We start from the raw sequence: 61,052 nt of genomic DNA, 5'->3' as shown, positions 1-61,052 counted from the left end.
TATATAATTTGTTAATATCAATCATAATTATGCATGTTAAAAATATTATGCATATGATAAACATATTAATTTACTTAACTAATGAGATCTAATTTATGGAACATGACATACATTTCATTGCGATAAATATTTCTTCTAAATCAAAAATTTGATAAGTTCACTAACCTCGATGCAACCACATTTCTCGATAGCCATCCTCATAGTATCATTCTTGTCGTGTCATGTGAATGTGTGGTAAATAAACACGTCGTGTTTAATTTCTCATAAATTACGAACATAGAACTTTAAAATTGTTGGTGTGTAGAGATAAAAATAAATTTATGCGAAATTAATGAAGGTTTCAAGGTGTGTATCAGTTCCAATTTCTTTAAGGTTCTATTCGTCTCCACCTATATTTTACCGTGCAAAAGAGTTACTAACAAATTAACCTCGAGAATACAATGAAGCCTAATGACTATCGACATTTTATACTGACAAAAACAGTTTACTAAGTATTGAGCTGAGCATATAAAGAGTCAATTTATAGAAAGTTTTTCTACACTAATTCTTTATAAAATAATTTAAGAATAATAAGAAATCGGAGAGAATCAAATGAAATATTTTTTATTTTTTATTTTTGGTGTATTATATAAATAGAAGTTCTATTTATAAAAATTCTGGTGTATATTCATAAAGATATAAATATAATTATTTAATAGATATTTGGATTATAACACAAATTTATAAAATTTAATACAAAATTAAACTTTATGTAGTTTTTAGATTTATTAAAATAAAAAGAAAATAATAGAATCAAATGTAAAATGGGTTTTTAAGCCTCATTCTCATCACCGCGTTCTCCAGAGCGTGACGTACCAAACTATCAATACCATGTTTTTGTCTTCCTTCGGTTTCCAAAGTCTTTGATGTCATTCCATTAAAACCCTATAAATCTAGTCACTGAAAAAAAAGAAAGATAGCGAAAAAGTGAGGAGAGATAGAGAGCTTCGATAATGGCGAGAAGTGTTTCAGTTTGGTTTGCTTTGTCCGCAATCTTATGCTCTGTAACGGCGATCTCAGCTGAACAGAGCAGTGAAACGAAGGACTTTGTTTTGACTTTGGATCATTCCAACTTCACCGACACTGTTAGTAAGCGCAAATTTATCGTCGTCGAGTTTTACGCTCCTTGGTAAGCCTTTCATTTTTTTTTTCATTTTTCGCCTAATTTTTCTTCTTCTTATTTTTTTGGATCTTGGTTTCGTAAAAATAACAGAGGCTTCAACTGCATGCTATGAGTTTAGTTGTTGATTTAGAAAATAAGGAGTCTAAATTCGTGATAGTTGCTTTTTGAAAGATTTTTTTAGTGCATTTTACAGTTTATTACCCGATCTTATTTTTCTTGAGAAGTTTTCAATTCGAGTAGTTAAGATTTGAGATTAGTGACCGATTGTAGGATTGCTTGATTGAAGTTAGCTATTAATACGAAAATTGATTGCTTATCTTGAAATGATCGGTTAATTGATTGCTTATCGAGTTCTCGAAGGAATCATTTGCTTTTGGAAGCAGAGATATTCTCACAAGTAATGATATAATGTTTACGCAATTTGAGGTTATCGTGAAGAATCCTTGTCTTTTCTTGTTATTAAGTATTGGTTTCGATCTGGTAAGTAGTTGAAGTTTGACCTTTTTTTTTTAATTAAAATGTAAGGTGCAATGTGTCGTATTATGTTGTGGTAACATGAAATTTCATAGTAAATAAATCTTGCAAGAATGGTCTACATGTAGATCATTTTGGCTTGCTGAAATATGATTTTTTGAATACTTGAAATAATTTATCTAAACAATGCAAACATGAGTCTTCGTTCTGGAGAGATTTAACTTAATATGTTTCATTTTCTTAACATGCCTTGTTAGTCCTGTCTTTCTTCTTGGCACTAAATTCTTAAAATGCATTGTTTTGAATACTTTAGGTGTGGGCACTGTAAGAATCTTGCTCCAGAGGTAAAAAATAAATAAATTTCCCCAAATTAGTCAATTTTTGTTGATAAATTTCTTAGTTGGCTAATAACAATAAAACCTTTTTGTTTGCGGTGTAGTATGAGAAAGCAGCATCTATATTGAGTAAACACGACCCTCCAGTCATTCTTGCCAAAGTTGACGCCAATGAGGAAGCAAACAAATATCTAGCAAATGAATATGAAGTCAGGGGTTACCCTACACTTAGAATTTTGAGAAATGGAGGAAAGAATGTTCAGGAATACAAAGGTCCACGTGAAGCTGATGGTATTGTGGAGTATTTGAAGAAACAAAGTGGTCCTGCTTCTGCTGAACTAAAGTCAGCAGAAGATGCCAGTAATCTTATTGATGGCAAGAAGATAGTAGTTGTAAGTTCTCTTAGAATTGTTTTCTCTTCTGTTTCCATTGGTTTTTGGTGACGAAGTTTAGCTGATATGTAGATATATGTTCTAATTCCAGGTTGGGGTATTCCCAAAATTCTCTGGCGAAGAGTTTGAGAATTATATGGCACTTGCTGAGAAATTGCGTTCTGATTATGAATTTAGTCATACTTTGGATGCTAAGCACCTTCCGCGTGGCGAATCGTCAGTGACCGGCCCTGTGGTCAGACTTTTCAAGCCTTTTGATGAACTCTTTGTTGACTTCGAGGTAATCTTGAGCTAGACCTAGAAAGTTTGGACAATACAATTACATAACATGGGGAGAATAACTAAAACAGGGCCGTACACAAAAACAAGACCGTGTCAAAATCTATACGGCACAAATTGTTAAGTGATCAAAATCTATGTAAATATATGATCCGCAAACATAATATTGACGTAAAGTACATGAACTTGACATGAATACACAAATTGCCAAATCTATTTGGAGCATCAACTATATTCTTTATCACCATTGATATACAAATTCATTACTGTTGTTAGCTTCCTTTGTACTCTTTGCAATTTGCTTTTACTGAAGCATTTTTCTTTCAGGACTTTAATGTGGAAGCTCTAGAGAAGTTTGTTGCAGAATCTAGCATGCCTCTTGTTACCCTCTTTAACAAGGACCCAAGCAATCACCCATTTGTTATCAAGTTCTATAACAGTCCCAATGCTAAGGTAAATTTACACATCCGAAATTTCATTCCTTTGTCACCTAGTTCTTATACACAGTGAAGACAGTGTGGCTGGCATTTGTTTGATAACAAGCATTATATTGGAATTCTTATTTTTGTCATGTTTTCTACTGTCGTCATGCACTTTGGACTGTGATATTGAGTTCTTTATCAGCTTGGTCTTCCTTCTATATCATTTTGGTTTGATTGTCATAACTTGTTCGGTACATCCTCTAAGTTCATCTACTAATAGAACTTCTGAATCTGTTAGGCTATGTTGTTTGCAAACTTGAGTGTTGAAGGTATTGATTCTTTAACTTCAAAATATCGTGAAGTTGCTGAGCAATACAAAGGACAGGGAATTGGTTTCCTTTTGGGAGATCTTGAGGCTAGTCAAGCTGCCTTCCAGGTTAGTATCTACTCAAATATGGCAGTATGCTTATTGCATTTGCTACAGTAGTCTAATTCTTTTTTTGGTTGGAGAGCAGTATTTTGGAGTTCAAGAAAGCCAAGTACCTCTAATCATCATTCAGAATAATGATGGGAAGAAGTATTTGAAACCAAATTTGCTGGCTAATGACATTGCACCTTTTGTGAAGGATTACAAGGTAATTTCTTCACTAGATTTAATGTACTGGTTCGAAATATGATAAACCTTATACTTTCTTATCAAAATTTTGGTATATTTGCAACGTTCTGTAACTTGCACTGGTTAAGGTCATGAGTTATTGATAGGAGATGTATCTGTGAGTTAAAGAGATATTTGCGGTTTGTCCTCTATTTGCTGTTTGCCTGAAGTACTCTTCTGCAGGAAGGAAAAGTTCCACCATATCTCAAGTCTGAACCTATTCCCGAGGAGAATAAGGAACCTGTAAAAGTGGTGGTTGCTGACACCTTTGAAGACATGGTTTTCAAATCAGGCAAAAATGGTGTGTTTTCCCCGTTACCATTTAGTCATGGTTTACTTGCCTGTGTTTTTTTCTTTTTGTTAGACTTGGCATTAGAAGGTTTTATCATGTAGAGGGCATGATGGATGCTTAGAATTGCAGGCATTGTTTTTATCTGACAGTGCAGGATCTTGAATTTGGAATGAGTTCATATTCGTGTATAGCTTCTTCACAGTCCAATAGTCAGTGTACCCCTTCTATTGAAAATCTGTTGGTACCTCTAGAATCAGCAAATCCTTGTAATGGACTGTCTGGAAGAATATTTAGTACAAGATCTCTTGCTTTCCTTCTTTTTCCAAAATAAAAATGGTCTCAGAACATGATGAGTAGATGGGTTACTTCATGTTGGTGCGAAGATAAGAGATAGTTGTGTGAAGCTAAAATTTTAATTTATTAGAAGTTGATGGCTTATTCTTTTTTTCATTTGGGGAGCCATCTAGTCAATATTTTGCGGGTCTTTAAGTTAGGGACTTGAATTATGTTTCAAATTTCAAAAGAACTTGATAGAGCTTTCAAGCAATTTGCAGCTGTTGGAGTGAGATCAAGATTTTCTGAAATCACCATCCATGATAAAATGATATTAAGATTTTCTTTCTGCAGTTCTGCTTGAGTTTTATGCCCCTTGGTGTGGACATTGCAAGAAATTGGCCCCAATCTTGGATGAAGTTGCTGTTCATTATGAAAAAGATGATAATGTTTTGATTGCAAAACTTGTAAGTTTCATATTGAATATTTTCCATGTTTTGGTCCGATGAAGTTTTTAGCAATAATGCTAGAAACTGCTTTAAAACGAAAGGTTTTGGTGGGTTATTGTGGGTAGAATAGTCTCCGAGAACACCATGATGAATTTTTTTTTCCTTTAGTTGGTGGCAGCATTTCCACTGATTTTAGACAGATTATTAGGAATATTTCTTTGTCAATAGATAGAATGGTACTTTAGAGATATTAATTGTTGCAGGGACCCGCAGCTCCTATTAGTTCTGTTGACATCGTGTATGTTAAATTCATGTTGCTCTGGCTCCTCATTTTTATTGAAGTACCTATGTTTAGTACCCGTATCAAATGCATATCTGGAAAATGGATACAACCCTTTAGGGACCTTCCAATTATATAGAAAAAAAATACTGGAAAAAAATAAACAAACCAATGGTGGATATATGTCCAACCTACACACCTCCTAAATCCAAGTAACATAATGTTCAAATTACCTATTACCTTTTGGGGAAGATTATTTGACCTATAGGCTTCTCCATTATTCTTTGTAGGATGCCACTGCAAATGATATTGTGGGTGAGAACTTTGATGTTAGAGGCTACCCAACCATTTACTTTAGATCAACTAGTGGAAACATAACTCCTTATGAGGGCAATAGGACCAAGGAAGACATCGTCAACTTCATTGAAAAGAACAGGGATAAAACTGCCCAACAAGAGTCAGCAAAGGATGAGCTCTGAACAGGCAGGGTAGGTTTCTTACAAGTACTGCTGTCCTTGTTAATATAATAGTATAATCTTATTTTAGCACTCAAATCTGCTGAAATTATTTAATCTGTTTTTTTTCTTTGTAGGAGTTCAACAACATAACTATACCACATATTTGGTATGTGCATTTGCAGTTTTATTCAGAAACTGCTATTGGACTGAAAGATGGTGGAACTTCTTCCCTCACCTCCTTCCCTTTTAGTTCAATGAATCTCTTTTAATATTAAAAAAATCTATGAAATAATGCAGACGTGTTTTTTGGACTTTTCGTGTTGTTATTCATTGTAGTTTTCAGTATACCGTTAGTTGTGACAGTTACCTTGTCGGCAGAAAACTTCCGAGCAAGTTAAATATAGAGAGGATACTTTGCATTTATTCTCCTTTGCCCCCCCTTTCTTTTCCTGATGTTCAGTCGCTGCTGCTTTGCTTTAATGGGTTTTTACAGTGGAAATAGTTGGTCAGGAAGCTAATTTAAGTTGCCTAGGGAATAGCTGTTTGTCTGATAGACGCTTTCTTTCCAGTCAAGATTTTGAAGAGCCAACGTCCATGTAACTTCGAAATCAATATAAATATATATTCATCAGGGGTATAATGTTGGATATATGTATTGCTTATTGCACAAGTGAAAACAGTTACTTCAGGGGAAAAAAAGTTGGAGCAAGTAAAACAAACCTAAGTCTCTCTTCCTTGTCCTCCCCTGAACAGTTTAATTGGTCTTACCGTGTAGATTATAAATTTAGCAAACATGAAAAATGGTGATTATAATGTATCTAACTTCAGGCCCACCTGTAGGAACCCAAACCCAACCTCAGCCAGCAAGCAAAATATGTCTCAGATGTTGACATTCCCTCGGACTTGGGACTTGGGACTTGGATGATAATCGTAGTTGAGATTTTAATCGAAATGTTTTAAGGTTTTTTAAAGTTTCCAACATAAGAAAGATTATTGAAACAACTAGGTATAATCCGAAAAATAAAATATGAATCTGACGTGAATACATGAATTATCATTATCAGCATTCATATAAATGTACAACATTGGTCATAACATAATAAAATAATACAAACTCTCTGTAAACGTACAGATTGTTATATTTGTAAGTTTTAATTTAGTGACGTCAGTTACCAAATATGAAGAAAGTATGGTTTTCATGTTATCAAAGATACTCCACTAATTACGTATACATTATTAGTATATAGCTATAATATATAAAAATATTAATATTCGAATATAGATATTTAATTACACAAATTAATGAAAATAAATCCAGAAATTTTTAGATTAGCACAATAGCATTAACCAAGTAAGCAGTGCTCCTAATATATGTAACAAAGTACTTTATACACTAATTTTCATGCTAGTAGTGCTGGTCGTTTCATTTGTTTAGGGTTTAACGTGAGAAGATAAAATATTAGGGTAGTATCTCTAGCTAAAAGTAATGATGGTCCGTAGTAGAGCTAAGAGTGAGGAAGGGATTTGAGAAGGTGAGCTTGAATTTTGTGTAGGTCTGATAATTGAAGAGGCTTTAACATGAATTCTTCTGCTCCTCCTTCTAGGCACCTGCTTTCATTTTCTTTCTTTAATTAATTCCATTTTTTGACCTCTTTTTTTTCTCTTAAAAAAAAAAAGAGATGAACATGATCATGAACTTACATGCTTATTCTTGAAGGTACATTCTCTGATGACATCACCACCACCGGTACGTCTTTCCAAGAAGATCCCTGCAGTTGTAGGTAAATACTAAGTTATTATCACCTTGAAATGATGGATTTGAAAAATATATATTAATCTTGTAAAATTTGACTCTTTAATTCAGTTTTTGTTTTGGATTTGGTGATTGGTCTGAAAAACTCGAACATAAATCGATAAGTTATTCGTCCCACTACTATATAAGAATCAAATATTACTACTCCAATTACAATAGATTCAATCAATATTTTTTTAAATAAAAAAATCAATTTTCAAAAAAAATTAGATGTGATAAATTCTTAATATGTAACCTTTTAGAATTATAATAATATAATAAAAGTGAACTCAAATTGTAACCTATTGGTCGAGTATTCGAGTATTCACCTTCTTTAAAAATAATCTAAATTTAAAAAAAACCCGTGGATTTTGATTTTTGACCTGATTTTCTAAGACTTGAGAGAGCACCCAAGTTCCAATATTTATAAATGAAAAATAAATATAGAAAGTGATCATTATATAATAATAATATCATTAAGGGGGATTGAGTTGACCTTGATACGTTTGAGTAAATCATAGCCGCTCGTTCCTGGCATAGAAAAGTCTGTCATTATTAAGTTGACTTTATGTCCCTGCGTTTCCTCCAATAGCACAATAAATTTCAGAAAAATATATATCAAAACTATTAAGTAATTTTAAGAGTGATGCATTTGACTAAACAGAAATTTTGATTTCAATTCAGTTATTTAACTTTCGAAAAATAATAAATCAATTATTAACATTATCAAAAAGTAATAAATCAATCACCCATTAACATTTTCTGTTACAGGCTTAACAGAACAACTAACGTGACCAATTACTTGCCACGTTGGACATGAAGAGCTGAAGGGTCTTCTTCTTCACCTCTTCTTCTTCTTCAGCTAACCAACAAAAGTAAAATTTGCCAAACAAAACCTATGGCATTTTTAAGGTTGTTGACCCTTGCCATTTCCATAGTCACTACTGTTGCCTCTGTTCTATCTGCCACCTTCGTGTTCTTTTATTCTTTCTCCTCTTCTTGCAAGTCTTCTCATTTCCCCCAAGAAACCAACAACCTAATTTCTTTTTCATATATATAAAAACTGGAACCTAAAGCAAGACCTTGAAAAAATCGGAGAGGGAGAGGGTTAATTGCTTCCTCCACCATCTGAAATTTTTTATGGTTAAAAGTGAAGCTACAACATACAACTATTTTCAAGTATAGAAAGAAGAACGCAGAAAGTGATGGATATTTAATTAAAAGAAGAATAAGGTCAAAGATGTAGGAAGAAAAAGTGTGGCAGCCATAACAATTAGTTGAGGTTCAAAAAGAGGTTCATCTTCAAAATTTTGAGGTTAAAAAAAAGGTCTTCACCTTCAAAAATTTCAAATCTCAAACCCTAATTTCCAATTTCTCCAATATCAATTGATAATTGTTTCATATTTGATGACCTCTTTTAGAAATGCTTTTAAAATTGTCCCATAGAAATCCCAAATCTCTATGGCTGGTTGAATAGGTTTTTTGTTCAAATCTCTATGGTTGGTTGAACGGACGAAAGAAGAGAAAAAAACTTATTTACATGAATGGGTTTTGAAGAACTTTTAAATAAAATGGAGCAAAGTGAAAGAAAAAGGACTACATCTCCATTTCTTCTCTTTTTCTTCTTCTCCTCTTCTTCTATTGCCCAATTAGGGTTCTTAATTTGAGGTTGTTTAAATGATAGCAAGCACTCTAACTACTCCGTTAAATGACATGTCACTTTTTCGTGACGTTTGTGATGGAAAATAGTTAAAATGATTAATTTGTTATTTTTCGAAAGCTGGAGTAACTGAATTAAAATCAGGGTGATTGTTTTGTCAACTGCATCAAAGTTGAGTAACTGTTAGTGTAATTTACCTTAATTTTAATTATATTATCAAATAAACTACTATGGTTGCTAGGGGAAAAAACCCTTTTTCAATATAGTGGTTAAGTACATTTTTTTTGGTTATCCTCTCTTATATCGGATTGAAAAAAAAATAAACATTCTCGATTGAGTCTTAGATCGATTGGTGTCAACATTGTCGCAAATACAGAAAGACGTGAGTTTGAATACGCTGAAATATATGATCCTCCAATTTAAGAGTTGGGAGGAGTTATAGGTAGTTCTAAGAAACAATTAATCATAAAGATATTATATTAATTTGATACAATAACAAGTTATTTATGTTAAATAACCTAATTTCAAATTAATCCCCCTGGCCGTTTTTTAATATAAAAAATACTTCAAAAATATAAAAAAATATAATTAAAACGAGAAAAACCCCATTTTTAAATCTTTTTAAAGCAGAGAATATTTTGTATTTAAATATATTGAAGTTCACCATCTCTAAATGGTGTAAGATTGAGTGGGTATTTTTTTAATAATTAATTTAGCATAAAAAAGGGTTATGATAGAGACCTGATGATGATGTTGGGAAGAAGAAGAAGCAGGAGATGAGTGATGAAGCAAACCCAGATATTCCAACGCTTTTTCCCCAGACTCCACACACGTCACTGCAATTTTATCCAACTTTCATTTAAAAAAAACAACACCCCCATCTTATTATTTGTTAAGCTTAATTAATTAGCAAAAAGGCTGAGATTATACCTTGGTATGAAGAAGCTTTGAGGAGCTTCTCCAATAATTTCCTGTCAATCACACTGTCATCAACTGCCAATACATGAAACCGCTGTTCTTCTTCTTCCTCTTGCTGCATGATTTCTTCTTCTTCTTGAGGTTGAGGTTGCCTGTCTTGAACGATATTCTCTGATTTCATCAACTCCATTAATGTTAAATCAAAGCTTGTAATTGACTATATATATAGTTTGCTACTTATTCCTAGGCCGATCCACCTGATCCTGAAACTTGTCAAACTTTAGAAAAAAAAAACTCTTCTCTTTTTTTCTTCGAGGAAGAAAAGAAGAAGAAGGGGAAGAAGGATATATAAGGGGAGAATTTAAATGCCGCTTTCGATGTAATCTGAATGAATGGATGAATAAAGAGTGTGTGTGTGAGAGAGAGAAAAGAAAACTAGTTTTCTTGAGAACCCCAACTATACGTATTTTGCCGCTAACAGAAACCACAGCACTTAAATTTTATTTTATACGTGAGCTTGAATGTTTATTTTTGCATTTATGAATTAAAGAAAGTTGCAGATAATTTTAAATATTGTATAAAAAATTAAATACATAGCGAGAGATAATAAATAAAAATCATTACCATTTTAATTTCTAAAATTGTTTATTAATGCTATGAAAGAGTCATGTTATGTGCAGTATAATTATGATTTGTTTCTACCTGTTAATTTCAACATTAAATATTTTGTAAATCTCGACTAAAATTAATATAAAAAATATTATGAAATATTTTAAAAAAATAGAGAGTTGAGGGTGTAATTTAAGAAATAAAAATAAAAAAATAGAAATTGAAGCAAAATGCGATCTCTCCATAGATTATGTATAACAGGTGGTAGTGCATATCTGTTGCTGTTTCTGTTTCAGTCATTTTCTCATTTTAATTATCTTTTATTTTGCTTTGGATTTCCAAAGGAAAATCCAGCCAAGATCTTTGTTGCCGTTTGGTCATGAGATCATATGGGAGGTTTCTCTTATTTTTTTACTAATTATCTGCCCTTCCAATTCAAACCCTTTGAATTCTATTTTTATTTTATAATTACCACTCTTTCTTTATTTTTATCTTAAAAAAAAAACATAGATTTGTTAATTAAGTCAAGATTCTTGGATTTCATTATGTGTGTGATGTAAATATTATACTCAAAATTATTTTAAATCCTACGTACACTCGTGGATTGGATCGACCCGAAATATAAGCTTAAAATTTTGTCTACCTATATTTTTAAAAGATTAACCAAAACCCATTTTAGACCCGTCCATATTATTTTTAATTTTTTTTTAAATATTTTGTATTATTTCAATATTTAATTAAAGTAGTATTGTATATTTAGTATATATTTATCTTTTTAATATGTTAAATTACATAATGTAAAGTATTATAAACTTAAAAACAAACCAAACTAGCCTCAGGCCTTGAATGTTCAAGTCCGACCTAGTCCATATTTTAAATAAGCATACTTTTTTACCTAAACCCATTTTTCGAGCTTAATTTTTTACTCAAACCTTCCCGAATTTTGAGCAGGCCTTCGAGAACATGTTTATGTTGGGCTACACCTGAATTTATTTTTATTTAAGTTCGGTTATATTTTGATTTTAAACTTATAATTGTTTTTTTTTTATAATTGAGGGCAAAGATGTAGTTACTTGAAATTAAATCCTAACTCTCACGCCTCACAGTATGATATTCTTATCATTGAGCTAAGAGGTTGTTAGCACTTGTAGTTATATTTATAAACTCTTTTAAAAAATAAGAATATCGAAAAAATTACAGATTAATTTGTATATTTAAACCAAAAAAAAGGGTTAAATATGACTTAAAAAAAGTAAATAGAAGAAAGCTGGTTTGAGGGTTAAAGCATGGTGGGTTGAATTTGTTTGAATTAACAGATTGTGGGATGTGACCTCTGATTTTAGTCTAATATTTTCGAGGTAGGACAGTAAAAGATTGAAACATGTAACCAATTTCAATTTAATTTAAAGACGTAAAATAAAACGCATCCAAAAGTTGTTGGTCCATCCTCAACTTATCACGGGTATTTATTTCTACTTCATCAAAATCTTGATTTCCTTTGTCTTTTACCATAAAATGTAATTTATGTCTTTTCCAAAATTTTTAAAAAAAATATTTGTAATTGAATTTTAGCTTGACTGGTATGAATATTGTCATCAATGTAGGAGGACGTGGGTTCGAGTACGTTGAAGTGTATTATCTTCCTATTTATGAGTTGATGAGAGGTTATGATTTCTTTAATCACCTTCCTCTCATTTCATCTTCCAATAATGTTCTCTCCAAAATTCGTACCTACAAATCTAACATTTATTGATCAGAAATTTTAACTTTTTTAATCAACATTTTCAAAATCAAGATATGACTTAACCCAAGAACATCTTTGATTTTTTATTTTTTATTACATAGAACACTTAATGACTTATTAATGATGTAGAAACCTTTTTGTTTAATTTGTTACGTTGTCAATCTATGATAGAAAAAAAATCAATATAAAGTATTAAAATTAAATAATAACATCTTTTGATTCTTTCCACCCTTTCTTATTTTATTTGTTTGTCAAAATATTAAATATTTTAAAGAGATGGTTGTTAACTGTTATACATATATAACCATATTTGAAATTTAAATCATATTTAAATTTTTTTTAATTTACAAATTGCAAAACTATAATATATTAATATTGTTATTAATTAATGAGACTTAGATCACATCTTTGATAAATTTTAGAAAAGTAAATCCATTTATTAAATATTACTTTTATTTAATAACATATGATTAATAATTTTTATGTAAAACTAATATCTTAACAAAAACATTTTATTTTTATTTTACTTGGGAATAAAATTGATTTTATCAGAATTTGAGAGAAAAGGCTGTTATAAAGAATTAATTTAGTAAAATGTATACTTCATATCTTACTGCTGCTGCTGTTGTTATTTATAAAAAGTTGTTATAAAAATAAAAAAATATATATTAAAAAAAAAGTTAGTTCTACAACAAACTTAATTGTTATAATAAAATGTTGTTATAAATTTTTTTTAAAGGATTCTTTTTTCAAAAAATATTTACCAGTAAATATTTATTTAAAAAGAAAATTTATTTTTTATTTAAAAATAAAACGATTTGCTTTAATTTTTTTTTTGAAATAAAAGATGTAAAACTATATATGTAAAAAGGAAAAAAACGATTCCATTGATCCATTAAAAGAAGTAATTATAGAAAACTATTGATGATTAGGTATTCTTTCACTATCATAAGTACTATAAACATGGTTTAAGCACCCAACAAATTACTAGCTTAAATTAGCCATTTAAACCAAGTTTTGGCAATAATTTTGATATTTTTTAGGGTAAACTATAAAAATAATCGCTTTTGTTTGTCTCAGATTACATTTTAGTCACTTATGTTTGAAATGTTACGTTTTAGTCACTTACGTTATCGTTTTGTTACAAAGTGGTCACTGTACCGTTAAACTCCATGACCTCCCTAACGGTAGTCCTACGTGGCAGTCCAAATAGTTTTAAATGGCAACTTAGATATCCAGTTGCTAAGATGAAAATAGGTTTTTAATTAAATAAATTTAATTTGGACTACCACGTATGACATCCAAGTTGGCATTTAAAACCCATTTGGACTGCCACCTAGAACAGTTGTTAGGGAGGTAACGGAGCTTAACGGTAGAGTGACCACTTCATAACAAAATGATAACGTAAGTGACTAAAATATAACATTTCAAACATAAATGACTAAAATATAATCTGAAGCAAACAAAAGTGACTATTTTTATAGTTTACCCTATTTTTTATTTAGAGCAATAAATCACTTGGACGGCACAAATTTGTAATGCCTAACTAATATTGGAGTCAGAAATGTTTTTGGGAACGAAATTAAATTGTATATTTTTACTATGGTAAAAATATAATTTCATCATTTTAATAGTCTATATTTTTATAATTTTTAAAGGGTTAAATCAAATTTTTATCATTTTTTAGGGGGCAAAGTGCAAATTTACTATTATTAATTTAAAGTTTTATAAATTATAAAGAACTCAAATTAAAAATTTACCATTTTAGGGAGCCATGGCTCCCGGGTCTATACTAAGCTCCACCATTGAGCTTAACCACTCCTAAATCTTTTAAATTACTCGAAATTAGAGGTAGGGATTGAAATTTTTAAGATTAAAAATATATAAAAATAAAATTAATCAAATTATTTTAAAATAATATCAAATCAGAATATTAAAGCGTAGTATAAAAACTAGTAATCAAACTTCTCATTTTATATTTTCGTGTTGAAATGGAAACTTTTTGTTAAAACTCGATACAACCATAAAATGCCCAAACTAAAAATAGAAAGAGTCGATTAATTTTCATATCCTAAGTTAAAAAAAAAAAACAAACACAGATAAATATATAGAAACAGTCATTGATATCGAAATTTGGATCTTATCTGAACCTTCATTTTATCTTGTATTCGTGTTATGTGTAAATTTTATCCCATTTTTTCCAATTTAATCCAATTCTTTCTAATTGTTGGTCCCTTATATATTTTTATTAATTTAATTTTATATTATAATATATATTTATAATTTAATCCTCTACAAAAACATTATGACTGTCAAACATATTTCTTTTAAGGCCTGGTTTCCTTTTTGCGATGGTAAGATCATAATTCCGAGATTGGTAAAAGTATGGTAGATATTTTCTATTTTCTTTAACTTCAGCTCCCATGTCATTGTTCATATGTATCAATAGTTGGGGCTCGGGACGAGTTTATATACGATATTAATATATATAATATTTGAGATAAATATAATAGAATACATGTATAGTAAATATAATTATATCTTTAGATTTAACGGTTAGATTGCTTAAATATTAATTGTATAAAAATATATAAAAGGGTGTAAAACTACTCGTGTTTTACTCATGTAAGTAGATATCTATCCTAATATTATATGTTATTATATTATTTAATATTTATATAATATACAATATAATGCATAATTAGAAAACGGATCAGGCATGACAAAACTCGGATCTTAACATTTAAAAGTACAAGCGATTCATATATTAAACAAGCCTAATTTTTTTATTTAAATTTAATTCATATTTTAAATAAATTTATTTACTTTATCTAAATTCATTTTTAAATTTAATATTTTTATCCAAATCTTTAAAAATATAAAATAAAATTTAAATAAATCCTAATTTAACTTTCAGCCCATTAATACCAACCGACAGCGGCAATCAAGCATTTTCTTTAACAAAATTTTTGGTAAAAGAACACAGAGTTAAAATGTTTTCCCGGAAAAGAAAACAAATTCCAAAAGTAATTTACGTATATCGAAATTTCCAATTCTTTTTCGAGGAAGGTGTTGTTTTGTACGAAAGCGATTGCATGAATAGCTTGTTTGAATGAATATATATATATTTACATTTAAATGATGTACCGTAATTTATATATGTTTAATAAATTAATTAATTATTATATTTTGCATTTAATAATTGAGTAAATTATAATATAGTAACCCAACTATTGGTAATTTTTCTATTACTCAATTATGAAAAATTATATCTTGCATTTAACGATTCTAGCTTATAAAATTGGCATAATAATAATTTTAACCCTCAACATTATAAATTATGTCAATTTAGTTAATTAAAAAAATGAACTCTCAAATTTTTAAAAGAATGAGAAAAGATGAAATATTATTATCTTAAAATTTTTTGGTATTTCTATTTTTATATATATATATATTTTCAATCAGATTTAATTGATAAATTTGATTTTATAGCTTTTTAGATGAAAGGGATAACAAATAAAACTTTGAAAAAAAATAAAAATTACATAATATGTAAATGCCGAGTGTTAAATTTTTTTAGAATTAATACTAAATTGACGCAATATAAAAAAACCAAAGAAAGCTGTTACAAACTGCCACCACAAATTAACTGATGACGAAAAAAAGAATTTAAAAGAATTAGCTACTAATGGTGACAAATTATATAACTTAAATGCATCAAAAATAGAAATTGCAAGAAATGAAAGGTTAATGGAAACCCACATGCCAAGTTGCTTAAACTAGACAACAAGGAAAAGAGAAGAGTACATTTAGCAATCTTCAATTGTTTAGTTAATTAAAGACAAAATCAATAAAGAAAATCCCATTAAGATCTTTCTACTAATTTTAGACATGATTTGTAGGTCAAAATTTCTACCTTAGTTAACACATAAATTTGAATCGCCCATCAAATAAAAGACAAAATTTTAATGTATTCAAAGCAAACCCATCCAGGAAATAATAATGTTCCTATGCTTCATTTTCATAAAAGATTCCCTAAAAAAAATCGGATAAATATTAATTTTATACATTAATTTTGGTCTAATATGCAATTTGATATATAAATTTTGATTTCAAGAAGTTATACACATAAAACTTGAATCATGGTGCATATGTATACATGAAACTTTGATTTCGATTCAATTGTACATATTTTAAAAAATGAATACATACAATCATTTTTTATTTAATTAATATAATTGTTTGCATATACGATATATCAATGTAAAATGATGCTAATTCGACCATATTGTTAGTGATTTGTGAAATTTAAATCAAATCAAAATTTCATGTATAGAAGCGCTCAAAATCAAAGTTCATGTATGACATTGTACATTGAATCAAAGTTCATGTATAATTTTGATATTTATTCCCAAAAAATTGATATAAGGAACAAACTAGAAAATAGAAAAGATTCTTTATTTTTTCAAAGAAAAATGTTTATCAATATTTAATTCTTAAATTTATTTTGATTTAAGTTCAGACATATTTAAATTTGGCCAATATACTAAAAAGCCCCAATTATTATACCTTGTCTAAGGGTGGGTTTGGATGAGCAGTGCGTTTACCTGCGGTTAGTGTAAAAACAGCGGTGGCGGTGAGATTAGATACTGTAGCGTGAGACAAAAAATAAGCTAAACGCACCGCACCGCACCGCACCCAATCGCCCATCCAAACCCACGCTAAATAAGCCCATAATATATAATTTTTATCCATGAAAGTCCTCCATTTTAATATTAACGTAAAATTATTTTGAATCTTTAAACTAATTTTGTCTATGTAAATTTGATGAAAATAGTTTATTAAATAGAAAATAACGTAATATTTTTTTTGAAAGTGAAACAAAATAATATTTTAAAATTTCTTAAAAGTACTTATATACATAACACTTAATCACTATTTTGAATTTTATGTCAATGTGAAGGTGTATATATAAAAGCTTGAAATTTAAAATACTTTTACTTGGAAAATATAGGTAAAAATAGTTTAAGGGTTAGTTTAAACAAAGTATAGTAATGTAAGGGATTTCTTAATATATTACCCTTAAATTTTCAATATGTTGTACTTTGTATCAAGCCCGGCCCTGGGGTTGTCTAGAGGTGCAATTGCAGCCGCCCAGGGCCCAAGGTTAAAAAGGATTCAAAATATTATTTTCTAATTTTTAAGGGGCCCAATTTTTTTTTAACTTTTAAGGGCTCAGATTTTTTTTTATCAAATTTTAATGAATCTAAAACTCCATTTTATTGTTTTGCCTAGGGCCTAAAAAATGTCAATAACAGACTTGCTTCGTATTAAACATATATTATTTGTAATTTGTATTTTAAAACCTTTACAAATATATATTATGAATGCATTATTATTTTTAGTAAATAGAGAGAGGTAATGAGTTGTTTAGATACAAAATTTGGACTTAATATCAACCAAAATTTTAAATTAACAAAAGTTTTACACAATTTTCAACATTTATTGATTTAAAAAATAATATATTAAAAAATTTAAAAAATAAAAATTTAAAATAAAATTTAAAATTAAAATGCTTTCCATAAATAATAAAATTTGCATAACAAGGCAAGAAAAGTAAAAATGGAAAATAGAAGAAAGTATTGATCATAAAATTCAAATCCCTAAAGAAAAGTATGATTAAAAAGGGTCCTAATTTAGTATGTGATCTTTGGTGTGGGGCCTTCTCAAAATATGATGGGACCCACATTTTTACTATTTCCCTAATATCTCCCCAATTTTCGATTCTGTCAGCTAATGTCAATCTCGTGAACGGTATACTTATAATATGCAACATATATTTACTATATTTATATTTCATTAATAATTTTTATATGTGCCGGTTGAGATTAACATTAGTATTGTTGCTAATGTAAGAAGACATAGGTTCGAGTGTGTTAAAGTGTATTATTCTCATATTTATAAGTTGAGGAAGAGATTGTGTAAAAAAAGAAAGAAAGTAAATATGATCAGAATTTATAATGAAATTGTTAAAAATAAATAAATTTTAAACCCTGATGTTTTAAAAAGAATCGTCGATTTATTTAAACCATGTTCATGAGCAAGTGCATAAATATGATCCTGAAAAATAAGTAGATATAAGAAATCGTGTGGGTGGGATCTATTTAATTGTAATATACTTGTAATTCCTCTATTTCACGTTCGGTTTGAACCAAAAATAAAGAATCTATTTGGTTAATAGATGATACATAGTGTGATACGGTTAAAACCATGCATTAGAAACAAGCGGGTTATATTGTATTTTCACATTTTCATCATATTGATATCATACATTGTATAGGGTCTTCTAATATTGCAATATTTACCTCCACGGTGTCTATAGTAGGAAAGTTGCTTTTCTTTTTAATCCTTTTTAACCCTTTTTATTTATTTATTTATGGGGAAAATTTTGAGTGTGGGTCCAATTGGTTGTCTGCCACGTGTTGCTTAGAGAGGGAAAATGGTGCGGGAACATAGGAACCATCCGATCACATCATCGTTTGGTCTTCTTTTTGAATTGATGGCTTGAAATTATTTACTATTTTGGTTGTGTTTTTAGGCATAAAAAAGGGGATTGGTTGGGTTTGGTTTGGGGTTAGAAGGGTGAAGGTAGCTATACACTCATTTAGCAATCTCAACGCTACAAATAAGTTCTTCACTCATCAATGCAACATTAATTATTTAAACTATTAACGTCACCCATAAATATATAAATTTATTTAAAATATGAGTAAAGTTCTAAATTTTATAATAAGTTTTTGTTCTTTTATTTTGACTTAAAGATATTTTTTTTAAATAGTTCTTCCGTTAATGAATATCCAAAATTAATTCAACCTATAAGTAGGGGAGGAAGCTATATATTTTATAGGTCTGAGAAAAAAGAAAGAAAGAAAAGAGAAATTGAAAATCAAAATTGAATTGAATTTTATTTTTTATTTAATCTATAATTAATTTTAAGTTTTTATAAAGTAATATAAATATTTCATATTTAAAATAGGAAATATAACTTAAAATATAATAAATAAGAATAATTTAAAAAATAATGCATAAAAGTTTTTGTTTTTTTTACTTGAAAAGTTAATTTAAAAAAAAATTTATGAAAAAGACTTTAAAACTTCACCAAATAATATCTAGAAATCATACAACAATATCCACTTTATCAACACAATTTAAAAAAAAACCCTAAAACAAAAAATTAATATTAAAAAATTAAGAATAAAATTAAATAAATTATTATGAAAGATTTATCAAACCAAATCCAATTCAACCCTAAAATTTAGGGTCTTTAGATTTCACTAATTTAATAGTGTGTTAAATTCAAATGAACCCAAATTTATTTTGGATTAACACAAAATTATAAAAATATTAATAATTATTAAGCTTTTATAGGTTTTTCTTTTTTGTGTGTAGTCAAATCCCCATTTTCGTGTTCTCTTTCTATAACCTCATAAATGAAAGGAAATTTTGTGTTGAGGCTTTAGAACTAATTAGTCTAAGATGCCCATTTTAATCAGTAGTCCAGCAGTAGCTGCCATCCTCGTACTGCCGAAATTGATGTCTAATGAAATAAATGTTTGATTTAATTTTTATTTTTTAAAAAGAGTTTGTATATATAATTACAACTACAAATCATTACTATTGATTACCCATTCTTCATTACTGTAACTCAAAATTAAATTTTGAATATCAGTTGTGATGGTAGGAAACACAGCCAACTGTTTCATGCAACTATTATATCAACAACAGTTTTAATCTGAATCCACCGTTATAAATATTGTATAATTTAATACTACTTAAACTCAACTTAACTAATCAATTAGTCTGTACATGAATTTTTATATGATAAATTCGAATCCAGACATTTAAAATCGAAAATCTCAACCTTGCGAACACCTCATCAACAAATCTTGAAAGCATTTAATTTAGAAAAAAGAAGAAGAAGAGGTAAGATGAGATATTAAAAAGCTTATAATTGCAATTGTGAAGCAGAGTGGCATTGATATGCTGAGATTTTGGCATTTAAATGTGTGCAGATAGCTTTAGAATGGTGCAGGGATAAACAAAATGTAATTATGTTCTGCCATGCTCGTGAATTTGCAAACAATTTATTTGATTAACCTATTTTTGCAATAAACCATATCATTAGTAACAATGATTACAAATAATTGCATTTTTTTTATATACCAATTATTCCGACAGTAAGAAACCTGTAAGCAATGGAGTCATATTTGCTCCTTTCTCATAAACTCGTGTTTTAAATCTATTCATGAAACTTACAATTAGATAGTATTAGATACTAACTAAGATGTGAAAATTTACATCTTTCGTCAAGATAGTAAAAGAAGAAGATGGAATCAAGTTGGCATCTGGAACCGGCACAACGGGCACAGGTGACTGGTCTTCAACCACTTAATGATGCAACCATCATGGAACACATGTGTGCATGGCATCGAGGCAACCTCGTCACCCTCCGAGAACTCATCGAGGCAGATAGCACATTCTTTGTTCGTTGAGTTCAAACCCTCACGTAATCTCCTCCTCTTCTTCAAAGGCAGGCGATCTTGTTCTTCATCATCACCCCATTTATACCTTCTCAAAGCTTGAACCGACAAACATGTAGCAGGCTTGAAATTCAATGTGTCCTCATCATCACCATCACCATCATCATTGTCATTGCCATTCGGTTCATCGGCCTCATCATCAAAATTATCAACCAGCACCTTGATGAATACTTCCACTTCAAAGGAAATGAGTTTACGTGCAAAGTTAAGGGGGTTACTATGTAACTGCCGTGCATAAGACAAAATACCAGGAATGATGAAGGTCCGAATGTAGCCTAGAGGTGCACCCGTTCTTTCTAACAAGGAGAGTAGGATGTTGGGGCCGTCTTTGTCGGATAAAATGGTGTCCCGACAATATGTGACGGACTCATTGAAACTTCCTAACATTGTTTCCCTATTAAGAGATGAAACGAAACGAATCCCCACAACTATGTTGAAAAAGTCATATGGGATATGACTATAATGTTGTTGTACTTCAAGATTATTGGTTACTTCCCTTAGCTTGATACGGTAAATGGAAGCCGCCATTGCTATTATCTTGCAACCTTTTTGATGTTGAGAGTGAATACAAATGATATAAAGTTATGGGATTAGTTTTTTATAGGGGCTTAATTTTTCCTATTTCTTCTACAATTCTACACCAAATAGGTAAATTGCATGTTTACATATTACATTATAATCCTACTCAAACTCAAATCCTTATTTATGGATAAGTTCTTAGTTAAATTTTTAAAATATAAACAAATGTAGGAATATTAAGGACCGTCGAATAGGATAGGATAAGGCTGGATATTTGCATTATCGGATTTCATTTATTTAGTATTCTCTATTTTAAATTAAAAAAAATCTAATCCAGCTTGAAATTAATAAATATTTAAATTTAGTAAGTTAATTTTTTAAAACATAAATTAAAAAAAAAAGGGTTGAAATTTGGGTACCCTGATTCATTATCCAAAGTCAAATTGAAATTTGGATAGTTCATTATCGGAAAGACTAGGAGAAGTAGGTAACAAAAAGCCGAAAATAATTGCATTATTAGTAATTCAAGTACCTCACTGCCAAAGTTGGGTACAATTAAGAACCTTTGTTTAGCTCAAAATTGGGGTTCCAGGAAATAAATAATTGATATAAGATATGAAATTACAATGTTTGTGTGCAGCTTTTGATCTCCAAGTGCCATCACTACTTGTGAAGCCAACTGTAAAAAGCATAAAACATTCTGTAAAACTTTCACTCCAGTCGCCGCACAGTATATGTACAAGAAACTCCGAACAGGAGGCCACTCGGATTCTTTCTTCTTCATGCAAAATCCCAAATCAAAATTGAATACCTGTTGTTGAGGAAGCTTGAAACTTATCAAGACATTTTCATTTGGATTTGCCGATGAATATGTACAAGAAACTCCACATACGATGGCCCATTTGCATTCTTGTCTTCTACCATGCAAGATACGAACGCCATTCCTGAAAATGTAGAAATTCAATCATGAGAATCCCCTAATATATTTGCTTTTCTTTTCTTTTTTTCTAAAATAGAAATGATTATATACCAACTACTCTGACAATACGAAACCTGCAACCATAGAAGCAATTTGCTTCATTGTCGCAATAAAACCAAGGCAAAAACTCTCGGACAAGAATTAAACAACCTCTCTCTATTACATAGTTGAGAAAAGTTTATATGATGCATGTTGGAAGAATCCATGGCTATTTCGGTCAAAATATTCTACATAGGATATATTTAATACTTTTGTAAGGAGGTGGTGGGGGAATGGTGTCCAGGATTTGAACCTGGACTTTTGTCACTACACCAGTGGCTCAGCTGACTAGGATAATTTATTTAACCATATCATAGTTTTGCGTGAGAAGGAAGTTCAATGCACTTACCCGACGGATCCCCCTTCTTGCACAATGCGAAACTGCAACAGAAAATGAGAGAATGTAAAGATAAAATTGTATTAAACAGAGAAATGGTGTTCAATTTGGCTATGAAGGAGATGGAACAGAAACTGTTCCTTTTGGAGTAAAATAACACTAAAGAAACCACCATTAATCATACCGAAGGTAGGAGCATCTTTGTTGGCGAATCACATTGACTACATCATTGAAGTTCTTTGATAAAGGATTGGAAAATTGCTGCATCACAAACTGAACATACAATGTTGACAAAAGAGCGTTAATGTCTGTACAGGGTAAGTGAAAGGGTCTAGACACTGAATAAAGCTTAAAAGTGAACCATATTTACAGGGGATAACCTAACCCCGTAATCCTAACATTTGAATCCAGGGTCACCCATTTGACTGCCATACTAGTCAGTCATCAAGCAAAACAGTTTTCAAGACTCTACTCATCCAATCCAAAAATCAAGTACTCCATAAATAACAAAGAAAAATTCTCACTATTAATGGAAGGAAAATGAAACAGCATGCGGAGTGGCACACAAAATTCACCATACAGGTAGTTTAATAGCAATTTCAAATCATAACCCGGATGAGGTCAATTCAATATACAATGGACCATTTGAGTTAATTAGTATTTAAATATAAAAAATATCCTAAGCTTATTTTCAGCAGACAAAAACCTGAAAAATCAGGAAATACAATTTCAGGTGCTTAACAAGTTGTTTATAATAAATTAACGAATTAATGAGGATTTAAAAAAAACGGAAGTAAAACAAAGTACCTGAGTGGGTACTTCGTCGACTGAGGTAAAGCCAAAAAGTTGTTGCAAGATACTTGAATCCACTGAGCTTCCAAAATATATTAAAGCGTCCTCACCATTCTCAAGAAGATAGATTCCATCATCACAGACATGTTCACTAGAAAGTGGGATTGTAGGAGGAAGAACAGATTCATTTCCATCCTGTCCAGCAAGCATAAATTGTCAGTTGGCATGGTTAAAACACTTTGGACCATAAGCCAACTAGAAATTTTATTACCTTTGTATCAACATTGTGGATGGCAAACATCCTGGGATAAACCAATGGGATTGCCAAAGGAGTAGAAAGGGAGGAAACATAATTGAACCAGAAGGAACGGTCATCTATTCTGCCATCATTTCGCAACCCTCTACTCTTGATTAATGCTGAAGAAAGGAAAAGACAAAATTTATCAACAGATGAAAAATACTTCAATTTTTCCTTGACAAGATGTCTTGAGTTTCTGCCACAGGATTTGCCAAAATGGAAGAAAAAGTTTGAAGATGAAGATTAACTAAAATAATAATAATGGAAATGAATGAGATACAGATCAAGTAGATAAACTAACAAAAAGAAATATTTATACCAAGAGTATACAGAGGGAGAAGCTTAAGAGCCTCAGGAAGAATAAGCTGTCCAGTTGATGATACTGTGGCGCAAAATTTACGATATGAAAGCAGAATGTTGATGCAAAGATTTGTAACATGGTCCCTCACTTGAAGAAGCGGGCATGTAGGAATTTCAATTGCAGCTGCATTCAAGGTAAATTAGTGAAATGCAATAGATTGTCAGTATTTGTGCAGAATGATACCATGAAAAAAACTGCGCCAAAACTCTTTGGATAAAATAACCAAGTATCTCATTGACGTAGGACCAATCCGTAATTGGACAAATAATGGAAATGCAGGGCATCTTCAAATCACAGTTTGAAGCAGAGCAAACAGGCCAAGATAAAGAACAAAACCAGTAAACTTGCACAATCAATTCACCAAAAAGGGAAAAGAAGATAAAGAAAGATGTACAATGCAGATTCAAATACCTTGCTTTAAGAAACATGTGAATTGAGTATCCAAGTCAGCAGAGCGAAACAAATTACTTAGCATATTTGTGCACGGCAAGGATAAGTTTGTGACTCGAATTCTTCTTTGTCCATAAACAGTGGTATAGAGAAGGGCACACTGGAAAGTTAAAGCCAGAATATTATGGATGCATAAAATTTTTCAACTTGTCAATGCTAACAAATAATGTAAGAAACATGGAGATTAAAAATTCAGACACCATTAATTAGTACCTGAAAGCCACATTCAGAACCATCTTGTAATTTGTCATCATGCTTTAATGTTACCAAAATGCATTTGTCACAGTCAATCTGGATAACAAGGACAGGTCATGATTGAGACAGACTGATATAGATAAAACACTAAAAATATCTGCTCAAGCAGAGCTTAACCATGTCAAAATCCTTTAGTAGAAAAATGTGTACAATTTCTTTTTATAAAAAATTTATATATATATGAAGCAAAATTGCCAATTCATGAGCTACAAACTTATGGCTCATGAAAGCACAAAAATACACGTGGCAAGGGACAAACATTGAATAAGGAATATCTCATTTTGGAACCCAGCTAGAAGCATTATATCCTACATATTTGATCGAAGCATATTTTCTAACTCTTTTTTTCCCCTTTCTGCAAGGGTTAGCTAATCATCCAACTTGAGCTCAAAGCTAAACATTTTGCACAAAAATAATTTTATATTTCGTAGGTTAACCAAACAGTGACAGCAATTATGATCAGATTTTTGAATCATGCTTAAGTAATAAAATAATTAAAACAACTGTGGTTAAGAAGCTAAAACACATTAATGAGAAATATAAGACCCAGTATTTTTCAAAAAGAGCACAAACCCCAGCTAGGTCAACATCAGTTGGAATGCGTTTGCAGAAGTTTCCAGAGTAATCTTGAACTTGAATACCCTACAAGCATTCGAGGGGAAAACATATAACAACATGGTTATTATCATCATAATGCGATAAGTCATGTATCAATATGTCACTTAAGAAACAGAGCAAAACAGAAATGTTACCTGGCTGCATCTTACGCGCATGACAGCCTCAAAACCTTGGGGCCTAGTGATGTTCCATCTAAGGTCATTGTAGAGCTTTGCAGGATCAGATACAGCAGAGAAGGGGTAATAATAATAAACCTGGAGTCAGGAGAAACGCGTTGAAAAGTGAGTCTTCCACTCAAAAAATAACTCTGCGATCTGATACTGAAGTTCTCGTACATAGAAGTTCAACATGTAGAGATTTGGAGGTGAGTAATATATACATCAATATGTAGTCAGGTTCTAAAGTTTCACCAAAGCATGCGACAGGCTAAAAGTTTTTTTATTGATTAGTACTCTGCTGGGACCAATAAACAAGTAGGAGGAGGATGACACCAGCAAGTTCACTAACAATGACAAGGGAGTAATGTAGTTTATCGCAAAAAGACATAAAGACAACTTCTTTTCTAACCAAAAAAAAGGGGAATGTTTTTACCGCTCCCTTTAAACTTGAGATGCACTTCATCCATAGTTTTATACTGTTTAACCAGGGAAACTAATGCATGTAATGGAGACTCAGCAGGCCCCGTATATAAATTATTTGGATGTGGTTTTGAAGATTCCATAAACAGAGTCAGAAAAATAAGAAAAGCTACCATGTCCCGATTTTAGTAGTAACTTGCATTTTATAACCTGACTTAAGCACAAAGATGTCCCAATAAATACTGAAATACAAAGATTTTGAAGTACTATGCAACAGAAAATTTTAAGCACAGCCACACGCAAGGTTTGCAACAGAAAATGCAAGGTTAATACCTGGCCTCCAGTTGTTCTTGGGATGACAGAGATGGAAGCAATATCCACGTAAGTCTGAGTAGTTACAAAAACATCGACACAGACCTGCCATGAAATGCAATACAAGACCATGCTGAAAAAATTGGGTCATAACATAGATTTATCTAACCAGCATGAATTTCAACAAGCATTCATCAGGCAGATTTTTTATATCACATCATAATGGTATCAAGTAGAAAAAATCTACTTTAAGTTTACCTGATACTCAGCAAATTCAATTGCCATTGTCTTGAGAATTTTGTCAGCTCGTTGCAGTAATTTATGAGCCTCCTAATCAATTAGAAATGGGGGGAAAATCAAAAAAGAAGAAGAATTCTATCTTGCATTGAATAAAAGATAGTTCCTGCTTCAATTAGAAATATTCTGAATTTATAATAAACATAACATCAAAGGAGATTCAAATATGAAAGTGCTGAAAAATAAGATATTTGTATCTGAAAATCTGATTAATAGTTGGCAAATTCTTTTATGAATTTATGGATGATTTGTTTTCTTTCTTTCTCTGAGAAGGGGACTCACACGCATCCACTATCAAGTGAAAATCACCATGCACTACAAAGATGATAAGTATAACCATAACCACCCCAAAAGGACCAAACCATTGAATGCCTATCAACTAAAACATAATACCGGAATTAAAAGCCTAACTTTGCAACAATATCACTTTTTGGTTCGGAAAAGAGTCTATGCCAAACATGATATTTGAAATAAGATTATCAATATCTACATCTAGAAAATCAAAGAAGAATTTCTACTAATAAATTAGAAAACAGATTCACCAGGGTCATAATAAATCAAATTCTTATGCACTAACTATCCCAATACTCTGAATAGCTGAAAGTATCAATTTGCAAATGTTAAACAGATAAAGCAGGTTTCAGAGAAGAGATGTAGCAGCTATAAAACTGAAGTTGGACAAACAAACAGAAGATTCCACCTTTTTTTGGTTTTTAAGTCTGGAGGGATAACATCTCCATCAAAAAGAACAACCATAATATGAAAGGAAAACGGAGAGGAAACAATTGAACAACATTAGCAAACCTTTTCGCTAGCAGAAATGTTAGTTCTCCCTTCAGCCTCCCTAGAAGATAGGGCACCAATGCCAACAGATGGCAAGACTGTCACAAAACATATGTTCATTAGAGAAATGTGGGACATAATATAATAAATTCTATCTAAAAAAACTGTATGATACACATTCCAGAACATGCAAATGTCGAATAGGTACATGAGAACTTGCCTGACTGAAACACTAGAAGCTTCCCTCCAGTACTTTTCATGGCCAAGAATGCAGCCTGAAATATATAAAGAACACCAAGATATCAACATCTACACTTTAAATGTACAAGAATTGCTGCACACCCTAAATTACGACCAGGCGTTATTAACTTTCCAGGAATCTGTAAACCTCTTAACCTTGATCAATCAGGCACCTTTCTCCATCAAATGCCAACCAGCAGCCAAAAACCTCAAGGAGAGCTAAAGTTTTCAAACATGATTTGTTTAAGAAGCAGGGGTTAAGTTTCTAGCCTTTCAAACCTCGAAAAATTCCCACTTTGTTTGATATTTGTGATTATAACATCAATGCATTTCCTTAACTAGGGTCTAGGAAACAGTTTAATCTACGACAAAATCCTCTGGTTCTGGACACTATAAAATAACAAAACTCATTAACTTGCTATACAATTTGGCAAGTTAATGAATATCCCATTGCCACCTAGGATTGCTCTGGTGGTAGGATCAGTGGGACTGAGTGGGGTCCATAACTCGTAAGTTTGATCCTATTGGTCTCTTCTTGTATTAGAAAAAGACAACAGTATCCAATTAATGATCGAAATCTGTAGAGCACAAGAATTTTATCTGTTAATTTATAATATCACCTTGAAATGGCTTACCTTAATTGCAGCACCAAAACATGACTCAGCAGTTGTACTAGTCTGAAACATTGTTGGGATGTTTTCAAGCAATAGCTCTAAATGCTGGCGGCACTGAATACTCGGAAGAAAAAACCAAAGTCAGCATAAAGTATTAGATAAATCTCAAGTATGACACGACAGGATCAGCCACTGTTTAATTTACAACTTGTAAACTTCAACAAATACAAGAAAAAATCCCATAAATTAAGAACTAACCTCAGAAAGCTGAACAATGACATCTGTTTCAAGAGGGGTATAGACATCTTGTATGTCAGGAACGATAAGCATCAATGGCTACAAATTTAAGACAGCAAATCAGCTAAAGGACAATTTCAAGATGTTCTGTGGTATATTATATCAGAGAAAAAAAGATCATATAAAATAAATTCGAACGAGTTTTCACTGATCTATAAAATATGAAACTTGAAACATTCATGCCATATTCCAAACAAAATCTCAATTTTAAGAGACAAAGAGACTAAGGTAGATGTCCTCAAAACAATACTTCTTGTAATGCTATTTGGACACACAAACACATTATTAACAGCATGTTTCTTTTTATCCCCCTCCCTGTTTTTTCTTGCGATGATAAGTAACAAGCAAAGTTACTAACTACTAATTTCATGTCTCTTATACTAAAATGAGTAAAGATGATTTCCACAATTTAAACTTCTTATATATATATATATATAGAGAGAGAGAGAGAGAGAGTCCACTTACACTATTTAAAACTGACTACGGCACATAGCAATATAATTGTACTAATCGTACATGTAAAGTTTCAAATCGATCTAACATTTCTATCATATCAATGGCAAATACCGTCTTTTTAATATATATTTAATTGATGAAATATGACAGACAGATTAAAGAAGTATAAATTGTATAAAAAGTTATGCAAGTGCGTAAAAGTAATTTCATTTTACTCTAGTTTAAATGGATCCCACATATGTGGGTGTATATACCACTTAAATCACTGTTTTATTGATCTGCATTGATTACTCATGATAAATTAAATCTCACTTAGACACATAATAGAATCATCCAAAATGCAAGGCTGCAGCACCAAAATCATAATTATGTGATCCTATGTTGACAAATTCAAGTTTAAAGCATGTAACACAACCCAGAATATGCTTAATACACAGTAAAATCTCAATGACACTACTTGAAATAAATTCTTAAAACTTCTTAAAAATATTAGAATACTTTATATGTTATTATGGCCAAATTGGCTTCCTTTCTTAAACAGAAAGCATCCCACATGATGAAACCATGAAAAATCTTCTACCCAGTATAATAGTTGCCGGAAAGAGGGAATGTTAAATGAAGGAAAACAACTAATACTGACCTGTTGCAGTGCCCGTTTTAAATTATAAAAATGGATTGTTGAGTCAAATGTTGCTATTCCGACCTGTGTACGAGTACCTTCCTGCAATAAGCAATTAGCACATCAAGCAACTGAACTTCCATTGCCTTGTATATGTTGAGAAGAAACCAATGGACAGAATGGAAAAGGAAAGATGCAAGCCCATGTATCAACCTCCAACTCAACTAACAGTATCAGGCATCAATTATTGCAGACAAAGAAGTAGAACTTGCATTATCTTTAGAAAGCATTGCAAAGGACATTAGCCAAGCCAGATATGCAACCATCATAAGTTGTCTTGGCTAAAATCACACAATGTCATGATTTACCACCACACTCAACGGAAATACTCTAACATAATCCCAAATCCAATTTTAACAAAGACAAACAATTGAAACAAATTGGTCTATCATGACCAAAACTAAGCACATGGCAAAGCCATTTTTTGTTATTTTCTTATAAACTTTTCTCCTAAAGCCATCGAAAAAAAAAGATAATCATTTGAATACAAGAAATAAAATTGAGCCAAATTAATAATCCATATTAGATTTCTCAACTAAAAATGTACTTAGAATAAAGCATTAAACCCTTAACTGTGAACACCAAAACTGACTCAAAGGTTCATGTGGAGCCATTGGCACTTCACAACCTCTATTTTGCTATTATAACAAAAATTTAAATTTCAACTAGTTTCTTTAATGCACAAACAGCATACTTTAAAGACAACAAAGAATTGCAATAATCACCAGATGTTACATCAACAAACTCACACTTCAAATTTTAACTTTGTTTGTTTAATGCACAAACAGCATACTATCAAGAGAAAAAGGAAATGCAATAATCACACAAGGTTATATCAACAAACTGACTCAAAGGTTCATGTGGAGCCATTCCCACTTCACAACCCCTATTTTGTCACTAAAACAAGAATTTACATTTCAATTTTTTTTTTCTTTAACGCACAAACAACTCACTTTCAAGAGAAAAAAGAAATACAAAAAACACAGCAATATTGCATTAACAACAGTACCTCTAGTACCTCCTGTTGGAACTAAGAAAAAATAAAAAGGGGATCTGTGGTAGATGTGCATCTTGTGACTAACTTGAAACTGAGGAAAGAAACGCTTCAGTGCAAATTTATCTAGGAAGAGTTCGGATAAAGAACTAAGCCTCAAGATACAATAATGTCTAGGAAAATACATACACAAAGATAAAACGTATGATACATTACTCAAGGGGGAACAAAAAAGAAAAGAAAATGGCTCATGATCTTTTCTAACAATGAACACAAACAGTAAAGAACCCCATTCTTGAGAATTTAACAGCGCAAAATTCGACAAATAAATTTGACACAGTGATTAATGATAAAAGATAGATCAAAACACAAACTAAGATCTCAGAATAGTTTCCACATCTACTGATATAATGCAGCAAAGAGAACTTGTTTTAGGGGGGAGGGGGGAATGAACAACTAGATTGATAAATTACAACTAGAAAGAACTTCTAGAAATTGATATGGAACTCACAGGAAGATCAGAAATAACTTGATTAATCGCACTGCAAGCTGCAGCAGTGGCACCAGTTTGCACAGCATTCATGGACACATCAATTAGGAAAAAATACACAGCCGGCATTGGATCACGGACCTGAATAGAAATTCAATCAAAAGAATGAACTATGCTCTGATGATCTCATCCAATTAAAGAATTAACAAAAACAAAAAACAAAACAGATGAAAGAAGAAAAAGAAAAAGACCCTGGTAAACCTCTGGACAGAATAGTTTCATACAACTAAATACTACCAAATGTTAGCATAATTTGGAATTGTTTAAATTGTTTTTCCCCCTCATTTGTCATTTTTTAGTTCATCTTAATCTTTTGGGCACTACCCCTGGAATGCCAGATCAGTCAAAGTTGTAAAAGGAAAGATTCACCGTCTTAAGTCAATCAGGAAGACAACCAAAAGATACATCTACCTGCAGAAACTAATATGTTACTAGGCTAAGCTAATCAAATGTTAAATTATCCTTTCATTGATACATTATCCAAAGATATATGCATTCATCTTAAAATTGCTACTTAAGCATTTAAGAAACAAACGAGGAAGAGATGTAGCTACAGTTAAATAAAGTAGAAATAGACATGTTTATCAACTAAAAATTTACACCAAGTGTTGGGAGACAACATTGTTGGAAGGGGTAGCCACAAACCCTGAACATGGATCGTAAAACGAACATGAAATTTACCAAAAAAATCAATTTAAATTTACAAACTTATAAATTTAACAAACCATGTACTCTTTTGAAGCAACAAATTCAACTGTTCCTCTACAAAGCTCAGGCCTCTCATCAGCATCTCTACGCCGGCCATCAGGACCAAGGTTGCAATGGTAGTCACGGGGAGTATCATCAGTAAACCCTGAAAGAAAATAACATAATCAGTGACATTGCCACCTTGCTACATTACAGCAACACAACCAGAGATTGGAAATAGACAAGTTCAATGTCTGTGGTCATGGCATTTATGTGTAAAATAGTAAATGCAAAATTGATAAAATCCAATATACTAAGAATAGAAGCACAGATCACTATGCAATCTAAGAAACATATAGCCAACAACTAAGATACTTGGAGAATATTATTACATTTGAATCATAAATGGCACTTCAAACAACTTCCAAATAAAATTTCTCAAATAATAATTAGTACTAATCCACTGTTTAATTCCCAAAGTGTAATACAGCAATGAAACACAAGCAACAGATAAAGATAAATAATACTGACCACACAAATTGCAGATAAACTTCCTTCCCTGATCAATGAACTTCATGAAAGGATTTATGTAACCTTTGCAGCGAGAACATCGAACAGGACCACTTTCCCCAAAATCCACGACCTATAGGAGAAATTTTCAAAATATGATGAGTAAAGGGAATTTTCAAAATTCATGGTGGTCTTGACAATTTGGATAGCGAACTAGTAGTGCAAGTTTCCTATAACATTACCTGAATAGGATCCTCCGATGGATGAGGGAGGGACATAGGTTGTACTAACAAAGCCAGCTGCATCGCAGAGGTTGTCAAAAGGTCGCCCGTGCAAGGGATCTATTATATGAAAAGAAAATAAACAAGTACATAAAACATAACAATGAGTACTGGTTGGGAAATTGCAGCACAAACCTCATTAAAATATTATGCAATTACAGAGTAAATAAGCCACAATAAATTCATATAGTTTGTCATGACCTGATTGATGGTACATCTCATATATCGTGGACTACAATTCCCGGTGTCTCTGACAATGTAATCACTTGTAGCAGGCTTCAAAAGATTACAAGTCATCAGGATAAGTAACAAAATTCAAACTGCAGCTATATACGAAGTTGTTATAGCAGTATGCATACATGCACTAACAACCCATAAAAAGAATTATGAACCTAAGCTTAAATAAAGATAAAAAGGAATAGACAAATTAGCTAGTTCCAGGTGAATTAAGTAATTTCCTCTCTAAGCCTTTGAAATGATCAAAGATAATACCGGAGGAGGATTTGCTGAGTTGCCATGGCGAGTTTCATAAACGATTGGTGTTGCATTTGGAATAGGTCTTGGAATTTGATTAGGATCAATCTTTGATGACCCTGACATAGGTGCTCCAGGTTGGCCCAGTGCAGGTGGAATGTTAGTCATAGCTTGATTTGGTAGTGCTTGTTGTGGCATTCCAAACATTCTTGGACGTTGTGCATGAGTAGAGCCAGGAATATGAGAAGGTTGGGTTCCCTAAAGCAAATAGAAACATTCAGAATCTAAATCTTTGAAGGAAACGAACAAAATGCAAATCCACTTATACCAATCCACACAACCCTGTACTTAGAATTTTTAGCACCTCATATGCATCGTCTTAAAATGGTTTAGACCAAAATGTCATATGCCAATTGATCAAATTTGACCTTATTGAATCAATAACCAACTTCTAATTGATTCAAGCAAAAAGATACGTTCATCAGCCATTGGACCAAAGATCCAGGTCATTAGATGCAATTTTAATGTAATTACTAAAGTACAGAGCTAAGATTTCAATACCAATCATTCACAGTTAAAAAAATGCCAAAATTTCGAATCAACATCAAACAAGTGCACCTAAAAGTTCCAGTTTTTGAACTGCATAAATTAAAGGAAACAATGACTTTTATGCCCAAAGCAGGTTGCTAATAGACCAGCTCAACAACAAAATAATCTATGATTAATTCCAACTGATTACATTTGTTATTCTTGAAAGCATAATATCATAAAGTTTGAGTGCTAACCTGCTGGGGTTGCATCGACCATGTCTGTGGTCCATAAGGAGAACCTGGAGGAGGTGGTCTAGCCTGCGTCATGGCTGGAAATGGTGATGATGCCGATGGAAGAGGAGGAGTTTGTGGGGAACTAGCAGCTGAACTTCCCAAAACAGAATGCATAGTTGGAGCCTGAGCAGGTGCCCTAGCTGACATCATAGATGGTGGAGGTCCAACCGGAGGTTGTGAAACAATTGCAGGAGGAGGAAATTGGGGTGCACCAGGCAAAGCTCCTGCGCCAACTGCTGGTGGCCCATTACTCGAAGGACCAGCGCGTGCACTTGACATTGGCCCAGCAGGACCACCAATCAAAGGTGAAGATGACACAAAAGAACTAGGGCGGGTACCTGGTGGTGGTGGTGCAGCTGCGGCACTAGATACACCTGAAGATGGGAAAGCACTAGAAGGTAGAACTGCGCCACCTGTAGATGAAGACAATGAGGCAGGAGGAGGTCTAGACCCAAAAGGGGGTGGGTGACTAACAGGCAAACCAACCGGTCTTCCTGGGGGTACATTTGCAGGTAATGTGGATTGCAGCGGTCCAGCAGGAATCACTGCAGGTCTTCCCACCATACCTGGTGGTGGTCCAGGCCGTGACATTGGCGGGGAAGCAACTGGGAATCCAGCAGTGACTGAAGATTGAGGAAAGGGTGGTGGTTGACCAAAAGGTGAAGGCCTAGGACCAGAATTGGGCATAGAGTGTGGCCGATTTAGGTTCATATTCTGCATGTTATCGGCTAAGGAATTGGGATTGGTTTGAAAATTAGGATTAAAATTAGGATGTGGTGATTGCTGCCGTGCATTGGCGCCGGGTCTAGGTGCCCCTGGAGGCACAGGAGCTGCCATAATTTAATCAAAACCGATTCCAATCCCCTCCTTCAATATCCCTCTTCTTTATATATTTTTTACAACACGATCAAAATCTACAGAAACCCAAAAAACCAATAATTCTTTGAACAATTCTAAGAAAATAATAAATCTACAGCAATCATGATCCCAGAGTAATAACAAAAGCAATAAGATCGAATGAAATAACGCAAAATGATATAAAATTGCGAATACATAATTACATTCAGTACCCGTGATCGAAGAAATTTGCGTCGGATCTGTAGAACGAAGGAAACAATTAGCTAAGATCTGAATGATGTAAATTAAGGAGTAGGGTTTTAGAAAGAGAGAACGGAGAAATTAGGGTTTATTTAGGAGGATCGACAGGCAGATTGGGATTTGGTGAAGGAAAGGAGAAAGGAAAGCGATACAAAATGGGGCGGGTATTATATTTTTGACGTTCAAAACAAAGAAAAAGCAACATTCATTGCTCATGCTCCCCTTGATAGAGTCAGAGTTGTTACATTTACCATTTTTTTTCCAATTAATGGTTTGTTTGTTTTTTCTTTTTACTGACATTGTAACCATAATACGGCATATTTGTTGTTTTATTTTTTATACAATTTTTACTATTACCGTAGAATGTTAAACCCTTAAATCGGATAATAATATTGTTAAAACGAAATCAAATAAATTTTTATTATTGATAATAATGCTGATTAAGCCATATTAAATTGATAAAAGTATCATATGATAGAAGCCTTTATGCTAAAAATTAATTAGCAAATTAATTTCTATAAGTTAGCATGAGATGCACGTGACATGCCACATGTAACTGTCTAATTAATTCATTAACTACACCAATTTTTAACAATAGAAATAGATAAAATTTTTAACATAAATAATTAATTTACTCTTTGATCTAACATAAAAATGTTAATTTATCAATTTTTTTTAAGTAAAAGAAATAAAATATAATCTAACTCTTGGTACAGGCCTCCAAAATAACTTTTACTTATTAAATTAAACTTTATTTATTATTATAATGAAAATTTTAAAACATAAAAAATAAAAATTAATATCCATTGCATTATAATAAATAAATAAGTATTACATTTAGGATGTGTTTTATAAACCATCAAAAAATTCATTTCATTTGTTCAATATTTATTTTTCTAATGTGTTCCATAATTTTATTAATTCTTTAATTAATTCAAAATTTTCAACTAGAAAATTTTGAATAAAATAAGTAAGTAGATATGGTACTTATGCCTCAAGGTTGAAAATGTGAAGTTGGTTTTTTTTTTAAAAACAGACCATCTCTTTTTTCTTTTCTTTCTTTTTTTTGTTAAAAAGTGATGTATTCAAATTATTATATTTAATTTTTATGAAAATTATACAAAATAAAATAATATATTAGTACTCATAATATTAAAACTAAAAAATAAATAATTTTGTCAATAAGTATTGGGTGAAATGATAACACACATTTAATGCCAATGACAGACACAGGTTCAAATCTCGAAAACGATATTATTAGGAGGGACAACCACGACCACCAAACATGAATAGTAAAATAGACATGAAGAATGCCAAAAAGGAAATAAATAATTTTTAAAAACAGTATTAATTTTATCAAACAACATAATTACATTCGGTACTTAATTTTATTAATATACGAAACAACTTTCTAATATAAATTAGTATTGAAAACTCAACTCTTAATTATTCAACACTTAATTTTTCAAGTTATATCGAACAATACATTAATAAAAAAGTTGATAATTTAAAGAATTAATCTTAAAAGAAAATCATCAACAAAATCATAATAAATTAAAATAAAGACTATAAATACTTTAATAACTTCATCTTTGTTGGAAAATCTAATCTCATTTATTTTTACTAGATTTTTCTTGGAACTTTATATATTGTTACGTTGTTGGAGTATATTTTGCAGAGACAAGTTTTCAACCCCTTGACATAGCGATTGATGGTTGCCTTTTGTAGGCTTTGGTTGGTTTGTGTAGTACTCTTGGTAGTGACTAGGTGGTTGCTCACGTTGAGGCTGTTGGTAATGGTTTCCTTGGCCATCTAGTAGGCCATGTTGATTGAAATATGGGTAGCCCTGATGTTCTATTATTGGTAGTTGATAATATTGCTTTTGATAGTTGCCACATGGTCAGTCATGTCAATTGAAATCTAGGTAATCTTGGTGTTCTATTCCTGGTTGTTGTTGATAATATTAGTCATGTTCATACTCATACGGGTTGTAGTATTGATTTTGATAGTATTAGTGACCCTGCTTGTAGTTGACCTCGTTCATTCTCATCTAAGTTTTCAAAGATGGCTTCAATATTTCTCATAATATTAAAGTTATACATGTTTTTTTTGAAAGAAAGTTAAAAGATGTTGAATAATACAATGGGAGTGGCTCATACTGTAAAGGGTGCATAGAGCTGCTAAAATGAGAGTAGTTCATAATGTAAGTGGTATGGAGAGACACTAGAAATATATTGAGGAATCCGAGGTTGCACTTGAGCAGAGTTTGGATAATGTGGGTTGCTTGTCTTCTTCTTGGAGGAAGAGGTATTTATAGATGGAATCGATCTAGAGTGATTAGAGTATGAATCGAATGTGATCACTTTGGGATTAGTAAACTCGGAAAGTTAAATCATTAAATGAGAATTAGTTTTGACGTAATGGTAGTCTTTGATAGAGCTGTGCCAACACTACTTCCGTATTTATACCTATTATACTATGAGGTGCTTAAGTCATAATAAGTATTTGAACGTAAAGGTATAACAAAATTATAACTTTCGTGTACAATAACAACATCATACAATTCAAACAATTATATCGTTTTCAAATTACAACAATAATATATTTAAGACTATCTAACAACTAATAAATTAACATAAAAAAAAAAAGCAGTGGTTAAGTTGTTTGTTTACACCTCAAGGGCTGTTCAAACCTTTTTAGACAAATATGTTATATAAAATTTTGGTTGGATTTGTAAATTGTAAAGGCAAGACGTTTCAGATTAACTATATTAATAATGATTTAAAACACCTAAGAAAGAAAAAATATTTTTTACTCGAAATTGGTTGAAATGAATATTATGTCATCAAACTCTAACCCAAGCCTCTATTTATAACGCACTAATAAGTGTTTAACAATATGTTTGAATGGAATAATATTATGTAGGAATGAAATAGACATATAATAGGCATCATATAGTTTGGTTGGTTGGTTGCAATGTAATAAGTGAATAACAATATAATACATTGTTTGATTTATTTGAATATGTTAATAAATAAATAAAAATAACCTTTATATTATAAAACAATATTTTAATTATAAAAATTTAATTAATAAAATTATTATAAAAGATTAAAAACTTTAAGAATTCCAAAAGATTATTATTATTTTTTTAAATAATATATTAAAAATTACAAGATTTTCATATTAAAATGATAAAATATTATATTTTGATATAATATGACATTATAAATTTATTATTTTATTCCAAAACATAAGGCCCATTTAGAAAACAAGTTGGGTTTTGGGTATGAATTTTTTACTCGAATTTGTAAAAAAAAAATGTTATTTTACTGCTGCTTTTCAACTATTTTGTCACTATTTTGTTATCATTTTACTATTATATTACTATTATTTTATTGTTATTGTTTGGATATTATATAACTCTTATTTTATTTTTAAATTTGCTACTATTTTAAAGGTATTTGCTTGATAAGTTATACCTATCTTAGTATTATTTAAGTATTAAAGACTTTTTTTTAATTTATTTTCTATTTGTTGGGAAACATTTATTTTAATGTTTTTAGCGTTTTTGATGTATTGTGTTTTTTTTCAATTTTTTTATAAAAAATAAGATAAAAATTTTTAACACGGGCAGACCGAGCTGGGCTCGGGTTTTAGCATTTTTATCCGTGCTAGCTTAAGTAAAATTTTATTAGAACCTAGCTTGACCCATGAACACCTCTAATTCCGAATAAATTATTTATAATCTTATGAACATATGGATGTGTTAATTAAATTATTAAAGGAAAAATCATGTATGATATATTTATATGCACAGAAGATTCAAGTTCTGGTCTAATACATTTTTTCTCATATTTATTTATAACTAAGGGTGACTGTTCAATCAAATCGAGTGAAAAAATTTCGAATTTATGAGTCATATTTTATCATCCTAATTTAATTTGAATTTTTTGAATCGAGTCGAGTTGAATCAAGTGAAATTGTTCGAGTTAAATTAAAAAAAAAACATGTCAAATAAAAATATTGTCACAATATAACTAATTCCATGTTAGAACACATTAATTTGAAACCATATATATTTGAAAATTTTTTCAAAGCAAAATAATAATAAAAATAAGATACTTGAGTATGATAATTTGGATCATTAATTAGGTCTCCAAAATTATTATTTTAGAAAAATTTAAAATTTTAATTTTTTTTATAATTTTTTCCTTTTTTTAAATATAAAATTTGAAATTTTTATAAATATTTTGAATTTTTTGTAATTTTTGTTGTGAGAGTGACCAAATTAGTTATTTTCAAAGTTGACAATAACCAAAAGAGTATTTATACCAATCTGTTATTCGAATTATTCGAGTTATTCGAATTGTGAAATTCAACTGGACTCAAACTCGAAACTCGAAATTCAAAATTTTTTTTGATTTTTTCGAATTGAATCAAGTTTTACTGACCCATATTTATAACTAATTACCTTTCTAGTAAGGGTGGGACATTAGTTTGATTGGTTTAATCTGTAAATATTGGGAATAAATGGTTTACTTATAGTCTTGGATTGGGTTGGATATAGGTATTAGATTTAGTTATTTTGGGATATGTATTAAAAATTGAAATTGTTTGGGCTTTGATATGGATATATCACTTTATTCCATTTCTTTGGTTTGGAAAATTAACAGATATGAAATGTATTTAATATTTTAGGTACCATATTTTTTTATTTTTATGATCAAATATTTAATTGGTATTTTCTTTTAGACTTCATATTCTTACATAAATTTCCATTCTTTTTGTTTGTATTATTAATTATCACATTTTATTTATTTAAAATATTTATCTTAAACCTAACAATGCTGAACATGATATGATTACATAATATATATGTACGATATGGTATCAAAGTGAAATATTAATAAAATATGAACATGCAATCATATCAAAATTCACGTAACCAAAAGTAATATAAAATCCACATTTTGTGAATATTGTTTCAATTACTCACGAAGGATGAAGGGTAGGAACTACTACTATATATGGAGGGTTTAGACTATTGAAGGTAGAAAAATACGATTATTCAAGAATAGAGAAAATTATGAAGACGTTAGAACTTGTGTTTTAAAATACTTTCCGATGATTAAATGAAAAGAAATATAGGTGATGGCTGTCGATGGAAGAAAAAAAGCAACAAGCTTTACATTCCTTTCCCTTTTAGGCTTCCCTCTTCTGTGGCTATACCTTAGAGTTCACATGATCCTAAATTTTGGTAACAATTATTTGCCCGTGATTGGCTATGATGGAATACTGATCAGGCTTGACAATTCTTTTTGTTGATCATGCTCTTACTCTTGTCCCATGACAAATGCGCTTGTCTATTGTTGATAAATATTACAAGTTGGGTGAGTTTATCTTTTGTTTTTCTTCTTCTGGGAATTCCTTCCGAGTTGGAGGTTCTCTAGATTGGTATAATAAATATTATATTTTGAAAATTTATTTTATAGACCTTGACATTATTTATGGCCCATTTTCAATTATTTAATGATATTTTAATTATTTTTTCATGTCATTAACACATAATTTTGGTAAATTTTATCTTGAACCCCAAACCCCGAACTTCGGACCCTAAACATGATCCTAAACTCAAACCTTAAACTTTGAATCTTGAACCCCAAACCTAAACATCAAACACCGAACCCCAAACTCCTAACATTGAACTCGAATCCCGAACCCCAACTCGACCTCGAACCCATTTAAGGTTCGAGGTTTAGAGTTTAGGGGTAAGGGTTCAATGTTTGGGGGTTTGATGATCATGTTTTAGTTTGGGTTTGAGGTTTAGGGTTCAAGATCCGAGGGCCAGGGTTTAAGATTTAAAGTTTGGGGTTCAAGGTTCAAGGTAAAAAAAATTATTCAAATTATGTATCAATAACATGAAAAAATTGATGAAATATCATTAAATAATTAGGAAGGAACCATGAATGCTGTAGTGGGAAGGATCCATACAATAATTTCACTATATTTTATTACATTCACAATATGGATGAGAGAAAAAGAAAAGGTAATATTAGAATTATATTTATAAAAAAAATAATCAACAACAATTGTGCTATAAGTAAAATAGTAAAATGCATTAAATACTCCATAGGGTTAGGTTTAATTATTAAATGTTTTATTTTATTTAAACATTTCATATAAAATTAATAAAAGACTGAAACACCATTATATTAATATTCATTATTTTTTCAAAAAAAAGTTAATACTTTATCAAAAAAGTTTTTAAGTAATTTTTCCAATCGAATTGGTGTCAAATTTACTCATAACACTAACTCAATCAGGCATACTATATATAACTAGATTTTGTCACACGAACAAAATAAAATATTAACAATATATTATTATTCAATAATTGAATTATAGGCTGAGTAGTAAAGTATTTATGAATAAACTTTATTTAGGTTCAAGTTTAGTACTAAGACATTTCATTTTTAGTCATTATTTTATTAAAAAAAATAAGTAATTTCCTTAATCAAGTTGATGTCGAGTTGACTTATGACACCAATTCAATCAAATACATTATACATAACTAGATTAAGGCACGCCCATGATATGAATGAAAAAAATATTATATAACAAATTTATTTAAAAAAGAATAAAAGTTCAATATAGTTTTAGTTGAAATGGTAAAATTGGGAGAGTGAAGATTATATTAGCTTGGGTTCTAATCTCATGATTTTTCATTATTACAATGCACTTTTCTAGATTTATCAAAATGTAAAATAACATAAATACCCTCAAAATAACATAATGAATTTTCAAAATTCAAGATTTACTTTTATCAAACAAAATAATTATATTTCGTACTTTATTTTTACTAATATACCAAATAGTTTTATAATATAAATTCAATATTGCTTATAAATTTCAATACTAAAAATTTATTACTTAATTTTTCAACACTTAGGCCTTGTTTGATAGTGTTGAAAATAAATCAATCATCTGAAAATTAATATTTTCAGTAACTTATTTTTTCTAAACGCGTCTGATAACCCACAATGAAAACTATTAAATAGAATTTTTTCAACAACAAAAAGCGCGAAAAATGATTAGTAGATAAGAAACTACTTATCACTTAATAAAGAATAAAATTCAATTTTTTTATTCTATTCTATTTAAGATTATATTATCCATTATTAAATTATTTAATTATACTCAATATTTAATTTTAAGTAATACATAAAACCAGAGGCAATTCTAGGGGGGCTGGCATGGGCCCCGGCCCCCTAAAATGAAAAATTGTCATTTAGGCCTTCTAATTTTTTTTAAAATTTCAAATTAGTAATGGTAAAATTACACTTTGGCCTCCTAAAAATATAAAAATTCAATTTAATACTTTAAAATTATAAAGATACAGACTATAAAAAATTAAAATTTCATTCGGTCCCCCTAAAAAGTTGTTCTGACTTCGCCCCTGCATAAAACAAACCTTATAGCTTAAATTCACACTCTCAATATTTATTTTTTCAACAGATATTTTTTTAATATTTAATTTTTCAATTTATCAAACATAACTTTAATTTTTAAAATTATTAAATACACCCAGATACAATCAAATGCTTTAAAGATTATAATTTTTCCCTAACTCTTAAATAACAGGTAAAAATATCGATATTAAGACTTAACCGACATATTTTATATAAATTTAATTAAATAATTTATTGAATTGATAGGTATAAAAGTCAGACAGACTTATCCTCGGATCCCATATATATTCTATTGGTGTTTACGTCAATGAATTTCACCAAAGAACAAAGAACAGCTCTTCTTACGTTCAGTTTAGTTTCCCAAAAATAAAATAAAAAATGAATGGATCAAAAATCCTAGAAAATGGTAGAAAAGAGGAAAAAATTATATGATCTTATCCAAAATTTAAGGTCTAATCAAAATTCTTGGCCATTCATTTGTTCTAAATTGAAGTGATATTGTTTTTCGGTAGAATGATGTGATACTGTTGAAAGCGGTTTTAACACGTCTCTGCCGTCATTTTTTTATTACATAAATTTTCCTTTATATATTTATTTATATAATATTTATTTAATTTTAATTCGATTGATATAAATATTGTTAATATAAGGTGACGTAGATTCGAGTATGTTGAAGCGTATTATCCTCTTATTTATGAGTTGAGGAAGAGTTATGAGTAGTTCTAGGCATTGCATAAAAAAATAAATATGATCAAAGCTTATAGTAAAATTGTTAAAAAAAATTTATTACATATATATAACAATATTTTGATTAACTTATTATCGTTAACTCATAAATATTAGAATCTTGTGTGTTGGCCTGATAGCTAGGGTGCTCACTGACTCAGGTGTGGTCTGAATTTGAGTCGCATTAGTCATATTGCTGTTCAGGCCTCTTATATTTCACCAAAAGAAATAAAATATTAAGAATAGTTTTTTTTTATTAAATCGTGTCTCAATTTAATTTAATTAATTAAAATTGCATAGAAAAATTCAATAAAAAAATAAAATATTAATTACAAAATTTAATCAAACAAAAGTAAAGTGAAAAAACTCAATACAAAATCAAAGTATAGTTGTAAATTTTCAATAGTAAATATCATTCAAAGTAGAATATAATAATAAAAGTGACAAATTTGGACATTAACCCATTTAAATTCCTTTATATGTGCGATTTAATTTGAATTTATTCCATTTTTTTCTATTTTTTATAGTAATTTTTAGTATAATTGCAGAATGTAATTTTAATATATCAATATTATACATTTATATAAAATTTAAAGTATATTTTAATTTTTATTAAATGATTTAAACCATAAGGTTATATCAAAAGAAATTATTAGAATATATGTGAGTTTTTTTACTTTAATATAGTAAACTTCTTAATTATTTCTTCAAAAACTTATTTCTCAAAAATAATTTTAGAAGACTATTTTAATATTTATAAGTGTGAAATTTTATTGTTAAATTTACAATTACAAAGTTTTCATCGTCCCAATGGAATCAAAGTAACTGTTATATAATGATTAACTAATATTGACATCCACTTATATCGAGTTAAAAGTAAATCAAATTAATGTATACATATCTAATGATCACTTTTAGATTTTTAATGGTAATATATTATACAAGTATATTATCACTCGTGAGTTTTGAGTTACATGCAATTAATTATTATCCGATGGGAGTTAAATAAATGCAAAAGAACCTTGACAATAGTAATTGTTGATTTCCTCTTTAATTAATATCTTAACTGTTTCATATGGAGCTCAACACTTGATGTTGTTAAGTTTGATACATTTTCAATTTTCATCATTTATGGTAAACCTAACCCTAATAAATATATTTTATTGGGCTCGACACCTGTGGATGTGGAGCTCCATACCATTCATCTAAAAAATGTTGTGGGCTCTTTTGATAGCTTTAGAGGTGAAAGAGTTTACTACAAATGACGAGAATAATAACCAACAAGTGTTGATTGTAGTAGTAAGACATATTACTCTTCCAATGAGAGAACGTAAGTTCGAACATTGGAGACGACATTGTTGGAAAAGATAATCACAGACATTGAACATAGATCGTAAAACATAAGTGATTTTTTTTCTGGTGGACAAGTTCTACTCGGTGTTACGAGACGAAAGCATCTGTATAAATAAAATACGTTCTTATTTCTTGGAAAGTGGTAACAGTATTAATAATTCACTCTATTTTCTTTAAAAGTGGTGTCAATGTTAATAGTTGTAGTCATAGTTTTTAAATATTTCTTTTAACTTGGGAAAGTTTTAGAGGGTATTAGACTTACCTTTCATCTATTGATTTAGTCTTTAAAGACTAGTTTTACGCATCACCGATGCTGAAGAGCCTTTTAGGAACCTCTAGCATTGTCGTCGTTCACATGAATTCATTATTAGTGCAGTTTGACGATGGCGGAGTTAATATACTATTGTTGGCGGTTGTCCATGGCGGTTCATCTTTGGTAAATTTCTAGTATTACCAGTTTAGTGATCCTTGCTGCTAGTTTAAAACGATGGAAATAGGGGGTTCTCAAATCCCATTTCTATATTGGTTTTTTTTTTCTATGATATCTCTTCCTATTTATATGACTTAACTATCATTGTATAATGAATTGTATTGTGATTCTAATTTGTTACCCTACTAAGTTTTCTATTTTACTATTGTTTCAATCAAATTCCTATTTCTATCTATATAATCATTAATAATACGAAGGTGAAGAAAAATTATTTTATGAATCTTTTTCATTATATTATCTATGGTCCTGTCCAATTAAAAAAAGATACATTATATATGTATTTTTAGAATAAATTTTTAAATAAAAAATAATGTATCTTCTTTTAATTAGACTGAATTATGAATGATATAGTAAAAATGGTCCATAAAATAATTTCTCGAAAAAGATATTTCGACAATTATTTGTGATAAGCTTAAAATTGACAATTAAGAATACGACATGAAATGATAACTCAAAATTGAATTCACCTCAAAACTCATTGCGAGCCACACAATCAGGTAAACAATGAAGCACAAATACTTGACTGAAATTGATTCAACATTAAACCATTGACTGATTTGATTAATTTCATGTACGAAATAGGAGAAAAACAGGAATCCTATTTGGTTAGATGTAAGGGCGAGTGTCCAATCGAATCGAATAAAATGAAAAAATTTTGAGTTAATCGAGTTGACGAGTCTTATTTTATCATCCTAACTCGATTTAAAATTTTCTCAAATCGAGTCGAGTGAGATGGAATTCGAATTGAATCAAATATATTTGTTCGAGTTAAATTAAAAAATAATTTTGGGTCATTATAATCACTATCACCCACCGTAATCAAATTTTCTATTAACTTTCATCCTCTCATAATTTATTTATTAATATTTTATATACAGGTTAGCTTATTTGCTTGCTTGGTTGCTTTCAATTATCTTCTGATTCTTGTCGCTATGTATTTTGAAATTAAAAAATATATTAAATGTAAAAAATGTGATTTTTTAATAAAATTTATCTTAAAGATAAAATGTGAAATTGATACCAACATAAAATTTTAACACGAATATTTTATAACATCATCAATAAATCAATTTTAATAAAAAAAATTATAAAGACTCAATATGATTAAACAATTCAATAATATAAATAGTAAAAAAATTTGAAATTTAATTTAATAATATAAATAGTAGATATAAATAAAATTATTACTATTTAGGTTTAGGGATTTTTTTGGATGATTCTAATTTTTGATTTGGAGCTAAAAGGTGAGAAGTAAAAGTTTAGGGGGAAAATAAAAAATTTTGGGGGGAAAGTAAATGGGGAGAGTAAAATTGGGGGGGGATGAGAGAGTAGCAAAAGTTTTGGGGGGAACTAGGAAGGAATAAAAATTTTGGGGGAAAGTAAAGAGGTTTGGGAGTTTGGGGTAAAATGTAAAATATTATAGTCTGATATTCGATTTATTCGAATTATTCGAGTTATTTGAATTTGAAAATCAAACTCGATTCGAATTCGAAATTCAAAAAAAGATTCGAGTTGACTTGAATAATTCGAATAACTCGATTCGTTTAACTCAAAATTCAAATTTTTTTATTTTTTCAAGTCGAATCGAATTTTGCTCACCCTTAGTTAGATGTAGGCCAAGATCGATTGGAAGACATCGATAAAAAGTAGGTTGAGACTTGAATTCGGTAAATTTTTTTATATTAGAGTATGAATTTTTTTTTCAAAGTTAGATTTTGAACTTGATAAATATTTTCATATTGAGATTTCAATTTTTTTTATTCAAGTTAGTTTTCGAAAATCCTAAAATTGAACAATTGTCAAATTCAGACCTCAATATGAAAAAAAATGTCAAATCTAAGCTTTAATGTGAAATTAATTATCAAGTTCATGACTAATTTAAACCCAAAAATATTCCGACCTTAATATGAAAAAAAAAATTCACGAACTTCAAATAGTAATTTAACCCTAAAAAATATATAAATCAACGTTAATATGTTAATTAGCGATTGAAGTCTTGTTTCTATCCATTGGCTAAAATGAAAAATATATATCCGCCTCTTCCAAATTTAATTTAATTTAGATCTTGTTAATATGCGATTTATTGATTTATCCAAAAATATATTATTTTATTTCAGTTTTTAACACAATTTTTAATTTTATTATGGATTCCTATATCATACTCAATTTATCAGTAATTTTAATTTTCCACGTCAATTGTCTAAATTTATTTATGTTGTTAAGTTTCTATGCTTTGAAAAAGAAAATTAGTTTTTGTACTTAAATAGTTAAATTTTAATATTAGTAATATTTCCTATCAAAATTTAACAATTTGGCACGATAATTAGGCTGTCGTCATATGATTTGATATACGATTGACAGAAAATAAGCATGTTAAGTTGACAAAAATTAACGAAAACTACCAACATCAATGATGATTGGACTAGAAATTTTAAATTAGAAAAGTAAGAAGACTTGATTTTAACTTTTTAAGTGCATGGATTAAATCTCAAATTCCATAATAATACAGGGACTAATAGCATATTTTAACCAAATAATTAAATCATATTGGCTCCCAAGAAATGACCAAATTTGTTCGGCTATCCATTCAAATGGCCACTAACCATTAAGATTCAACTATAAAAGTAAAGAATGAGGAAATTATAATTTTCACCCATTATTCAAATATATTTGGAGTAAGGACTTAGGGGTCTATTCTCATCAATGAATTTAATGTCAACTATTAAAATTGCTATATGAATCCGTGAGCTAAGGTCCGTTTACTTTTTACATTTTAAATATAAGTTGTTCTTGTCTTTTTATAATTATTCTTAGTATCATGTGTATTATATTGGTAATGCGTTGAAAAACCCTACTAATTTTATTTTTTTTAAACTGGCCTATATCCTATTTTTATTTATAAAATAAGAAATGGAAAAAAAAATATTATCCATGTAATCTGTAGTACTGTATATTTGTTGACGGAGTCTTAACTTGGTTGACATTATTATTGTTGTTAGAGTAGGAAGACATGCACGTTTATTCTCCTATTTAAGAGTGGGAAATGATTTTTACATCGGGCTTGCTTTTGTGTTTCAATTCTTAACAACAATGGTTAATTTTTAATTTTGATCCCTCTACTTACTTGGCTTGCTTTTCTTTTTTCATTTTTTTACATTCTTAACAATAATGGTTAATTTTTAATTTTGGTTCCTCTACTTTTTAAATATATAAAATAGTCAAATATCAATCCCGGTCCCTATACTATGTTAAAATTTGATACTTGATCTTTATACTTGAATTTTTTTTACATAACTTAGTACCCTAACATTTATAATGTCATTAATTAATCTAAATATTTTATTATAATTAAAATGCTAATGTAAATTTAAAGAATCGTTAACATCATTGAACTTTTTGTTAAATTCAAGTCCATGATAATGCTATTTTTTGTGACATGATTATCGAGCGAGTACCTTTTTTTTTAAAAAAAATTTTAGAATGTCACACCAACAAGTTTAACATAAGAATTTTGACAGTGTTAACAATTGGACCTAAATTTTTATATTTGAAAAATAAAGGAATTAAATTCTTAAGCATAAAAAATAAGAGATTAAATTCCAAATATACAAGGAGTACAAAAACTTGACGGATATTGTAACCTTTAAATTTTAACTATTTACTCTAAAAATAATTAACCTAACGCGAAACCATACTAGTAAATAAAAATTCTTTACCTTTTTTAAATCTTTCCTCAAAATATAATTGAAGAGTTAAACTTACCAAAAACGAAAAATATTATAAAATAATTAAAAGTAACCAATATTTTTTTATTGATTTTTGATTTAGTTGATGCCTCGTATTATTATTGATTCCAAAAGATTATGGGTTTAGATATATTTAAGTGTGTGCAATTTTTTTATACAGATGCCTATATTATAATGAATGTTTAGTGTTATGAGTCAACTTTTCAATAATTTGATCAAAGAAATTATTTAATTTTTTAAAGAAATTATAATTATCATAATAGCGTTTTTGGTTTTTTTTACTACTTTTATATGAAATATTTAAATAAAATAATTAAAATCACAAATTTAAAAAATAAAAAATATAAAAATTAAATCTAATATTAATGAACCAATCTATTTATAGTTCAATTGTTAAATATATTTTTTTTAAATGCTTATTAACGTAACATGATGACCGAATCATTTAATTGAAGAGATATTAAATATTTTATAAAGATGCTTCAGACAATACATGCTTTTTTACATAATTTAATAAAATTTTAAAAATATAATAGGTGAGGCATTAACAAAATGTCTCATTATAGATTCAGATCATATATGCTTTTTTTAGCATAATATTTAGAACTACATATAATTCCTTTTCAACCCGTAAATAAAAAGATAATGTACTTCAAAACATTCGAATTCACATTCTCGTATACTGACAATAATACACATACTAATTAAACTGAGGTTCAATCTATCTTATTAAATTTTTTAAATGATCATAGATAACATATCCAAAATAAATAAATAAATCAGTGAAATACCTAATGCTGGTTATGTGTCACACCAAAGTTAAAAATAAACAACCCAAAGGATAAAAGAAAGCAACCACTTGTTTCTTTTCAAATTAAATGAAATTAAACAATAAAGAAAGCAACAATAATGAAACCACCCAAGTTCTTTTCAAAGATTACCCATTTTAAAATTCTTAAAACATATTTTTTTTCAAAACATTTAATCATTATATTTTTGGCCAAACAATTAATATTAAATTAACTTACTAAGAAAAATATTTAAATTAAACTAAAAATAATAAATTATAATAAAACATAGATTGGAAATCCAAAATCTATATATACAGGGGTGGAGCCAAGGGGAGCTGACAAAGGCCCCGGTCCCCATAAAATAGAAATTTTCACCTTCAGTTATTTTATAATTTATAAAAATATACAATTTTATTTTAACTCTCCTTAAAAAAAATTTTTTTGACTCCACCCCTACATAAATAATATTTAAGCTTTTACTATTAAACTAATTTGAATTGGTTGGACCACAGCTAAATTATATTGGCTAAAAATATGAACTTTTGTTTTATCTGTAAATAGATTTCACAACTTAAAAAAAATATTTGGACCGAATTTAAAATTTTAAAAATATTGATGTAGGAAGGTTTTAACTGAACATTATCACTAAGATACTTTGGGTATACAGTGAAATGAAATTCAGGCGGTGTGTTAATCCATCTCATCCAAAATGGTGGGACCCACAATAGCTTTATTGATGTGTTTATTTATATTTTGCATTCATATTCTCCCACGTGACGAATTCCCTGTCCTTGTCACCACGTGCTTTAAATTTCTCTCTTCTTCATTTTCTTAAAAGCAAAAAAAAGAACTCTTCCACTTGCGTTTCATTTTTCCTCTCATAATTCCTTTATTTTCTTGCTCTCCAAACATGAATTCTCTATACCTGTATGTTTTAGTTTTAAGCTTAATATTTACGCCCTTTTTTGTTAATAATTTTCTACTTTTTTTTAACTCAATAACTTCTTCTTCTTCTTCGGATAATAATGAATATTCCACTTTATTCGACGCCATAGCTTCCGTCAACCCAAAGGCTCCTTTAAACTCCGGTAAGAACCATACGCCGCCGTCCGGTTCACGTGGTTCCTCAACCAGCTGCGAGGTATGGGACGTGGCCTGCTCTGAAGCGGTTTTGAGCCTGGCCCGGAAACCCGAGAACGTGGAGTGGATTAAAGGGTTGAGGAGGAAGATACATGAGAACCCTGAGCTTGCTTTTGAAGAATACGAAACCAGTAAGCTGGTTCGAACTGAGTTGGATCGTATGGAAATTGAATATAGATACCCTTTGGCCAAAACGGGTATTCGGGCTTGGATTGGAACCGGTAGCCCGCCCTTTGTAGCCATCCGAGCTGACATGGATGCTCTGCCCATACAGGTCTAGTTGCTGCTTCTTTTTTTCCCTCTTTGGTTCCCCTTTTTTTTCATTCACTCTTTTGCCACTATATATGTATACATATACGTATATTTACAAAATAACTACGTACGTGTATATATACATATACATATACATATACATATGTACACGTGTGTGTTAAGCTACTAGGTAGTTGGTAAGGTAAGACAAAAAATGGGTGAGGTGGTTCATGAACATATTAGGTTTCATTTTGTTGACAATGTTTTGGATTTTTAACGATGACAAATATTGAGGGCTTTGATTTATATTGCAAATACGGAATCAAACAACGCATCAAAGGGAATTTAATTGACTAGAAATGAAAGAAATGTTTTGGAATTAAGATAAGAAAATTAGGTTTTTATTAAGGGAAGAAATGAAAATCTTTCGACTCATTTTCTTTTACTTTGTTAATGTGGGAGATTAGTATGTCAGACATAGATTTAATTTAAGGTTCAGTACATTCAATTTTGTTTGTATTATATAGACCAAGAACAAGTCATGTAGTCTGACAAGATGTACTTCTAGATTAACGATAAAAGATCTTAGAATAAATTCAACTTTATATAAATTTTCGAACCACAACTAAATTAAATTTTTAATTTTTTTATCTTAAATGTTACATAGAATATGTAATCTTTCACCTTATAGTTGGGTGATTTTTACTTTTAGGAAGGTGTACAATGGGAGCATAAGAGCAAAGTTGCAGGGAAAATGCATGCTTGTGGGCACGATGCACATGTCGCAATGCTCGTTGGTGCTGCTAAAATATTGAAGAACCGAGAACAGCATTTGAAGGTTTGTCCTTTCTTTTTATTACCCTACAAATTTATCTCTTAAAGTGAGATTGGATGGATGGTATTTACTTGCGTTTAGTATAAAAATAGCGATGACGGTGAGATTACATATTGTAACGATACTATAACGTGAGATAAAAAATAAATTAAACACAATGCACTACATCAAATGGCTCATTTAAACCCACCATTAATCTTTTATCTTAATTATCCATCCAATTAACTCCTTTACCAAATTAAACTCTTCATAAGTGAATCATTTTATTAACCCTAATGCAATGGAAATATGCATTTCTAAATTTTAGCCGCAGATTTAATTCGAGTGATTTAAAAAAATGATAATAAGCAAATATAAAATTTAAACTTTAAAATCTGTAATTTTGTATTTTCAAGTTGTTTTTTGAACATAAAATTTAATTTTTTTGAGAGTTTGATTTGTGTGGACAAGATTGGGTCAGACAGAGTGAAAGAATTGGTTCATAGCTCCCTCTACCCGGGCCATGTGCAGGCAATTAATGACAGTTATGCCGCTTTGTAGAATGAATTTCACACGTGCTATTTAAATATAGTCATAAGGTAAATTTTAACCCTCAATATTATCCTTATTTTGTTTAGTTAATTTTTTTACCATCAATCTTTCAAAAAGAATTAAATTATTATTTTTTAATGAAATATCGACTAAAGTGTAAAAATTTTAAAATTTGTATCTACTTTTTATATTTATTTATTGGAGTGACATATAAGATAAATAATATTATATTAGTGTCAAGTATACATGGAATACCACGTGGGTTGTCATGCCAATATCATTAAAAAATTTTAATATTTCAGTCAATGTTTTTTTTAATTTTTTTTAAAGATTAATGATCAAATTTAATTAAAAAAACTAACTTATCTGATATAAATGTTAGGGGCTATATTTGATATTATACTTTAATTTGTCCATTTTTTTTTACTTTTTCTTCCACTCATCTCTTGCCTATTGTCATTTTGCTGATTCACAATCCATTTCTTGCTTAATGTAAGGAAAAAACATATCGCAGAAGTTGGTGGTTGAAATTTTAAATTCGTTAGACACCTGTACAATCAACTAAATAAAGTTGTCCAATTATATATATAAACATGTAAAAGGAAAGATGAAAAGGAATAGTGAAGCCATAGGTATACTATGATTAGCATCCAATTCTCATTTCAACCGATTGATGTTATTAAATCTTGAGAATGACCCACATTCCTTTTTTTTTCTTTGGGTTCAAAACACGAATGATGATGAGCAAACCATGCATGAACGCATCATGTTCATGGGTTGTCATACACTTTGTTTTTTTTTTGGTAAATGTGGAGAAATAAGGATTTGTGTAAGTATTTCAAGAAACTAAATAATATCTCTAAATTTTTATAATGAGTTCGAATATGTGTTTTTTTTCTTTTATTATAACGAAAATAAATTATAGATTTTAAATATTAATATAAAAATTAAGCTAAAAATATTAATTTTAATATAAAAATTAAGCTAAAAATGGAAACTATTATGAATTTTAATGATTAGATTAATAATTTGTTTAAGAAAAGGAAACAATTGAAGTGCTAAAACATTTGTTGCTTAAACGGTATGGTTAATCTATATTCGCAGAAATGTTTATGTGCATGCAATATAATTGCATAAGAGTAGAATATGAGCCATATTAGTTGGTTCATATAATCAATATCCTACATATATATAAACATAATGATTGTAGTATGAGTGCATGGCCCTAGCTTGGAATATTGCGTCTTGTTTGAAAAGCCTTGGATTAAGAATAATCCCTTGCTTAAAGAAATGAAAAAAAAAGTGTTAAACTATTTTGTTTTTAATAATGAAGGGGATAAGGTTAATTTCCCATTTGTTTAATGTAAGAATCTTTAAAAAGTAGTGTGGATGTTGCAGAAGAATTATTTTCCCTTAAATCATGGCTAATTTCTTGAAAAAATATTGTTGAGAAGAGTTAGTTTGTACTCTCGACGGAAGGTATTGTTTTATTTGGAGGTTTTATTTTTTAAGGAATATTTTGGTTGATGTAGATACAACTGGTAAGCTTATGAAAAAGGTGTTAATTTAATTAGAAATATTAATTATGCAAAGTGCATCATGATCAGAATTGAACCATCAACTAAGGTCTTATATGCTTTACCTTAACATACCTAGTATGGTAGTGTTCTTAGCCTTTAAGACCTTTTGAGGATTTGGGTGGACTCTAAGGACTCCTGATAAATTGCATGAAACCTTTTGGACTTCTTTTGGAGTTTGGTGACAAAAGCTCAAGACTAAAATTGAGGATAGACACCTCGAGAATAATATCTAATTGTTTGAAGTTGGAGTTAATATGTCAACTTTTTTCCAATAAGAGAGCGGATTCTTAGAGGAATTTTTGATTAAGGTTAAAATTTGATAATATTATTAAAATCACAACGTGATATTACTATTTTCTATAATTGATATTTGTTATAATTATTTGCAATATTAACCTTCAAGCAATGATAAATAAATTTTGGGTGTTACAGGGAACTGTTATACTGCTGTTTCAGCCAGCTGAGGAAGCCGGAAACGGTGCTAAACGTATGATCGGCGACGGTGCATTGGAAGACGTCGAGGCCATATTTGCAGTCCATGTCTCTCACGAACACCCCACGGGTATTATTGGCTCGAGGCCTGGTCCACTGCTTGCCGGTTGTGGCTTCTTTAGAGCCGTTATCAGTGGAAGAAAAGGCCTAGCCGGCGACCCTCACAACTCGGTTGACCCCATCTTAGCTGCTTCAGCTGCCGTAATTAGCTTACAGGGAATCGTTTCTCGAGAATCAAACCCATTGGACTCCCAGGTTTCGTCTTTGAAAATCTTTTGTTTTTCCCGTAAATTTCCTCAGTATTTCAACCTGTGAACAACGTAGTGAGATTTTAAAATTATAATGCAGGTCGTGTCTGTTACCTCCTTCAACGGCGGCAATAATCTGAATATGATCCCTGACACTGTTGTTATCGGAGGCACTTTCAGGGCTTTTTCCAATGCCAGCTTTTACAACCTTCTTCAAAGAATCCAAGAGGTTGTGGTGGAGCAGGCCAGTGTTTTCCGATGCTCCACGACGGTGGATTTCTTCGAAAAGGACTCAACAATCTATCCCCCAACAGTGAATGACGATCATATGTATGAACATGTGAAAAAAGTGGCCACTGATTTACTAGGACCAACAAATTTCAGGGTGGTTCCGCCGATGATGGGCGCGGAGGACTTCTCGTTTTATACCGAGATCGTTCCGGCGGCTTTCTACTACATCGGCGTAAGGAACGAGACGTTGGGGTCGATACACACGGGTCACTCGCCGTATTTTATGATCGACGAAGATGTTATTCCTATAGGTGCTGCCGTTCATGCATGTATTGCCGAAAGATACCTCAACGAACGTGGTTAAAAGCGTCAGCCCTCTAAATTGTGGAGTAATCTGTAATGTGTGATGTGGTATATGTAATTTTGATGTTAGTTAGGGTTGGTGGAAAAAGGGAAGATTGGCAGTGTGTAAAGATTAAGCAGACGATTTTGCTCTGTTTCTTAGAATGTAAATTGTAAACAACATTCAATGTTTTCAAGTGGCTCTTCTCTTTTCTGCTAACACCATTTATTGAATTACACTAACTAAACCCTAAGTCTTGAATTTATAACAGCAGATGAACATTTTCCTCCAAAAATGGATGTTCTCAAATTTATTTTTAATATATATATAAACCCATGATTTTAGAAAATCTTTTCAACAGATGATAATATTTTTTTATTTCAAAATAATTATAATATTTAATTTAAAATATTTAATTAAATATTCAATATGTGTTGTAAAAGCTAATATTATTAAAATGTAATACTTATATCATAGAAATATGAAAATGACCTAGTGTTCATTTTATGTTAACTAGGGACAAAGTCATAATTGCCAAGGGCATTAAGTTGATAATTTGGTTTTAATGAAAATTTGATATCGAGATGGATCATTTGTTAGTGGATTTTATTATGAATGAAAGCCTAGAAGAAAGAGAAGTGTAGGAGCTTCAACCCTCTCTTTGCTGTTGTCATGAATACGAATATTTTATTTAGGATTTTAAACTTATGAGAAGAGGGAAATAGGAAAATCTCTTATTTTCGTTTTATGTATGAAATGTTTGGGTCTGTTGTGGTATTCATTTCTACCCGATTATCAGACCAACCCGGTTTCCATACCAACTCACAACCTGGTTAGCATGTCTAACTTGCTGATATATAATTCACCACTATGCAGTTTGTCTACATGGGTTCACATCACTATGCAGGTGAATCCTTACTCAAAAAATACGTGTTCACCCTATAATAAGATACGTGTTAATCTGCATGGAGACTTATCTAATCCTAGTACATCAAATCATAGACCTGCACTATATAAATTGAAAATTGGCTTCCATAAGGAGAACGCACAGAAACACTCAGCAGAGTCATTATAAATAAATCTATTTCTAACACATATTGGTGCCCAATGCAAGTTTCAAGGAAAGGTTTATGCCTTTCTCACCTGTTATTTTTGCAGATGATGGCGTTATTCTAGATAGATTCTGCTACTTCTTATCAACACGCACAAGTCTCTCACAATTCAGTTGATGATTTAGCTAATTCCATTTGTGCAAGATTGGGGTTTTAAAGAAGAAAGCACCTTATTTCACAAGAGAGTAACGAAAAAGTTTTCCCATTCATTGTGGAAAAAGTTGCAACACAATTAAAAGGCAAGGAGAGTGACTTTTCTCAAATCTATACTTTGAGTAATTCTTAACTACTTCATGCAGACAGTAGACTGCCTTAATCCCAACATCCGTTTGCAAAAAAAAAGTAGAGAAGATTGCTAGGAGTTTCCTCTGAGGGACCACCGGAAGTGTCCGCAAGACTGCTTTAGTTCGTTGGAATTCATGCAGCAAACCTTTATCTCATGGTGGTTTAGGAGTGAGAGAGAGAATTAAAGCTTACAAATCTTTTTCTTGCTCAAACTAAGATCCCAAATTATTATTAAGAGTCTTAAGAAGCAAATATTAAGTCAAGGAGGACCTCCGTATGAGTATATCTCGACAAAAATGCTCCTTTTTGTGGAAGTCTTTATCGACCGTCTGAAGTACTCTAAAAGATAATATAGCTTGATCCATCAAGAATAGCAAGTCTATATAATTCTGACATAATAATATAGCTTGGAACAGAACCCTTGCTAAATATATGGTTAAAACCGATGGTAACTGGGACTGGGGTCACACTAAACAATGCATACACTCATCTACTTTACTCTTTATTACAGGTACGGCCCTCCCTAAAGGATGGATCAAGCTTAATACGGATGGAATAGGACTCGAAGAACGTAGCTGCAGCTGAAGGCCTACTCCAAGACCACGATGGAGCTTGGATCGCAGGGTTTACCGGTTACATTGGAGCTTGCATAACCATCTAAGCAAAACTTTGGGGAGGTGTATGAAGGCTTAAAACTTGCCTGGACCAAAGGGATAAAAAAATTGATACTTGAAGTGGACAATGCAATGCAATGGTTGTTCTTCCAGTACTGACGATGAAGGCATTGGACAGGAATGCCTTAAATCTTTACGGGTGCATTGAGGAGCTGTTGGACAGACAGTGGGAAGCCAAAATTTGTCATGTTTACGGTGAAACGTTATCAATGGTCCATACATTCAACATTTGGACAACTCACCAACAGAGAGAGCTTGAAGGAATTTTGCGAGCTAATGCTGCAACAATGACTCTCAACAGAAACTGCTCATGTAAATGTCAAACCCTTAATCCAAGCATTAAAACTTGATATGTTTGTTTTCTGCATCATATATCAACATACTAAATTGGTAAATTTTGACAAAATAAAGCTAATAATATTAATGATTAGACTATTATTTATATTTTTTTAACATTTTAAAAACAGACTATATTTTAAAATTTACCAAATTACTATTTTAACCATCCATTTTTATATCAATTCAGAATTTTTAAAAAATAACTAAACGCAAAATATATATATAGAAAATCATTCAAGCAATAAAATCACCTTTTTTCCTCTTAAAAGAAAACTTTTCTTTTTCTTTTTTGTTTTGAGAACAATTTAACTCTTCATAGCAAAATATTCCACCAATTAGGGGGCTTCTCACAAGTTGTACCAAAATCTTTAAAAGCTCCAGTAACCAGTTGGATTATTGTTGTCACTCAAATCTGCTAGAGAATTGTTCCCATCATCTCTCCCACACCCTTGTACCATTTCCTTTGATTTAGTAACCAAATACATGAGAAGACTAAAAATTTTTAAACATACTTGCATCAAACATATACATATGATCCTATTTGACAATCACACCCAAGTCTGAAAAGTAACAAAGCAATGCGTATTATTAAGTACCTCAGTACAGTGTTGGATTAACATTGCCAATACCTAACCACACCACAACTACGATCAAGTCACTTCTAGTTTCATTCAGATCTGGCATACATTGACAGCATTTTAGTTTTATTTTTATGTACTTGAGGCTTATGAAGATGCGGACTACGAACAGCTAACTCAAGCATTCTAAAGGACTCCTCATCATTCTAACAACTAGCACTCTCGAATGGAAGATTTAGTGTCTCAAGCCTTTTTTGCAGAATCAACCAAAGCTTCATAGGAGGAAAATCAGACCAAGTTCACCTCTTCTCACCACATAAAGACCTTGCAGCTTGTAGAGCAAAATATGTAAGGATAATGTCGGCACCAGCTCGGCGGAGACACATCAAGGATTCCATCATGACCCTTTCTTCATCAATCATTTTGAGAACACCACCAGCTTTGATCATGGAGTATTCACCTGAAACCTGGAAAAAAAAATCAAATTTTGATAGGGGTAGGAAAGTGAAAGTCTGCATTTTTTTTGGGGGGGGGGAGAAATAGTATATTTTCTTTTTTTCCACCACTAATTATAGAACAGTTAGTAGTAATAAAGACGTAATCTTGAGTATCTCGTACAAGAATGATTGGTTCATGAAATATGCAAAAGCAACCCGCTTATATTTCCCCCACCCCTTCTTAGTTTTCTACTATTCTCATGCCATCCTTACTTCCTGCATCCTTCAACCTATTAAGTATGAACTACACTCTACAAGAATGAATCAGACAATATCAGACAATGTAGTTAAAAATACCAATCCCCTGATTTTGCTAAAAAGAACAAAAATGTAATATAAATAATTTCGTGTCACGAAAAGTTTTGCTAAGGGCATTAATTCCAAAAGGGGCAATCCAAGGACCTAGTGCAGGAACTGACAAAACAATTACTGGTTATATATGAATGTTGCCTCAAATTTTCATTTTCATTTTCATTTCCAGGGACCATAGGGAATTCTTATCAAAGAAAGGTTTCAAGTTGCAATGAAAACAATGACAAGAATATTAGTTAATGCAGGACACGAAAAAGTTAAGAGAATACCTGGTAGGCAGCAATAGGCAAAGGAGATTGATCCCTGAGAAGTCTTATGATATCCAAATAAGGGAGACCAGGCTTGACCTGTGATCCAGTTAGAGAGACTTCATCATGATGGGAGCTTAGCCATTAACAAAAAGAACTCAAAATTCCTTAAAAGCGTCATACTGACCAATAGAATGTCAGCACCTTCAGCCTCATCTTCATGAGCCTCAACTAATGCTTCTCTGTAATTTGCTGGGTTCATCTGATACCTGTTTTTAACAAACAAGATTAACAATCAAATGTAAGCACCAAAAAGAGCCCATGAAAGCCCATAAAATACAGTACAGGCAAGTGAATTCATACGTTTTTTTATCTCCAAAGCGTGGGTTAGAGTCCAGTGCTTCTCGGAAGGGGCCATAAAATGAACTCGCATATCTGTTATCCCAAGAAAAAGAGAATGACAAACTGTGTCAATAAATCTCACCCAGCCGCCAAGAATAACTCAGAATAACTTCTGTCAACATAGTTTACTTTTCTAAATTGTTCAGTGACCAACTAATAAGAAAAACGATAATGTCTTATGCAATTAGACAACAACATGAAAAGGACTATTGCCTTCGAACAAGGCAACAGAATAATACCATTCTACTTGCATAGTGGGCAAGTGTGGAAACCTGGGGCTCTTATTCCAAGATTCTCCAGATTTGATAGGCGAAAAGGGATTTGATAGACTAATTTGAAGGACGGAATACTGCTAAATTAGTGGATTAGGTACAGCTATTTTATTCTTTATTCATGGGAGAGATTTTAGTTTTAATAGTAAGATTTTCTTTCTTATTATAGTTAAATTTTTTTGTGTATATAAAGCTGGAAAATAAGGCTGTAAAATTCAGATTAGTAAGAAGTTTTCATCTCAATTTCTCTTTGAACTCTTCAAGACTTCTTAATAATCTTTCTCAAAAGTTCTTCAGGAAGTGAAAAGAAAGTAAAACCTTTGCGATGGTTTACATAATCATATATCTGTTACCATGCTTCAAACCTACTTTTAGAAACTGGTAGACCTACAAACAAACAGCTATAGGAATGCAAGGGGGCAGATAGTCAAATTACTTTGCTGTATAGGACATGATAGAAACATGGTGAAAGCCTTCAGAATCAAGGGCAGCACGAATAGCTCCAACACGTCCATCCATCATATCACTGGGGCTAACAACATCAGCTCCAGCTCGGGCCTTTAAGAATACACCACCCAAAAAATTTAAAACATGTCCAATCAAGTTAAAGCTAGCAAAAAAAAGAATAGGACACAAATGAGCATAGGAGACCTCCAATATCCATTCAAATGATTAGAGAACTCCAAGTATCACACTGACTAGCCATTTAAAGCTGTAACAGCAAGTTTTTGCTTGCTTTAAGCATTTGAAACACTAGTTCCTCAAAGTATTTATTAAAAGTTATGCCATGGATATGTATCAAGACAAGCGAGGGGAGGGGGAGAGAAGAATATAACAAAAGCAAACAAGGTCACTGATTTTTTTTATGAGACACCAGTGACCACAACAAACATCAGTAAGTCATCACCATTATGGCATTTAGAACTCTTATGAAGACAGTAGACTTCTGCCAAAGAGTATATTTTAAAAAAAAAAAAACCCTACAAA

The 61,052-nt window shown here is 30.7% G+C and overlaps 6 protein-coding genes across 10 annotated transcripts in view; 2 read left to right on the top strand and 4 right to left on the bottom strand.

Annotated features, from left to right (window-relative positions):
• The first annotated feature begins 806 nt into the window (after positions 1-806).
• LOC107905019 (protein disulfide-isomerase) lies at positions 807-5,894 on the top strand. The gene is made up of 11 exons (XM_041094320.1): positions 807-1,168; positions 1,950-1,980; positions 2,076-2,363; positions 2,455-2,643; positions 2,970-3,095; positions 3,363-3,500; positions 3,580-3,699; positions 3,903-4,020; positions 4,639-4,751; positions 5,304-5,501; positions 5,606-5,894. The coding sequence occupies exons 1-10, from the start codon at positions 993-995 to the stop codon at positions 5,490-5,492; spliced, it is 1,488 nt and encodes a 495-aa protein (XP_040950254.1). The 5' UTR covers positions 807-992; the 3' UTR covers positions 5,493-5,501; positions 5,606-5,894.
• Positions 5,895-6,774: 880 nt separating this feature from the next.
• Positions 6,775-10,304, bottom strand: LOC107905020 (two-component response regulator ORR4). 2 transcript variants are annotated; one of them, XM_016831568.2, is made up of 5 exons: positions 9,854-10,297; positions 9,665-9,759; positions 7,760-7,837; positions 7,173-7,240; positions 6,775-7,079 (listed from the first exon to the last, which is right to left on the bottom strand). In XM_016831568.2, the coding sequence occupies exons 1-5, from the start codon at positions 10,029-10,031 to the stop codon at positions 6,977-6,979; spliced, it is 522 nt and encodes a 173-aa protein (XP_016687057.1). In that variant the 5' UTR covers positions 10,032-10,297; the 3' UTR covers positions 6,775-6,976. The 2 variants fall into 2 exon arrangements, with proteins under 2 accessions (XP_016687057.1, XP_016687058.1); XM_016831569.2 differs by lacking the exon at positions 6,775-7,079 and having other exon boundaries at positions 7,760-7,794; positions 9,854-10,304.
• A 10,137-nt stretch (positions 10,305-20,441) lies between these two features.
• Positions 20,442-21,496, bottom strand: LOC107923822 (uncharacterized). Its single transcript, XM_016853970.2, has one exon. It carries the CDS (start codon positions 21,320-21,322, stop codon positions 20,588-20,590), a length of 735 nt encoding a protein of 244 aa, XP_016709459.2. The 5' UTR covers positions 21,323-21,496; the 3' UTR covers positions 20,442-20,587.
• Positions 21,497-21,801: 305 nt separating this feature from the next.
• On the bottom strand, positions 21,802-35,345 carry LOC107924048 (protein transport protein Sec24-like At4g32640). Of its 3 annotated transcripts, none has more exons than XM_041094319.1 (26): positions 35,080-35,345; positions 33,980-34,932; positions 33,213-33,452; positions 32,922-32,996; positions 32,682-32,780; positions 32,461-32,572; positions 31,968-32,095; positions 31,204-31,323; positions 29,660-29,740; positions 28,525-28,602; positions 28,288-28,380; positions 27,633-27,687; positions 27,434-27,510; positions 26,591-26,662; positions 26,354-26,437; positions 25,577-25,696; positions 25,398-25,466; positions 24,783-24,860; positions 24,531-24,669; positions 24,078-24,242; positions 23,732-23,877; positions 23,476-23,655; positions 22,853-22,941; positions 22,681-22,712; positions 22,125-22,257; positions 21,802-21,992 (listed from the first exon to the last, which is right to left on the bottom strand). In XM_041094319.1, exons 2-25 carry the CDS (start codon positions 34,853-34,855, stop codon positions 22,151-22,153), a joined length of 3,315 nt encoding a protein of 1,104 aa, XP_040950253.1. In that variant the 5' UTR covers positions 34,856-34,932; positions 35,080-35,345; the 3' UTR covers positions 21,802-21,992; positions 22,125-22,150. The 3 variants fall into 3 exon arrangements, with proteins under 3 accessions (XP_040950253.1, XP_040950252.1, XP_040950251.1); XM_041094318.1 differs by having other exon boundaries at positions 35,089-35,344; XM_041094317.1 differs by having other exon boundaries at positions 21,802-22,257; positions 35,089-35,344.
• Positions 35,346-50,543: 15,198 nt separating this feature from the next.
• Positions 50,544-55,537, top strand: LOC107905016 (IAA-amino acid hydrolase ILR1-like 6). The gene is made up of 4 exons (XM_016831562.2): positions 50,544-51,108; positions 51,799-51,924; positions 54,465-54,779; positions 54,873-55,537. Exons 1-4 carry the CDS (start codon positions 50,605-50,607, stop codon positions 55,365-55,367), a joined length of 1,440 nt encoding a protein of 479 aa, XP_016687051.1. The 5' UTR covers positions 50,544-50,604; the 3' UTR covers positions 55,368-55,537.
• A 2,780-nt stretch (positions 55,538-58,317) lies between these two features.
• The window catches only part of LOC107905017 (delta-aminolevulinic acid dehydratase 1, chloroplastic), a 5,399-nt gene continuing 2,664 nt past the window's right edge, over positions 58,318-61,052 (bottom strand). For both annotated transcript variants that reach the window (XM_016831563.2, XM_016831564.2), the window contains exons 9-13: positions 60,502-60,623; positions 59,755-59,826; positions 59,579-59,660; positions 59,413-59,490; positions 58,318-58,801 (exon numbers count right to left, since the gene is read on the bottom strand). In XM_016831563.2, the coding sequence (XP_016687052.1) occupies positions 58,634-58,801; positions 59,413-59,490; positions 59,579-59,660; positions 59,755-59,826; positions 60,502-60,623 (522 nt within the window). In that variant the 3' untranslated portion in view covers positions 58,318-58,633. The remainder of the gene's footprint in view (positions 58,802-59,412; positions 59,491-59,578; positions 59,661-59,754; positions 59,827-60,501; positions 60,624-61,052) is intronic.

The sequence above is a fragment of the Gossypium hirsutum genome, chromosome D05 (assembly GCF_007990345.1).
Source record: "Gossypium hirsutum isolate 1008001.06 chromosome D05, Gossypium_hirsutum_v2.1, whole genome shotgun sequence".
Classification (NCBI taxonomy): Eukaryota; Viridiplantae; Streptophyta; class Magnoliopsida; order Malvales; family Malvaceae; genus Gossypium; species Gossypium hirsutum.
The sequence above is the reverse complement of the archived record's forward strand: the minus strand, read 5'-3'. Positions and strand labels throughout refer to the sequence as shown.

Excerpts from the sequence above, each read along its gene's own strand:
- LOC107905019 (XM_041094320.1), top strand. The coding sequence starts at position 993 with ATGGCGAGAAGTGTTTCAGTTTGGTTTGCTTTGTCCGCAATCTTATGC. Across the intron at positions 1,981-2,075 it reads GTAAGAATCTTGCTCCAGAG|TATGAGAAAGCAGCATCTAT; the intron begins GTAAAAAATAAA and ends TTTGCGGTGTAG. Across the intron at positions 2,364-2,454 it reads ATGGCAAGAAGATAGTAGTT|GTTGGGGTATTCCCAAAATT; the intron begins GTAAGTTCTCTT and ends TTCTAATTCCAG.
- LOC107905020 (XM_016831568.2), bottom strand. The coding sequence starts at position 10,031 with ATGGAGTTGATGAAATCAGAGAATATCGTTCAAGACAGGCAACCTCAA. Across the intron at positions 9,760-9,853 it reads CAAAGCTTCTTCATACCAAG|TGACGTGTGTGGAGTCTGGG; the intron begins GTATAATCTCAG and ends ATAAAATTGCAG. Across the intron at positions 7,241-7,759 it reads ATTTACTCAAACGTATCAAG|GGATCTTCTTGGAAAGACGT; the intron begins GTCAACTCAATC and ends CTACAACTGCAG.
- LOC107923822 (XM_016853970.2), bottom strand. The coding sequence starts at position 21,322 with ATGGCGGCTTCCATTTACCGTATCAAGCTAAGGGAAGTAACCAATAAT.
- LOC107924048 (XM_041094319.1), bottom strand. The coding sequence starts at position 34,855 with ATGGCAGCTCCTGTGCCTCCAGGGGCACCTAGACCCGGCGCCAATGCA. Across the intron at positions 33,453-33,979 it reads GGTCGATGCAACCCCAGCAG|GGAACCCAACCTTCTCATAT; the intron begins GTTAGCACTCAA and ends TATTTGCTTTAG. Across the intron at positions 25,467-25,576 it reads TGCGCGTAAGATGCAGCCAG|GGTATTCAAGTTCAAGATTA; the intron begins GTAACATTTCTG and ends GAATGCTTGTAG.
- LOC107905016 (XM_016831562.2), top strand. The coding sequence starts at position 50,605 with ATGAATTCTCTATACCTGTATGTTTTAGTTTTAAGCTTAATATTTACG. Across the intron at positions 51,925-54,464 it reads ACCGAGAACAGCATTTGAAG|GGAACTGTTATACTGCTGTT; the intron begins GTTTGTCCTTTC and ends TGGGTGTTACAG. Across the intron at positions 54,780-54,872 it reads CAAACCCATTGGACTCCCAG|GTCGTGTCTGTTACCTCCTT; the intron begins GTTTCGTCTTTG and ends ATTATAATGCAG.